The sequence below is a fragment of the Eucalyptus grandis genome, chromosome 4, assembly GCF_016545825.1.
Source record: "Eucalyptus grandis isolate ANBG69807.140 chromosome 4, ASM1654582v1, whole genome shotgun sequence".
Classification (NCBI taxonomy): Eukaryota; Viridiplantae; Streptophyta; class Magnoliopsida; order Myrtales; family Myrtaceae; genus Eucalyptus; species Eucalyptus grandis.
Genome location: NC_052615.1, coordinates 6,035,551 through 6,107,639, shown reverse-complemented (window position 1 = coordinate 6,107,639; position 72,089 = coordinate 6,035,551). Strand labels below are relative to the sequence as shown.

At 37.4% G+C, this 72,089-nt stretch overlaps 4 protein-coding genes across 5 annotated transcripts; 2 read left to right on the top strand and 2 right to left on the bottom strand.

The window, feature by feature from the left end:
- The first annotated feature begins 25,954 nt into the window (after positions 1 to 25,954).
- Positions 25,955 to 27,817, top strand: LOC104440784 (protein TIFY 5A). The gene is made up of 2 exons (XM_010053752.3): positions 25,955 to 26,424; positions 27,434 to 27,817. Exons 1-2 carry the CDS (start codon positions 26,239 to 26,241, stop codon positions 27,662 to 27,664), a joined length of 417 nt encoding a protein of 138 aa, XP_010052054.2. The 5' UTR covers positions 25,955 to 26,238; the 3' UTR covers positions 27,665 to 27,817.
- Positions 27,818 to 37,814: 9,997 nt separating this feature from the next.
- On the bottom strand, positions 37,815 to 42,414 carry LOC104440783 ((S)-2-hydroxy-acid oxidase GLO1). 2 transcript variants are annotated; one of them, XM_010053750.3, is made up of 12 exons: positions 42,260 to 42,414; positions 41,342 to 41,502; positions 41,103 to 41,227; positions 40,474 to 40,520; positions 40,225 to 40,302; positions 39,652 to 39,776; positions 39,416 to 39,482; positions 39,153 to 39,215; positions 39,003 to 39,072; positions 38,790 to 38,890; positions 38,390 to 38,494; positions 37,815 to 38,202 (listed from the first exon to the last, which is right to left on the bottom strand). In XM_010053750.3, the coding sequence occupies exons 2-12, from the start codon at positions 41,476 to 41,478 to the stop codon at positions 38,017 to 38,019; spliced, it is 1,104 nt and encodes a 367-aa protein (XP_010052052.1). In that variant the 5' UTR covers positions 41,479 to 41,502; positions 42,260 to 42,414; the 3' UTR covers positions 37,815 to 38,016. The 2 variants fall into 2 exon arrangements, with proteins under 2 accessions (XP_010052052.1, XP_010052053.1); XM_010053751.3 differs by lacking the exon at positions 42,260 to 42,414 and adding an exon at positions 41,915 to 42,119.
- Positions 42,415 to 50,723: 8,309 nt separating this feature from the next.
- Positions 50,724 to 59,028, top strand: LOC104440782 (ornithine aminotransferase, mitochondrial). The gene is made up of 10 exons (XM_010053748.3): positions 50,724 to 51,033; positions 52,362 to 52,470; positions 52,702 to 52,932; positions 54,625 to 54,784; positions 54,998 to 55,053; positions 55,534 to 55,686; positions 56,413 to 56,510; positions 57,278 to 57,358; positions 57,737 to 57,970; positions 58,753 to 59,028. Exons 1-10 carry the CDS (start codon positions 50,888 to 50,890, stop codon positions 58,889 to 58,891), a joined length of 1,407 nt encoding a protein of 468 aa, XP_010052050.2. The 5' UTR covers positions 50,724 to 50,887; the 3' UTR covers positions 58,892 to 59,028.
- A 3,790-nt stretch (positions 59,029 to 62,818) lies between these two features.
- Positions 62,819 to 66,785, bottom strand: LOC104440781 (F-box protein At5g46170). The gene is made up of 2 exons (XM_010053747.3): positions 65,262 to 66,785; positions 62,819 to 63,488 (listed from the first exon to the last, which is right to left on the bottom strand). Exon 1 carries the CDS (start codon positions 66,439 to 66,441, stop codon positions 65,281 to 65,283), a length of 1,161 nt encoding a protein of 386 aa, XP_010052049.2. The 5' UTR covers positions 66,442 to 66,785; the 3' UTR covers positions 62,819 to 63,488; positions 65,262 to 65,280.
- Positions 66,786 to 72,089: the final 5,304 nt, after the last annotated feature.

Below are 72,089 nucleotides of genomic sequence, written 5' to 3'. Positions count from 1 at the left end.
TATCCTCTTCTACCACAAATAAAGTAAAACCATTGTTGCATCAATACTTATTGGGAGATCGAATATGTACCTTATCAATATCTGCAATTATAGCAATGGTTGGATCAATAGGCCCCACCTCACTATAAGCACCATTTGTACTAATTACTTCACTTGTACCCACTACCTCAAGAGTTTGCCATTGCAACTCTACCGCAAGTTGAACAATGTTCAGATCCGTATAAACACTGCTATAATCATTCCTAGCTAGAAGTGCTAGACACTAATCAAATGTAACTTCTATGTTGATAATAAGTTAATTTAATTCCGAGCACCATAGTGGGTAACCCTGCTCACCTTATGTATAGCCTAGGAACATGCACTTTCTTACACTCTCATCAAGCTCACCATTACTAACTCAAACATAATATGGGTAGCCAAATATTTTAAAAATAGAATAATCAACAACTTTACCTAATCACTCTTGTTTAGGAGTCCAACATTCAATCGTAGTTGATAGGATCTATTTATCAGGTAGCTCGCCATACTAAGTACATTGGCTAGGAATCTCCTATTCATAACTACACTAGAGAGAATTTTATGGATAGTCTCTAGTAATGTTCTGCTCATCAACTTTGAAACATGTCGTGGTTCATTGGCAATAATACACTATTTCACTATGCTATCATTCATGTAGAATTCATGTAATAGCTCCAAGCAAAACTCCGTGCTAATGTCAATCCACGCATGCTTGATCATCTTATCAATCTCCTTTTCAATCAAAGCTCTCAACTACTAGATCTTGCAACAATATCAAACTTGTGCCTAAGCACAAACACCCACATCTTTCTTGAATAGTTATCAACAACTATAAACATAAATCTAGCACTTTTCCTCAAAGGAAACCGTGACAACCTGTGAACATTCAAGTGAATATACTTTGTAAATCCTGTGGTTTCTTTGACAATTGTACTAAAATACACTTTTCATCATTGATTTTAGTCATGACACCTGCATATATTTAGTTTATTAGCAACATAACCCCGCAACAAATTTCTTTCACTTAAAACCTTCAAGTTTCTCTCACCAATGTGCTCCAAATGCATATGCCATAATTCAGACTCTTGAATAGATGCATCCAACATATCTATGGTGAAATCTGTCATTATCTCACCTTAAAGTTTGTTTAGGCCACTATGCTTAATTCTTTTCATTATCACCAAGGTACCTCAAATAATTTTTCAAAACTCCACATTCTAAAGTATATTGACACCTAGCTGAATCCAAAGTACTCAAGGAAATCAAGTTCTGCTTTAACTCAAGAACATGTCTCACTCCGATCAATGCCCTCACGACACTATCATGCATTGTCAACACCTACAACATCACATTTAGCGTTGTCTCATAACTGTACTTTATCATTGATAAGTAATATACTAGTTTCTATTTATTGTAGCATGAAACGAACAACCAAAATCCATAATCCACTTATCAAACAATTAATCATCAGTGACAAACAAGACAAAATTAACACTATCATTAGCTATAGCTGCAACATTGTCTATAGACACAACTATAATTCCCTTACCCATATGCCCCCTTTTGCCATAACTCCAATAGACAGCACCATCATTTCTAGACTAACTACATCTATTCTTGCTAACACGTATACTAATTCTTCCTCTATTTTCACCTACTAAAGTAGCATTTATAGGTTCACCAGACTATTTTCTATGGATGTCCTCACTAATAATTAAATCTTGAACCACATCAAATGCCAAACTTGTTGACCTAGAGGGATTACTAATAATAGTAATAGTAGTATTCAAACTATCAAGTAATAAGGATAAAAGAATCAAGCACATACCTCATCTTCAAAGTCGATCAACTGAACTAAATTGACTAACAATTACATTGAATTCATTGATATAATATGCAACTAACTACATTTGCTCATCTTCAAGTTAAACAAATATTGTATCAAATAGATCTTGTTGATCGTAAATGGCTTCTCATACATATCCGACAAGACTTTCATCAAACTTGTAGTGGTGTTCTCTTTCACAATGTTAAACATGACATTATGAGCCAACGTCAATTTAATAACACCCAAAGCTAGTCTATCCAACAAATCCCCATCAGATTGCTTCATCGTCTTTGGTTTCTCCCACTATAAAGTCAAATGTAGTTTCATTTGGAAAAGATAATCCTCAATCCACATCTTCTAGAATCCAAAATTCTTCTCATCAAATCTATCAATTGTCATCTATCACCATAGATTCGCTTCAACTTAGTCAAGCCTAGCTTTAATACCAATTGTTCTGAAAGCAAACAATCGAAAAATAAAATAGTCTCTTGATTTCTCACAAAATAATCTCGCGATCTGACAAATGAATTATACACAAATTCTTACCACAAGAATTCAATTGGCTTCAACGCACTCGAATATCTTCAAGGTTTACGAGCAGAAGGTCCTCTTTGATAGTCTTCACAAAGAACATCCACTTCTTAATAGGCAAGAGTTGGATCCAAAATAGGAAATGTCTTTCTAGGGAACCTTCTCAAACTCCAAAAAAAAAAAAAAAACATTTAATTAGGAAATCTATTCAAAATAGGGAACTTGAATTAGGAAACTTTCCTTTTTCAAGCTCAAACTCGAGACGTATTTTTAACACAGCTGACTTTATACCAAAGTCAAAGGATGAGAAGGAATACATGTACCATGTTCCCTATGCTAGCGTTGCCAGTAATATTAGGCCAAATATTTCCCATGTTGTGAGCATGTATATGCCTAATTCTGGAAAGAAACATTAGCAAGAGGTATAACAGGCTATGATTTCAATTTTGTGGGTTTTGGCATTAGTTGGAAAGCACAATTATAACCGATAGTTGCTTTGTCAATAATTGAAGTCAGAGCATGTGTCGTCAATCGAGCCAATCTCCTCCTGTGCATGTAATATTCTGTTGTTGAGTTTGGTCTTGCTAGCATGGCAAGTGTGCTTAATATGGGTATAAACTTGCAAGAGACATAGAGAGCATTGAGGAGCCATCATCCAAGAGAGTTGAGAGTGTGAGAAAACTCCTTTCTTGTGTGAATTTGGGTTTAGTCTAGAACTAGAAACATTTATGAATGAGTGTGATTAGGCAATGGTAATCTCATTTTTGCCGATTATGGTGGAACCATTGCATCAATCTCTCCCTCTAGAGCAAGCATGCTGCCAAACCACATAAATATGCGGCGTTCAAGTTTTATTTCTGTAATTTATTTATTATTCAAATCGTTTCATTTGTTTATGATTCCGCGTCAATTGTAACATACATTAACCGGGAAAAAGAAAAGAATCAACCAATCCAAACCAATTTACAATAATGGTCATCTCTATTGCTTCACTTGAGTGTCGTAGTGGAAAACCCGCGTGACTGGGTGGATTCATTGTGTGAATGTGTATTTGAGAGAATCACGCATTCCATAGCAAAAGAGTTTGTGCACGCTATCTATCATTCTTCTCTACTATTTTCTCCCTCTTCCTTGCGTGAATGAAGGGAACTTTAGAAAACTTTCCCCAACATCGATGGTTTAGTTTAGTTGCCCTTGATTTCAAGGAATCCGTAATTCCTTAGGTTTCATGCATGAACCGGCCCTCAATTTTCCTTATTTATAAACTTCTTTTGCTTATTTTCTCCGCGAAGAGATATGGACGAATCTTCTGACTGAACTTTATAATCCAATAAATACTCTAAAGAGGAGGAGAAAGAAGAAAAGAGAAGTAAAGAATTTTTGGCACGCTTCCTTTCTTTCAAAGCAATTTGGACAAAAAGTCAAGGGTAAATCCTCCCTTTGTTGCTTTCATGGCCTTGTCGTGACACGCGACTATGCTCATAGAAACCTTTTTTTTGTTTTCTTAATAATATGCTCGTAGAAAGCTTGGAAAAGGGCAGTGCCATCGGGAGTAAATCAATTGCTAGATTCTTGGTAAAACAGAGGAAGTTTCATTCATATCACGACAACCGATACGTCGTGTTCATTAGGTGCGTCAATTTTTCCAATTCAATCACCATATTGGTCGACACCTTGCCTTTCAAAAATTTCTATGTCGGCCTTGCTTCTCAGCATGTATATTCAGATGGGATCTCTAGGTCCACAATGTGTAAATAAATAAATAAATAAACAAGTCTATGCAAGCACTTTTAGAAAGATGACCAGGAGTGAAAGCCAACGACAGAACTAACTCCACACGCTCTCCATTTTCCGATGCTTTTGTAAAGTCTTCTATAGGTACATTCATCATAGATCCTTGTGTGAAATTCAATCTTGTTTTTAAGTCACTATCCATGACATCAACCACGCAAGGGCGCAAAGCCTCTCTAAGACCCTATTGCATCGAATTCACCAAGAGGAAGTTGGATTTTCATAAAAATATGATCGTAAAGCCAGACCTCAGGAAGAGCAAAGTAAATGAAACGGTTGAAGAAGACTCTAACTAGAAACCTTTCCTAGTAATGTTTGTCGCAAGTTATCTGGGCTAAAGCTATACATAAAGATTCGTTGCCTATAATAAGAAATTTTTTTTCCAATATAAGACCGCATGCCCAGTCAACTGCGTATCCTACACTTCAACAATAGAGAGTCTTATGCTTTGTCCAGGAAAGCGGGAATTTTCTTCTTCTTTTTCTTCAAATGTTGCTTCAAAGAATAGCATTTAAATTTCATTAATGACGTACCATAACTATGGACATCGAATGCACTTGAAAATATACCTTTCTCAGGACGCGACACATGTGCACTAAATACCAACCCAAGAAAATTCTCTCCCTCCCTCCCCCAGCCCAAGGTCGCATCTGACGGCGGCATGCACAATGTTTTTTTATTGTTTTCTTTTGGGGGGGCGGGGGGAAGGACGGATGGGGGCGTCCCGTCGTAGGCTAGCGAAGTAGAAAGAGAAATAGAGGATAAACTTAGGACTATTTTATTGATGTTGTGGGTAACGCGACCCGCATTTGACGAGAAAATGAGCAGCCATATATCTCCCGAACCGGAGAATTTATACCTCCGCCCTCTACAAAGTAAATTCTAAAAGCGCTTCGATCTTCAAAATGCTGCCCAACTTTTTTCTATGACAGAGGTAGGCTTTTTTAGTATGTGTAGAAGAGCATTGTCGCAATGGTGTATCAAACGCCATTCCAACTCACGAATGATTTTTCCTCTCAGAAACCTCATGGGGGCGCGCGTCTAGTACTGCATGGCCCATGCACGTTGCGTCAAAAGAAAATGGGTGGTTCATGTCTTTCCGACCTACCGCTCCTATCATTGACTATTCTCAAGCACCTTTAGCTGGTGCAACTTGTGCCCTGTCGTTTGGCAAGTAGGTCGCGCGACGGTGATGGATTGCAGACAGAGAGCGAGAGAAGGAGAGACAGAAGAAAAGAGTGGAGGCAAGTGGGTCGTCGTACAGTCAACTCCCCCCAAATCCGCGTCAAAAGCCTGCGAGAATTACTGCCTGTCGCCGCCCACTTGCACAGACGCGAAAAGGGCCGTGTCGCGTTCCCACATCTTAGGACGACGACGCACGCTCAGCACGTTTCTCAACTCACCGTCTCGGAGACATCAACCTCACCCCAGCCCACCCCACCCCACCCCACCCTGACCCTTTCGGTTTCATGGTGTCACGGGGGCCCGCCGTCTACAGTGTCATGCCAGAGAACTCGAAATAGTGACTTGGTGATAGTAATCATGAGCCCGTGTTTCCTCCACGAGGGAATTTTCTCCAGTCGCACCTATGTAAATTGAGCCATAGACACGAATATTATTTGAGTTAAATTTAATTAAGTTGAAATATAGGTGATGTTCGGGACTTTTCAACCAACCCATCAAACAAGATAGGAGGAAAACTTTTCCAATTAGAAATGAGGACACTATTGCCATAGTGATAACTTTAGTATGGATGTGTACGTGTGGACGCACCTCTTCAACGGTGTCGTTTGAGAGAGATAGAGAGAGTTGTGTATATGAACGCCTCCTTGACAATGCTGTTTATAAGACAGGTTAAATTTAGGATAAATATGGAGAGTAGCCGGGCCTAGTCCATTCTATATAATTGAGTCCAGCAATGGGGTAATGATGGCAACAAGGTTTAAGATACTGTATGAATTGAATCGAGCTCATGCCAGTTCTTAAACTTAGGACAAAACAGATCCAGATAACTCAATTTTGAAGTCAAAATAAGACCGTCAAATGCTGGGCTGGGCCCAAAAGGCTGGACCTCAAATTGGGTCAGTTGATCAGCATCTAGGTGGGAAGCACTCTCATGGTTGAACTGAATCGAGCTCATACCAGTTCTTAAACTTAGGACAAAACAGATCCAGATAACTCAATTTTGAAGTCAAAATAAGACCGTCAAATGCTGGGCTGGGCCCAAAAAGGCTGGACTTCAAATTGGGTCAGTTGATCAGCATCTAGGTGGGAAGCACTTCATGGTTGAACTGAATCGAGCTCATACCAGTTCTTAAACCTAGGACAAAACAGATCCAGATAACTCAATTTTGAAGTCAAAATAAGACCGTCAAATGCTGGGCTGGCCCCAAAAGGCTGGACTTCAAATTGGGTCAGTTGATCAGCATCTAGGTCGGAAGCACTCTCATGGTTCAACGCACAACCAAAATATTCCCAACATTATCACGTTGATAGTGGTCCGACTCTTGGCCCAACATGAAAAAATAATAGTGGCCCGATTGTATAATCACGTCTTGGGTGTGAAAGAAAAAATATTTGGAAATTGAATTTATTAAGAAAAATTAAGTTTCTAAATATTTGGAAATGAATTTATTCTTTTGTGAAATAAAAAAAATTATATTTCCACGTATAAGAAATATTTAGGGTAAAAGAATACTGGAAGTACAAAAGTTTTATATGGCGCTCATTTTAGTAGGAAAAGCTTTCACCAAATCACTTAAGTACCAAATCAAAGAAAAATTTATCAATTAAGTGCCAACGGCAAGAATTTCTGGCCAGAAATAAAAATGGCTTTTATAATTAAAAAAATTATATACCTAGGCATATTATTTAAAAAAATCTTGTCCACATGACATGCTTGGTATTAAAGTGATCATTTTTAATAACGACCGGCACTGAAATAATCACTTTAAATAAAATTTGGCACTTAAATTATCATTATTTATAACTTTTAGACAACATTATTTAGGTGTTCCATATTGACTAAACATACTAGTGAGCCACGTAGGACTAAGATATTAATAAAATGTAATCATGTCAAATTTCCAACAGCTCATATCAAAGTTTGCACTTAAGTAATCGTTTTTTTTTTTTTTTTTTAAGTTGCACTTAAATGATTTGAAAAAACTTTTGGTACTAAAATGAGCGTTGTACACAATTTTTTACACTTCTAGTATCATTCTCCCAAATTTCAGATTCAAATTTGGAAATGTTAGAGATCTTAAAATTCACAATTTTAGATATACATTTTGCTTTCGAAATATGAATTCATCCTATATTTGATATTACTATTCACCATGGACTTTTCCTGGAATTTATTAGGAAAGAATTCAAATTGGATTGAAACCATTAAAAAAAGGACAAAAAAAAAGGACACGCGTACACGCGCACAAATTATTGAAAAAAAAAAAAAATGGGAGGGCTAAGGCTAGCCCTCCTACTTGTGGCCATCGTCCCATCGCCGGTGGGACATCGGCCTTAGCCAACAAGGTTGTCGGCACCTCAACAAAGGCCTACTAGCCTTCACCAAGGTTGGGTAAGGGCCGGTGACCGTCACCAAGATCTACGAGATGGTCGCAACCGTTTGCCAGTTCTAACAAGGGCTACCGAGCCCTTGCCTATAATTAGTGAGGTTGCCAGCCCTCATTGAGGCGCCGACTCCATTGGTGATGGCCAATGCCCCACCGGTGATGGGTAGCCACCATAGGCAAGAGAGAGTTGCCAGCCCTCCTCTTATAATTTTTTTCTTTTTTTCTTTAGCCTTTTTTTCTTTTGAAAGAAAAATAGAAAATGTAAAGGACAGAAATACCCTAGACCAGTCGATGAGGTTAGGTCTTCCTTTGAGACTCACGTGGCCACTTTAAATCATTATTTGAAACAAGTCTATTTCAAGCCCTTATTTGAAAAAATGAAAACAATTTAGGCGCCTATTTGAAATAAAATTCACTTCATTCATTTATTTGAAAAACTGATGGTCCTTCTGATCTTTATTTGGAATTTTCCTGTTTTATGATGTAGGGAGATATTTATGGATGAGGAAAAAAGAGTAGCCACAATAAATACAAAATAATTGTTTTACAAAAAACAAAAGAATGGACTATTTCATTTTCAATTATTAATACAGAATTGAAATAGGGCCAAGATTCCACGGAATCATTTTAGTGAGCTTCAGAAAGCTACTTTCGATTTCAGGTTATATTTTTTAAAAAGATGTTTATTATTTTAAAGTATATTCCAAAAAAAAAACCCTTAATATTGCAAAAATTAATTATTTTTTTAATTATTATAATGAGCGTTGTAAATGATGATATGTGATTGTTGAGGATTGCTTCAGCAAATAAGTTAAGCATTTATATCACATATAGCATTAGCAAAAAGGCTAATTGCACAAGTAATTATTGACGCCTAATTTTCAGTTGACGCTTCATAAAAAGGTAAAAACCGACATTAGAGCTTCCGATCGCGACAGCTCGTTTCTCAACCAAAAAATGTTGTTTTTCATTTCTTTTTTTTTCCATTGTCACTTTTAAGTCCCAACCATTTCAAAAAAAAAAATCCAAAAAGTTAAACAGTTGACTTTTGAGCAAACTTTTTAGTCAACCATTTGACCAAAAATAAGCTTCGGTTCAAAAGTTAACTTTTCACCTAAAAAGATATTAAATAGCCTTAATTTCACTTTAGTTGAGTCAATTTTTTAAAAATTCGAAAAAATTGACTCAAAAATCAATATTTTAGGAAAAGTCAACAAAATAATTGACTTTTTGTTAAATCTTTGACAAAAAAATCAAAAAATCAAAAATCTTGAAAATACTTTGTTTCTACCAAAAAAAAAAAAGTGTCAATTTGACTTTTGTGTTGAAAATTTCACAAAATTCAATTAAGAACATTGTTTTCCGAATTTTTCAATTTTAGGTTCTAAATTTTAAAAATATTTTTTTTATTGGGATATGTTCAGTTTGAAGTCCTAAAACTTGTCCAGAAAGTGCAATTGAGTCCTAAAACTTACAAAAAGTTCAATCAAGTCCTAAAACTTGTCAAGTTAGTTCAATTAAGTCATAAAGTTAACACCATTAGCTTTTTCCGTTAAAAATGCTTACGTGTCATTTTTAATTATTTTTATTTTCCACGTGGATTTTTTTAATGATTTTTATTTATTTTAAAAAAATAATTAAAAATAAAAATTAAATTTATTCATTTTATCTAAAAATTAAAAAGAAAAGTTATAAAATTTATTTTTAAAATTGTTTTAAAAAAGCAGCCCTCTTCTCCCCGCCGCCGCCGCTGCCCATTGCCGGAGGGGCCGAGCGACGGTCGTCGGCCACAGGCGGGGGTGGCCGACGAGGCGAGGGCGGCGACCGTCGCCCGCCCGGGCGAGCCTCGCCGACCCCGAGCGAGGGCCGACGAGGCCTCGCCCAAGGCGGGCGGCGACAGTCGCTCGGCCCCAGGGCGAGGGACGGCAACCGTCGCTCACCCAAGGCCGGCGACGGTCGCCGGCCCCTCCGGCGATGGGCGGCGGCGGAAGTCCACCGCCCTTTTTTTTTTTGAACAATTTTGTTTTTTAAATAAATTTAGATTTTCCTTTTTAGTTTTTAATCTAATTTTTAAAGATTTTGAATAAAAAATAATTTTAAAAATCCATTTAAAAAATAAATAAAAAATCATTTAAAATATGACGTCGCGCCACGTCAGCAATTTCCGTTAACTTTCTTAACGGTGTTAACTTTAGGACTCAATTGAACCAATTTGACAAGTTTTAGGACTTGATTGAACTTTTTGTAAGTTTTAGGACTCAATTGCACTTTCTAGACAAGTTTTAGGACTTCTGCTGAACATATCCCTTTTTTATTTTAATCAAAATTTAAGTTTTTTTTTTTTTTACAACATTTGGTTTATGGACTATTTCTAATCCTCTTGTTTATTAAATTTTCTGGAATTGCCATGTTGAAAGACAAATTGTCATTTTAAGCCCTAATTAAGGAGTCAAAATCAATTCTTTATAAGTCGTGAATGGACAATTGTTTTCCACTCATTTTCTTAAAATAAGTCCAAATCCGAGATCCTTTTGAGAAATTCACATGAAAGCTTTCCAATTTGAGGAATTTCACTCTATTTAACATAAGAAAATCAAATCATTGAGCTTTAATTGATGAAATTTAGATTGACCCATTTGAGGTTATAGTTCAATTTCATGAATCAAAGTCTAATTTTCATATTAGACCTCGATTCTTTTTTTACCTAGGTTTTGTCACTTTAATTCAAGGTTAATTTGAATGCATAAGGTTATCCTAAGCATGGGTAACTAGTCAAATAGGTTTATTACAATATTAATTGAATTCAATTTCAATTAATATGCAACTGCAATTTAGAGCAAAGAATTGCAAAATTGCTCATTTTAGTCTATAATGCCCGATTACATGTACCGATAGTTTAGGTCCATTGTGTTTCACAATAATCATTCAATTAAGTCAATAGAAAGCCCATAGATTGCATTTACAAGATTTAATTGGCTTAATTGGATCAAAATTGGATAATTTATCCTCAAATCAAGTTTCCTCTTTAATTTGATCCTTGAGGGACCAAATTACATAAATTTTGAACCCACAAAGACCGCTTGGACATGAATCAACAAGAACCTACCAGATTCGATTAGGAACTAGTCAAGAACTGGTTGAACCAGCATGAACTGGCCCAATCGATTTAACCAGCCACCAGCACGGCAAGCCAGTTCGGCCCCTTGCCAGCCGGTTTCGAACCTTTGGCAATCAATTCCAACACCCTCGCTGCGCATATTTTGCTCCCATGCCCTTGCAAGATTTTCCAAAATGGTCCTTGAATTTTGTAAATTTACGATTTAACCCCTAATTAGGCCCTTAAATGTAATTCTCACTTAAATTCCAACTTTTGCGAATCGGACCCATCCGATCAGTTATAGGATACATCTTATATGTGATTAGCCTTTTAAAAATTTAATTTGGCCATTAAATCAAGTTTTTGACCTTCAAATTGAATTGACGGCCACGATTCGCCAATTATGACCTAATATAAAAGCCAATTTCCCTCCAATTTTCATAGAAGGGCTCATTTTTTGCAAATTTTCTCACACTAGAATTGAAAAATCATCTCCTTCTCTCTCCTCTCTTCCCGCCTCTCTCTCCTCTCTCTAGCCAAACCGGCTCTTCGTAGGTCTATGCTTACCAACCTCATAAAGATGGCTCATCGACCACCGTCCATCCCCCACGGTCCTCCTCTCCTCCTCCTTGAGCCCCTCGCAATCGAAGACAAGATGTGCAATGATCAAAATCTATCCGATCAAGCCAGCCTCCCTTCGGCGCTGAAACTGATCTGTCTTGGATCGGTTTCTTTAGTCGCCTGAACCGATGGACAGCAATGGTGCAGTGGCCGCTTGATCTGGTCCAATCTCATCCTTGGTGAGTCTCCGACCGTCCACAGGTCGGCCTTCAATGACTTGATCTCCTCTGATGCGCCCAAGGCTGGTCAATCGAGGACCGGTTTAGCTTGGAGACGAAATTGGCAGTCCAACTAATCCATTAGCAATCCACGACGATCTGATCTGTTCCTCGGAGGTTCATTCATCCTCTGACAAAGGGGATTTCATTCGATTGCGTTTAGTTTCGAGGATAAATGTAAAAGGGTAAATATCTCAAATTCGAATCCAATGAGATGAGATCGGCATATCCAATCGAGGCTAGGATTCAAGATTAGATTCATATAATATGCTTGGATTTGACATTGATGAAGTTGTTTGATGGTTTGCTGAGTTTGAAGCTCACTGAGGATGAACTTGAGATTATTTGAATGTATTTAGTGTTGATATGCAATTTTCATACCTCCATAAGTAGCTTAAATTTTGGGCTGAAATGAAATCCGAAATGAGCTTTTTTGGTCTCGATCCCTTCTAGGCTTAGAAATTTGATTTTGAGACATTTGATTTGATAGGTCGCACGTCCCAAACAGAGGTCATTTGGTCCTAAAAAACACCTCAGAAACTAGTTGATTCTGCAATAGTTTAGGTCCATTTGTAGTTCTGTTTTTTTTTTACAATTTTTTATTTTCTTATTTTCGTACTGATTTTTATGATCTGATTTTGGAAAAAATTTCTCCATAAAATTTGTTCCAAATAGCCTTGAGTATGTCATATATATTTTCTGGATTTTTTGGAGATATTTTGGTCAGTTAAAATCACTTAAAACCGGCCATATCTTGTTCTGCCCTACACTGATCCAAGTTATATTTTTGTGAAATTGAGCTTGTAGATGAGTTCATTTGACTTCATGATCTTCATAAGTCTTGAAATACATGTTGTGTGCATTCCAACAATATATGATTCGCTTGATTTGCTCATCGTTTGGTATGTCAATTGCATGTTCAAATGCATTTAGATACTGCTGCACTTAATACATGCCATAACAGGTCTCTATTTTGCTATTTTCACACAGGTTTGTGTGATCCCAATTAAGTCTTATTGTCTTCACAAAAAATGTTCTTCATTGTATGTTTTGCTCGTAGAATTTTTCGTTAGATTTTTGCATGTCATTAGGTAAGCAAAATGAAGCATGTTCTGTGATGTTTGTGCTAGATTAGGGGTTATCACGAACATACTAAAACATGTTTGTTTGGGTCTCTTAAAGACCAAATTATGCATCAATGCCTTCTTGATATTGAAAACACATGTTACAAGGTTCGCATTCATATATGGCACATCATGATTGAGCGTCATTTGATATGCAAACGTTATGCACCAATTAGGCTAATCACAACTGAAAATCATTCGGCACGCCATTTTAGTTCTAAGTCATTTTGCAATGTCAATGACTTAAATGATTCTTTTGCATCTTGACCTAAGATTAGATGTTTTACCCAACTCATTATTGCATTCAAATCTTCGTCATACGCAAATCCCATACCATTTAAGCATTGTTTAATCAATCTTTTGAACTCTTAATCATAAATCATATTCTGTATTGGTAATGGCTGACATGCATGCTTTCACGAAAATTGATTTTTGAAAATCAAATTGACCCTAATTAAACTCAAACTCTTCTAGAAAGTCATAGGAATCATCTAGATCTTTCCAAACGCCGCTAATTTTGTGCAATTCGCTTGTCATTTCGCCCCCTTTCTATTTTTTCCAAGTTAGGTTAGAATTCTAACTTTGTTAAATTCGAAACCCTTATTTTACCTCTGTTTAGTCAGACTTTTTTTTTATTTCTGTATGATTTTTTCGGTAGAGATTATAGAATTAAAACTTTAACAAACTATGATTGTTACTCTTTAATCTATGTTGTGGTGAAATTTGAAATTTTTTAGAGCTTTTTTGATAGGACAAATTTCAGTTGTAATACCATGTTACCCTACTGTTTGATAAAATTTCTGAAGCGACATTAAACTTCATTGAATTTTTAAAAAAAATTATGCGACTTGTTTTAGAAAACTTTCTTAATGAAATTTGTTCCTTATGATGTCCTGCATGTTGTGTAATTTTCTTAAGGACAAATCATCAATGGGTCTATTTCAATTTTGTTGATTTTTCTTGTCATGTCTGAGATGTTCTGTTGTAAACCCTTGTTATGATTTGCTTTTAGGAGTTTTTAGGATGACTTGCATGTGGGATTAGGATTCATCGTCTTCATGAAATCCATTTCAAATTCTGTAATCTTCATTCTTAAAAAAAAAAAAAAATGATCTTTTGATCATATTTTCTCCAAAATAGATTTAAAATATCGATTTTGCATACTAAAATGAATTAGGTACATGTGATGCTTCCGACATCAATTGTCTAAAATCCTTTAAATCTTTTGATCTGACGTTAGAATTATCATGGTTTGGATTGTATTTAAAATACTAGCAATGCCTGTGAGTACATTATACGCAAATCCCAAATTAGTCTTGGCAATTAAATGCGTTTCATAACCAAGATGTTCCTTAACTAAAATGTTTTAAGATCTTTCAAATGCTTGATTTAACATCGAGATTGTCAAGGTTTAGACTATATTTAAAATGCTTGCAATTTCTATGAGTACATGATATGTGAGCCCTAGACTAGCCTTGGCAATTAAATGTGTTCCATAGCCAAGACGTTCCTTTGTCCAAAGGTCTCATCTTATTTTCTCAATGTTTCAAACACATCCAAATCTTTCGAAGCATTACATGAACCACACATATGTATAAATTGCTCCATTCATTAGAAATGCATGTGATTGTGATTGGCGCCCATCCATTGAATAAGTGATCCATCGTCAGCTAATTAAAATTGTTTGATTGCTTGAGAAATAAGGCTCAAGGGCCTGCCTACATGTTTAATTCTTAATGATACATGTGAATTTTAGATGTATGTTAGGTGTGATGCCTAATTCCATGGATAAAAACTTAGGATTTACCCGGAACACGTCCTAGAGACTTATAAGCATTAGTGGTCATACGAGAACACAAATAGTCACTAATTGCTATAAGTTGTAAAATGAATTAGGTAGGTGTCTAAAGGAACCGATGCATGAATTGCAAAGGTCAACCCCGAGACATGTTAGTTCATTCGTGTACATGACTCCCTTATTTCATTTGATTGATTGTTTCTCATGCTTTTTGTTTGTTTTGTTGCGAACGATTGTTTCTTTCCTACTATATGTAGCTAGCCTAAATTTAGGTTAGGATTAGGTTAGAGCTCGAATATGGAGATCCCTCGAGACTTGAAGACGATGGAAGGTCGATGTCCATTCCAACCATATCATTATACCCATTTTTCCCGATATATGTTTTGGGTTGCTTCATTTGTATAAACACCCGAGAGATGCGAGTTTTATTTCTTGCGCTTTATTTTTGCTCGTTCTTCATAATTAAGGAGTTATTTGTTCAATCAAATTTAGTAACAATCATATGTAACCGTGATCTGTAACTATGTGAAGAGGATCATAAATATCTTAAGTGCACTTTTTGTAAAAGTATTTCCGAATCATTTACAGAACTCAACATTCTTATACATTTATCTTTATCTTAACTTTTCAGTAATCTAAATATCTTACAATTTCCGTATTTCAGCAATAGAACTCAATGTTCTTGAAATAATGGCTTGGCAGTAGCAATTATGCCACATCTATAATGAGTTGTGCTACAAACACGGATATCATTTCAACTTAGTTTAGTTAAGTTGGAGTATAGGTAATGTTTGGGACTTTTCAACCAGCCCATCAAGAACACGATAGGAGGAAGCCTTCTCTATTTAGAAATGAGGATATTATTGCCCTAGTGATAACTCTAGCATGGATGTGTATGTGTGGATGCACCTCTTCAATGGTATCATTAGAGAGAGAGAGAGAGAGAGAGAGAGAGAGAGTTGTGTATATGCGCACTTCATCAACAAGTTGTTTATAAGACGGGTTAAATTTAGGACAAATATGGAGAGTAACTGGGCAAGTCCATCCTATATAATTGAGGCCAGCAATTTGGTTATGATGGCAACAAGTTTTGAGATACTGTATGAACTAAATTGAGGTCATACCAGTTCTTAAAATTAGGACAAATCTGATCCAGATAACTCAATTTTGAAGTCAAAGTAAGGCCGTCAAATGCTGGGCTGGGCCCGAAAGGCTGGACTTCAAATTGGGCCAGTTGATCAGCATCTAAGCGGGAAGCTCTCACGTGGTTCAACACACAACCAAAATATTCCCTAGTTTATCACGTTGATAGTGATCCGACTCTTGGCCCAACATGAAAAGATAATAATGGCCTGATTGTATAATCATGTTTTGGGTGTGAAATATATATTTAGAAATTGAATATATTAAGAAAAATTAAGTTTCTAAATATTTGGAAACAATTTTATTCTTCTGTGAAATCTAGTCCACATGGCATGCATAATAAATGGCATGAAATGACTACCTTTTAACAATGACCAGCACTAAAGTAACCACTTTAAATAAAATTTGATAATCAAATTATCACTATTTACAACTTTTAGACGATATCATTTAGGGGTTATATGTTGATTGAGAACGTCAACAAACCACGTAGGATTCAAAAATTAATAAAATATAGCAACGTCGGATTTCTAACAACCCAAATTGGAGTTGGCACTTACGTGTTCTTTAAAAAAAAAAAGTAGCACTTAAGTGATCCCAAAAAAAACTTTTTGTACTAAAATTAGCATCATACACAACTTTTGACACTTCTAATATTCTTTTCCAAAATATTTAAGTTCAATTCGTAAATGTTAAAGATTTTAAAATTCACGATTTGAAATTATATATATATGTAATAGCTTTCAAAATATGATTTCATCCTATATTTGATATTACTATTTACCATGGAATTTTCATGGAATTTATTATGAAAGAATTCAAGTTGGAATGAAACCATGCTTTTTTAGTCTATTTTAAGAGGGAAAATTCCAAATAAAAGCCCAAATGCCTTGAATTTCTCAAATAAGTGCCTCATGTGCGCTAATTTTCTCAAATAAGATCCTAAAGTGAATCTTATTTCAAATAAAAGCACAAAGTCGCCATATCAGTCTCAAAGAATGACTTGATCTTACTAGCTCATCAAGGGCATTTCCATCCTTTATATTTTTCTTATTTTCTTTCATTTTTCCTTCTTCTATTTTCCGTATGATCGTTGATAGGTTCATATGAACAGACGCAAATGAGAAAATAGCTAGAGAGGAAATACTTGATTGTTGGAATATCGAATGTCAAATGCTCGGCCCCTTTGGTAGAGTTGAAGAACCAAAGTGTTGGAAGGGCTTCGTCGAAGTTTCAACTCATTCCGACTATGTATGAGCACGTACTCGCCGTGCTCATGAAGCTGCGCGCGGAATTTCCCTATTCCGACCCTGCATCGAACCAGCCATGAACCAAGCTAGAAAGAGCGAACCTCTAGTGCTCTGATGCCAGACTCCTTTGGTAAGATTTAAAGAACCACGTGACATGACATAGAGGCCTCCACAAAATTCCAACGCGTTCCGACTAAGAAGAAATACACGGCTGCCGCTTTCGCACGACTGCGCGCCAAGCTCCCCTTCTTCTGATCGAGCAGTCCGACTTGTTCGTTTTTTTGCCTTTAAAAGACCTACTTACATACGTTTTCTCATCATCTCCACTGTGCAAACTAAGAATCAGGATTCGCCCCAGTGGCCACCCTTCCAACATAAAAGGGGAAGGTGAGGGAGTCAAATCCCCACCTTCTCCGGGGGATGGAGTGGGGACGCGTAAGTTTCAAGAGTGGGTTTCGACTCTCACGCCCTGCAAAAGGCCGGGCAAAAGTCTGAGAGTGAGTGTAGAGTAAGACTAACAAAAAAAAAAAAAACAAAAAACAAAACAAAACTAAGAATCAATGCTTCATTGTTATTATGCTCTGTGTTTTTAATCACAAAAATCAAACTAAGAATCAATGCTTTATTACTCTGCTCTGTGTTTTTAATCACAAATCTCTCTCTCTCTCTCTCTCTCTCTCTCTCTCTCTCTCTCTCTCTCTCTCTCTCTCTCTCTCTCCTTTCCTTTCCTTCGCAAACTCTCTCCTCTCAATCCTCTCAATCCCTCTCAATATTTTTCTTTTTGATATTCTTAGAATGAGCAATCTCCTTCTTGCCTTTTTTTCTTGATCAACTTTCCTTTCCTTAGTTTCCCATCTTCCAACATTGGTTCCGCACTTAAATATCCTAGGATCATGCCAAGAATGGCAAGTCTCGTTGCTGAGATTTTCACCTCGTATGACTCCTTGAGGGCCATCAATAAATCTAAAGACCAAATTGATATTATTTATATTGATATGTTTATAATAAAATACTATATATATATATATATATATATATATATATATATATATATATATATATATTGATTCGAAATTGGATATATAATCTATATAGATAAAATCAAAACCTATCGGAAGGTCTTGAATTATACCCAATGGAATTTTGCCTGCTATAATAATAACTATAAAAAAAAAAAAAAAACTTCTAAATTGATCTCGTCCTTTAATAATTTGAATTTTTCTTTATTGAGTAATAACTTAATCCTTAAATAAAATACTCTTTTTAGAAATATCAACGGATATTTCAACCCATTCTTTTTTTATTACGAAAAAAAATAATTATACAATAGTTCCTGAATATTGCCACGTTATCCCTATGAATATAGGTAAGAAGAAGAACATGTTTTTTTTATCGTTCCTATTCTTCTTTCTGAAAACAGGGGTTTCAAAAAAGGGATTATTTCGTTCCTCCTCAGAATCATTTTTGTATATTCACGGATCATGTTATAGGCCGGGGCCGGGCATTGAGGTTGGGCAGCCCATGGTTAAGCTTAATTAGGCCTGAGGGAGAATATCAACGCAGGAAAGGTCCGATTTCAATAATTGAGAGATTTGAAAGATCCCATATTCTCGATGACACTCATTCTCAGTATGGGGACAATTATCCTACGACTAAGATGCCTCTAATTTCAAATTGCAAGAAAATGCAGTGAGAAATGCAAATGTTGGAATATGCAACATGAAATTTTCTCTTTGTTTAGGGGTTGAATTCCGACACTATACAGTCCCCAATTTTCATGAAATGCGTATGAGACTTTCGGTGCAAAAGCATGCTCGTGCAGGGACAGAGTGTGCATAGTTTGAGCTGGGCCATCTGAAGGGAGCCGAAGTTCTATATTATGTTCCCATGCCTTATGTTTGGAAAATAATCTTCAATGAATCCGGAACATGTCTGCCCATGAGGTAGGCCCAAGATTCTACCACTTGATCTAACAATGTATATAAGTCGGGCTTGGCTTACATGCTGCCGGGTGCAGGCAGTAGCCGCTCGTAAGTTTGGAATACGATGAGTCTTTTATTTGTCGGCTTTTTACCCCCACACTTAACGATTTGCGCTGCCAATTTTGACCCAGTAGAAGGGGGGAAGCCCATCCAACAATGAAAAAGTCCAAAATTGATGATGATGTCGTCAGATTTTGTGTACTCCTAAAGAGAAAACTAGTATCAAAAGAAAGGTAAGCATGCTTCTTTTTGGTCGTAATTTTTCAACAATTATGTTATGCAAAACAACTTGTAAGATACGAATTTTCACTTTTTTTATGCACTCATAGATACATTAGAATATTGATCTTTAGCTTGAGCTTAATTATAATTATCAATGTAATTTCAAATGTTTATTAATTTGCTCCAACTAATTGTCACATTTTCAATAAATTTATTACGTCAAGTTGACACTTCGGCTGTGTTTGGCTTTGTTTTTGAGGAAAATTTTTGGGTGAATGGAAAGAAATTTAGGTTAAGGGGTCTACAAATATAATTTGATAAAGCGTATTTTTAAAGTGTATTGAGAAGCAACTTTGGTTAAACGTTGGTTGGAAAAAAACTACAAAGGATTTTTGCTATTTTTGTTTTAAAAAAAAAAAACTGAAACCCTTCATTGGACCCCAATGAACGAAGGGCTTAGGTCACCAATGAGCTAGGTCGTTGCAGTCAGCTCTAGGCTTACCAGCGATGTCACACGAGATGAAAACAGGGAACGTAAAACTAGAATTTCAAAAGTTTAGTGAGGGGAAAGTTGGAATAAAAAATGAATTAGCATTCCAGAAATGCTCAAGATCCAAAACTAGGTAGGACTTGCGTTGAGCTCCCCCAAAAAAATTATCAAGCACCACTTGCATTTATCTAAGGCTTTTAGAACCCCCAAGCCCATTTTCAAAATCCAACCGAACACAGTATATGCGCAAAACAAATTCGTACCTATATATGTGATTGATATGGGTGAATTTCTTTAGCATAATTCATATAGAAACTAAACGTGTCATCAAATCAGAAATCGATATATATTTACTCGATCGAGGGAACAAAAAACAATAAACGATAGGGAGTATTTAGATATTATACCAGGAAAGGCGGGGAGGGTGTGGGGGGTGATGGGATCTTCTCAATCTCTTGTTTTCCTTCACCATGAAAAGTATCTGAAATTCGTTGCGGCGAATGGATCCTTCATTATTCATTGAGTTTTGAAAACTGTTTGGTACGTTGTATTTCGAACGTGATATATCAAAAGGCCAATGATTGTTTAGCCACTTAAATCGAGAAAGATGCCGTCATCATCGATAATACTTCTGATTACTGCAAATTGCCAAAAGAAAAGGCCTTGTTTGGGAAAAAATTTATCCTTTTACTAATTGTTGCAATTAAATATCTATTTTTCATTTACAATTATTGTCATAAGAGAGCAATGATGCAACAAATCATTTTAAATATATACTATCGGAGCACGTGTTATGAAATTGGATTAGTTGGAAGTTGGATAGTTGTCTCCGTCTACGCACCAAGAAGCATATGAATGGGAAGTTATAAGAAATGCGCCAATTCAACTTTGTTTTTGTATTATATAATACAGGAGTAATTTGAAAATATATCCATTTTCTTCCATTTATTGTTGGGGTAATATAAGAAGATACAAAAAAAAAAAAAAGTGAAACAAACTAGTGATTTTGACTTAATACGTATATATATAGAGATAATTGGCTAAATGCTTGTCGTCCCGACACAGGCGGTGGTGGCTTTGGCAGTCGATGATGTGGTGGGTATTCACGAAGGATGTTCATAATAGCGGAGTTGGTGGGCAGAGTGAGAGACAGGGAGAATCCAATTTGGGTGATGACCATGTGCAATAGTCCATCGAATATGAGAGCATCGGGCATTCTTGGCGGCATAACATTAACTGCTCATGCGACAATAGTTTGACCGATGATTTCGAGAATCTCAATCCCGCACTTGCAGTGTTCCTAAAAGTGATGCCACTGATGCTAAACAAGTTCGTGAAACCAAACACCTTTCGTTGTTATATGCACTTTGAACGGAGGACGTATGATGCACGTTCGAGATTTCTCTGTACCTTTAGAAAGCACCCCACCCCACAAAAGAAAGAAAACAAAAATCATGCACGTGTTTCGTGCGATGATGACCACCGCAGGTGGGGAACGTCGCGTCCACCATTGCAAATCCAAGTGGCGAAAATGGAGCGGTTCAATTCCATCAAATGGTGAGAAACCAAAGGATAATCCTATCGACATAGCTCAGTAGCTTTCACGCCACGTGAACTGGCCCATGAAAAAACACAACTCGGACCCTCCTTCGTCGATCAAGGGAGAAAGTGGAAATGAGTCTCGCATGCACATGCGAAAAAACGTGTTTAGAGAAATACACATTACATGAGGTGAGTGCGAAAGGATCATAAAATCGCGATTGACTCAACTGATCCTCACAAAAAATGCGTTCGCTTTCCAATCACATGCATCGGGTAGTTGGGGCTCCATTACAATGGATGCAATGTTGAAGATTAGAAATGCACTATGATTTGAACATGAAAATATAAGTACATTGATGATGACTAGTCACTTAACCAACTCTTTTGGCGTTATGTTAGCCCATAGGAAGGAAACATATATTAAAAAATTTAAGTGATAAATCTACAAATCCTATTATTGTTTAACTTGATCTATCTTGTGAGTGGGTAAGTGAATGAGAAATCTGAAGTACTTGAGTTTTGTTCAGGTTGGTCTTGTTGGTGAATAGACTTCAAAATACTGTTGTCAAGATCACTTATACTAGTAATTGCAGGATTGTTATGTTGATTGGTAATAATTTCTAGATTGATAGTGCTCCCTTGATAACTAACTAGAAGGATGATTATGGGAGGAATGTTTGGTTATACATACATACATACATATATACATACATACATACATATATATATATAGACACACTTCAATTTGCACTACTCATTTGAGTACTTAAATCAAGTTAAGTGCACAACCATTTATGGTAAGGGCGTAAATTGTTAGAGTATTATGTTTGTCTTAGAGTATTATGTTTGTCGCATATAAAGAAGGGACCCATAAATAGATGACAAAGGAGTGTAAAGAGTGAGACCTCTAACTGTATTCTTAAGATAAGAGTGAGCGCATGATCATTTCCTTTGAAACGTTGAGTTGTTATAATATGATGGGCATTAAAAAAAAAAATTGTTGGCGCATTCGCTTAGATATAAATAATCAGGTTATGTTTTATATCTTAACATATCCCAAAGCGTGGATCGCTTTGACATATGTAAGGAGAAGGAACATGAATTGTCAAAATATAGGTAACATGAGACAAGACATGAAGTTTTAGTTACAACAAAGATAACATAGGTAGTATAATGAATTGCGAACATAGAAGTAGTTAGGAAGACATGAATTTTTAGTAACAACAAAGATAACATAGGTAGTATAATGAATTTCTACCGTATAGATAGTTAGGAGAAGACATGAAATTTAGTTACAACAAAGATAACATAGGTAGTATAATGAATTTCAAAAATATTTAAGTCACTAAGTTTCAAAGCTCCAATAAGAATTACCGTGTTTGATTATATTTAATAATACAAAATATTAGCATAAAACATATATTTTGAGTAACGTGATTGTTTGTATTGGATTGTTGCAAGCAATTATTTTAATGTACCAAATCGCCAGTGTACCATAAAAAGAATGCGTGTACCAAAACGCAAATAACTAATTAAGTAGTACTTTATGGTAACCTTGATTATAGTGAAAGTTTCCGATTAGATTCCTCATACTTCATACTCTCGTTACATCCATTTATGTGTTTTTTTAATTAGGATTGAGATCCTTTAAATTCATGAAATGAGTGCACATCTTAAATTACCCTTCTAAAATGATTAACACATTAAAAACCAAATTGAGGACTGAGGTTGACCAGAGATCTTCAAGTTACTTCACGAAAATGCCCTCAAATTTTGCCGAAAATTACATGCCTGCCAACCTCATTCCCATTTTCTCTCTCTCCCTCCCTCGTTAGCCATACCCATAGCTCCTCCGCCGCCATGGAACGTAGCCACGGCCACTGCGGCCGTCGAGTCGACCCCGACCGCGGCAGCCCGACCGCTCACTCCCTCCCTCCTTTCTTCATGCGGGTGCACGCGCACATGGAGGCCGCAGACATCCATCAGATCTGCTTCAGCAACCTCAAGCAAGCAAGCACAAGATCTGGGACACAGGAGAGAGAGAGAGAGGAGGTGGTGGCTGGAGCTGCGCTGGCAAAGAAGGTTCATGGCCTTGCTGTGCCCTACCCGCCAGCTAATGATTGACAGGGGGGCCGCAGCTTCCTCTTTCCCGCAGGGGGAGCAAGAGTTCGAGAAGAAGGTGGAGGAGGAGAAGCAGCCAAGAAGATACTCAAGGCGCAGAAACAGACATGATTCGCTGAAGGAAATCGAGCCCAAAGCAAAGATCGATGGGTCAACACGATCTTTCCCGGACCCTTTCATATTCTATTCTCCCGATCCCATCAGCAAGTTCATCGAAGCACTCCACTCCTCCAGACCCACCTCTTCCTTTTCTCCTTTTTTTTTTTCACTTTTTTATTTGGTAATTTTTCTGAATTGATTTCTGAATGGCATAAAATAATTCGATCGAGATGAACGTGGGAAGGAAGGATTCTCACGAAATATTCTTTGCATTTTTCTATTGTGTCCTGGGGGCATGTTCACTTGAATATTCTCAAAGTGGCTCTCTTGGTATATATTAATTTCCCTCGCCAAGCATATGGAATAAAAAGGAAATGGGTTGAGACTAGTGTTTAAAAATTTAGTCTTTCGAGTGCGAGTTAAGCGTGGTTGTAGAAGTGTATTGGCTTTCCTTTCTTTTTTTTGTGTGTTTCTTTTATGGCTCGTTTTGTTCCTTTATTATTTTTTTTTTTCTATGGAGGTTGGTATGATCTAGGCCTGCTTTCGTTTATCAGGCTATGTTCGTCTCTCCAATTCGGTCAAAGATAAGCCATAATAATTAATGAGATTCGCAAGGGAAGTTCATCTTTGTCAATCGCACCAAGTGATTAGGCAAGTGTGCTTGGAACTTGGATATCTTTTGCTTTCTTTCGGCGCAAGAATGCCAACCTTTTTCATCATTCAACCAACTTTCCAAATCGGCATATTGGTGATTTCATTATTTAAAAATTGGGAAATCGAAATTAACTAAAAGTATAATAAAGAAAATAAGTATCACGAGTGATACTAATAAAAGATAAATGTTTAAATTTGGTGAAAATGTTAATAGGATGACCATTTTTTTGTCATTTCAAATTTTGTCATCGAAGACTTTTACCTTTTAAGTAATTTGTGTTATCCTTTCCTTGAAGTTTCTTATATAGTTCTATTAAAGTGCACATGGTTATCGTAAGCTAACAATTTTTATTTCTTAATAAATTTTGTGGATATCTACTTTTTCTATTATCATTTTTCAAAGTAATAGAGTTTTCTCCCGTTTTCTATATTTAAATATTTACTTTTGGTATTATCATTTTTTTAAGGTGATATAGTTTTCTCCCCTTTGATTTTTACAACAATAAAGAGTAAAAGAAAGGGATTTCTTACCCTCTCAAAGGTCATGCGCACTACACATATTAACGGAAAAAATAAAGAAAAAATGAATTGCTATGACAGCATGAAAGTTCAGGGGAGGATCTTGTGGTACTTGAAAATTCCAAGGGACGAACATGTGCTACTGTAAAGATCACGAGGAAAGATTTTATCTCGAATGTCGTCCTTTTCTTTTTTTAATTATTTTTTTTGTTTCCTCCTTTGTGGATTTGACCTGTGCTCCGGGAACCATATAGCCTCCGCGACGGCCGACCCAGCAGAACCTCGGCCTGCCCGGCGGCTGATGTTGTCTTGGTCAAATAATAATATTCAGTAAGTTAGGGTTTTTCGATGAAGAATACTCACGGCTCTAACGGTCTACACTTTGGTAGCGGGCTGCGAAACTCAATTTCACTGAAATTGCCATAGAAATTCATGCTAGAGAGAAAACTATGGACATGTTTTGATACTAGATTCATAGGTTGAACGTGTCAATTGTGGCACCCATAGAAGCTTCTCTCTAGGTTTTGATAGTAAAGCTTTATTTATTTCCTAAAAAATAAATAATTTGAAAAACATTTGAAAAAATAGCTAGTTCTATCACTTGAAATAATTAGTCGATGAAAAATATTCATTATTAACAGGAGGAATTACATAAAAAAATCATGAACATATTACAATTATCCCAATTCAATTATAAACATTTAATTATGACAACTTAATCATAAATCCATTAAGTCCATTTGACTAATTTTGCACAGAAATCCCTGATATGAAGACCAAATGTTCTATATGACACAGGTCACACTAACATTAACAATCTTCTATAAAAAAATTTCAATTTTTTTTCTCTAGATTTATGACCGACGGGGGCAAGGGGCCCATCGCCCTTGCCTAGATGTGGCTAGGGGAGGGGTTTGCATACAAGACGGGTCATATCCAAAGTCCAAATATCCTGCCCAAAAAAAAAAAAAAAAGAGAGAGAAGAAATCACTGAAAACTATTATAAAGTGGGCAACAGTCGATTTCCCTAAAACCCGTGTGCGGAGCAGGAAACGTATGTCGACGATCCTCGGAAGTCCAGCACAACACGAACACGTTCATCACAAAAACAACAACAATAATAACAATAACAACATTATTATTGTCATAATAATATAAACGAAAACGACAAAAGGAAAAAGGCAAGGTGGGCGTAACCCTAGCCCCGAAAAAACACGTTCCCCACGTGCCGAATCGATCCCCCGGCCCCCACACGAGCTCACCGCCTCCCGGTACAACTGGCGACCTTCTTCCTTCCTCGTTTTCCATCTCTCTTTCTTGTGGGCTTTCCGTGTGTGAAATGCGACAGGGACAGACCGAAACTCGTGGCGATAAAAAGGGACGAGAGAAGAACCACCGGTTCGTATTTAAGCCCGAACACCCATCGCTAAAACCCCAAGAAAAGAGAGCACCAATACTCCGTCTCAATCTCTGAATCTCGTCTACGTTCACTCCCCTCCTCCTCCTCCTCCCGCCAGCTCGCCATTGCAAGAACCCAGATCTCCATCTCGAACGATTTCGAGCTTTCGATCCGTTTCCGCCTTGTGGTCGACGACCCGGTTGTTTCGCGAATACCACCATGAAGAGGAGCTTCGATCTAGAGCTGCGGCTCCAGCCGCACTCCGTCACCGACTTCCTGGCGGCGTCGGAGCCGGCGCCGTCGTCGTCCTCGTCGGGATCTGCCGAGTGCTCGCTCGAGGAGCAGCGGAAGCTGACCATATTCTACGACGGCAAGGTCTGCGCCTCCACCGTCACTGAGCTGCAGGTGCGCTATCGTCATGTTCCATTTCTTGGTTCTTTAGTTTAAAGCGTACAATCTTGTTCATTATCTAAGTTTCGACTCGCTTGAAAGTGCTTCGCTTCCATCTCCACCTTCAGCGACGTGTTAACCCAAGAAACAACAGGGTCTGATTGTCCACCATATTTTTTTTCTCACTTCTCACTTCTCACTTTTCCTTCAATGATTTGAAAGTAAATAAAAAAAGCGTTTTAAATTTTTGAAAACTGTGAAATATCACCTAATTTTCCAATACAACATTCACGTATTTAAAAATATTTTTAGAGTTTTTAAAAGTTATATTAAATTGCGATAACGGCAAGATTAAATTAAGAATCGCTTCAATTAGGGATTTATATTTTGTACTCAACATGTCATATTGGGACAATTGGAACTAAAATATTTTGTGTTAGGTTGGATTTTCGGGAAAATTAAATGAGATTTTTTAAAAATTTCTTTTTCTCTTTTTTTTTTTTTTTTTTTGGTTAATTACGTGTGGCAATGGAGTTAGGAGGTGGTAGAAAGCCAGGAGGAAGTAGCATGGTACTTGGACTCTTCTTTCTAGATGCTGGGTTAGGGGGAAAAGGTCGTGGCTTTCGCCGCAGCAGTCATTGTTGACTCGCATCCTCATCGGACTTTCTTCCCAAGATTTTCAACGTGATTAAACACGTGCTCCCAACATCGTTTTCTCGCAAGTTTGGTCGGTCTTAAAGCGTCTTTCGATCGACAGGATTCACTCGTTTGGAATCGTTGTTAGAAATTAGAAATGGGGAAAAAATATCCTAATTTAATAGGATTCACTCGTTTGGAATATGACCCGGCAAGATTTAACAATAGATCGTAAGTTAAATCTATCTCTCGGTGTCACGAGAACACGTCCATTTTTGAATTAGATTAGATCGAATGTTTCTCTGTAAAGATCTTGATAATTTTTCACCTATCTATTTCGACATAATGTTGGTTTTCAGCTCAGCTGATATCTTCGTCATTTTCACAGGCTAGAGCGATAATTCTGCTTGCAAACAGAGAGATGGAGGAGAGGAGCAGCAAGACTCCGACCGGCTCGGAGCCCTCAACGCCGAGCGTGCGGTCGCAGCCCTCGACGCCCAATTTGCAGGCGCAGGTCTACAGCTCCACGGGCCTCTCCATGAAGAGATCACTGCAGAGATTCCTGCAGAAGCGGCAGCACCGGAGCCAAGCCACCTCTCCTTATTATCACCATTATTAGTTCTTGATTCAGTTCGATTTTTTTCTTTTTCTTTCTTGAGAGAGATCTGTGCATTGGTATGGTTGTTGGGCTACTTTGATAAAGATATATTCTTGATTGACTAACTTTAATATGGTGTAAAAAAGTTGCGATTCAAAGGTGTCGTGTTGCTCATCTCATGTTGCTCGTGATCGAAGTTCCTATTGGATTGGATGGATTCTTTCGTCATATTTTTTTTTGGATTTTATTATGAATCGGTAAGAGCCGTAGCTGCAGATTTAGATGTAAACCAATTTCGAGACAATATGATTTTGTACATTAGCTAAATATTCGCCACGATTTTATCGTATTAGCTATATGGTCATTTGGCCAGGTTCCAAATATTACCTTTTGAAAGGGAAGAGGACATTGAAAGTTTATAATATATATACGACACTCATTTCAGTGAGATACTTTTCCAAACGATTTTATATAAAAAAAATAATAAAAAAATCATCATTTTGGTATCATCGCTAATTTGTCTTTGTTGGTGAATCAAATGTAACATTATTTTATTATAAAGCCAATTTAAAAATTACAAAACACGATGTCATTTTGGCCATATTAGGAAAAACAAACTAAACAAAGATTAAATCTAGACAATTGCTAAAAACGGATCAAAATGACGAAGAATCGAGTCAAAGAAGATGAAGAACAATGATAAAAATGATGAATGAAACTATTTCCTGGCCATTGTCGGTTTGATTTCCCCTCATTGTTCTTCGCGATGCAAAAACCCCTTATCCTCGCAAGTTGTCATTTCATAAGCGCGAACCATTTATAGAAATGGATAAATGAAAACACAATCAATCCGCAACAAAAAGTGAAACAAAAATCACCAACATTTTCAATAGGTCCACGTGAATCCGGAAGATACTGTTCGGGCAAAATTGCTTATCTTTTTCAAAAAATCCTAACCTCAATTCTGTAAATTAGCACAAAATTAACTTCTAAACTTTGTAACGAAGAGTAGGACCAGGAGAAGCGGCTCACGATCATGTAAGGCGAAAAAAATTAGGCACGCTGTGTCATTAATAATTTTTTAAAAAGACCTGGATGCGATTCCTCTCGGTTTTTACCATGAACTTGCCTCCAGTTTTCTCTCTGCAATACATCATCGAGGAGGCTGCCGGACAATTTTGAAGTGGTCATCGAAATTCTGGAATGAAATCTCCTCGACAGGGTCCAACATTTTTACCGGCAATGGCGGAGGTAAGCACCAAGGACAAAACATGGTACGACAAGAGCACACAAAGAGGGGAAAGAAAAGGAAGGAGAAATAGACGAAATGTTGTCGTTTTTTGTCCATTTGCCACGTGGCATGCTTCCTTTTCTACTGCGGACAAGAACTTGTTTCCAAAAAAGCCCCGTCGGACTCTAAATAATATTTAAAAGGCCATATAAGACGAGTGGCTAAATTTGGTGGAGATATTTAAGTGATCCTTTTTCGCCGATATGTACTCAAGTTATCACTCGCCAAGTTATGACAATTAAGTGAGTACTCTGCAAAAATTATAGCACTTGTAATATCATTTGTTTCCTTGTAAAAGTATTTGAGAACCATCAAATGGACAGAAGAAAAAAATGCAGCTATCGTCCGTAATGGAAAATAATGTGCACATCACTGTCCAGGCAAAACAGGAACAACGCAATTGCATGAAACCAATAGAGAGGAGAAGCCGGAGGGTTGCGCGCGCAACTATGAAAGAGATGATCGGTATTTATAGGCAAGCTAGCAAAGTAAATGAACAACTGCTAGTTTGGCTAAATTTAAAGTACGAAATTCAGAGATGCAAAGGTAAGGATATTTGGGTTTTATGTGAGATAGACTGGTCTGGATAATGTCTCGAGACAAAAATATAAATTTAGTAAAGAGAAATCCTTGGTCGAGCCTCACGTAAATTTCAGGCGTTGGGGGCAAAGTCCAAATTTACACTTGATTTGACCCAAGCTCATAATATAATATATTAATCTTGTGGTTACCAAATTCGTAAAGCGAACCCGTTAATCAAGTGAATATGAGAGAGCTTCTCGAGTAATGTGAGATATGGAAAAGTAAGGAAAACAAGCTTTTTAAAACAGTTCACTACAAATATCCCCTCCAATTTTCCAAATGGTTTATCAAAGTAAAGAAGGTACAGAGCCTGTATTGCCCCTAAAAGGGCAATGCATCAAATCTGGCATCTTTTGGACTATATGAACTAGGCCAAGAAAAATGAGACAGTGCTTACGTACCACCGGTGAAACTTATTACTTTTGGACACAGGGTTCATTCTTGTTTTAAGCTAGAGGTTCTCATATCACATTACATCCGCAAAATTTTTGTTGTCAATGTTGGTTTGCACTAATAGACCTTGCGTGCACCTAGTTATTGATGAAAATTTAGAGATTTAGCCATGAATCTCATAGGAGCGGCACTACTGTATACTCATGTAAGTGATTCCATCAACTGTACATAGCAAATAATTACACCACCCATAAGGGATGTGAAATTCTTGAAAAAATTTACTCATCCTCACTTTATATGCAGTTTTCGCATCAATCACATACACCATAGGAGGAAGTCTTGCACATCTTTCACCTTGCCTCATGACAATTGACTTATAAGCAAGTCATGTCCAATATTGCCACCCCTATTAATCGATAAGTTCAAACATGAGCATTTTAGTGCTTCGCTATCCACAAATGACTTGCTATTATCCATATGAATATACGTCATTGGATTTCCAGTAACATAGATTGGGTTACCACTATTGTCAATATCTCAAATTGGAATAAGTCACATTTCTCCCAATTTTTCAATTATCTGTCTCTTCCAAATGGTTAGGCAAACCAAATTAGCTTTTGACTTAACATAATCAATCAATATAATTTCAATTTTCAACAGCTATTTTAAGATATTATGGCTCAATCAAAGATGTCTTTTCTTACGTTGTAAACCTTTTTTTTTAGCAAAAATGATTGTAAGTAATTGTTGCAATCACAGTGCATAGACACGGATGGTGTAAATTTCATGCTCAATGGAATATCTACTAAAAAATTCCTTTAACCATTTAACCTCGCTACTACCTAACTCATGAAATACGAACTCTAAAGCAAAAGTAGACCTCACAGCCATAATTTGTTTGGTTGATTTCCGACATGTAGTGAAAATAATGAGGAAGATAACAAATCTTGCAATTCATGTGTACCACAAGAAACAAAAGAAATTAATGAAAAACGTTAAGAACACCATCAATTTATGTGTTTGGTCAAATCTTGATACCTGCTCCATGGGAAGAGCCGATTGCTAGACAATCTACTAAGAATCTGGAGAGGATGCTAGATCCTTAAGTGTTTTCTAACCCTATAATACATCCAAAGTAACCGTACATATATTATCGCACAATTTCTCACAAAAAAATTCATTCAGAAAACTCACACAAAGAGACTTCTAGCACTTCTTTTCTTTTGCTCTAGTATGTAATCACCAACTAGAATCCCATCCCTTATGTATATACAATATAGTTGTATCTAAAATAGCAAACCTATTTAAATTAGAAAACCACTCAAACTAGAAACCACGTAATGGGTGCAATTGTTTGGTTAAGTCTAGCATGTACTTAACACAGTGATGGGATTAAGATTGTTCAGATTAACTTCCCATTATACATGAATTAAGACATAAACTATCTTCATTATGTTGTACCCTAGAAAGCACCGATATTGTACAAAAACCTTTATGTCGTCTCGGACATCGGACACTCCGACACTCAATCAACAGGTGTCGAAAAATCAACTCTCACGACACTCTCCAACATGTGAGTTAGGAACGGAATTCCGACACGTGACTCTGTGGGAGTCAATTTTAAAAAATTTCAAAAAATGAGAGGTCAAATGTAAATATATAAAATTAATAAAAATAATAAATAAAGAAATAAGAAAAATATAGTCTTCTTTTCTCTTTTAACTCTCACTTTCCATGACACATAATTAACCTCCCAAGTTTGTTCTTTTCTTTCTTTTCTCTTCCAACACTCTACAAGAGAGTCGAATGTGAATTATTTGTTTTTTTTTTTCATTGAAGTTTTGTAGATCATTAGAATGGAGTTGAATTTGTCAAATTGAAATAATGAATTATATTAATAAATGGTAGATTGATGTTTTTAATATAAATTCATTCTAGAATATTTTTTATTATTTTATTTATTTATAAATTTGAATCAAATAAATTTGATTTAAAATGATAATTTATCATGTACATATAAACATATAAATTTAATATATAACGTGTCTCATTGTATTGGAATTCTTTATTTTTTATAAAGACACATGTCATATCATATCGTATCATATGTCAATATCAATGCTATTTAGGTTGTCCCTCATAAGACTATAAAAGCTAAGAAAAGAGTAATAAAAAATTATGGCTTTTCACATGAGCTTGACCCCGTGATTAGAAAAACAATAGCGTGAATTAGGTGCATGATACATGCTCAATCATGCATACAAAATAGAAAAAGTAGATCGCGTAAATTAAACGAGTGAGTTGTCACGCAGTCCCAAAAATGCCTTCAGACATATTAACAAAAGATCACGGGATTTGCGGGCGAAAAAAGAATTAAACATTAAGGCGAATAACTTTTCAAAGATTTGGTCTAATTAGGGAGACGCGAATTAAAATTTCCGTAAAACGAGAATGATTGTCTCTCATTTAATAATGCACCTTCATGATTCATAATGGGCTTTATATCGAAATAATTGTGAGCATGAAATTATTAATATTTTAAATTGTTTATCATATAGATAAATAGAAAAAAAAAAAAAAAAAAAAAAGAGCCACGTGTGCACTATGTCGTGGTCGAAGAAAAGATAAGCAAATGAAAATCTCTCCAATTATATCAATTCACATGTGAGGAATATCATTCAGATACAAAAAGCTGGCCTGCCACAAAATAATTCGAACGCGCATCGTGTTGCACGTAACCATTTATTCAATTATTGACTATGAGACTCTTGTACTCCTTCCCAGCCAAATTTACAAAATGGTGTGCTAATAAATTCAAATTGTTTGCCTTGTGTTTCATTTTTTTTTATTTTTTTAAGATTTCCTCACATGTGAATTGATATAATTGGAGAGATAAATCACATCTGTCCGATCGTATGTTTATTGATAGTAGCTTTAATACTACTCGAATAACCATTTATAATAAGAGTTTAACCGAGATGGAGCCATAACGCATATCAAACATATTCATTTAGTTAGTTATTGTAATTCATAGACAAAAGCGTGGAAAATTAAGTCCTAAACCTTTTAACCTCTAGCTAGAATTTCATAGAGCATCTTGTAAGTCCCATGGTTTGATTAAGTCATAGCTAGAGAGAACATTGCCCAAAAATTCTTAAATTTATTTTATTTTTGTCGATTGAGTTGTAAATATTTTAATTGTGCAAATTAAGTTATAACATTTTTCACTTTTTGTTAATTGAGTCAATTTGGTCAATTTTAGTCAAAAATCACTAATGTGGACATTGCCAATCCTACATGGCCCGATTGACGATGTAGACAATTTTTAATTATTATTTATTTTATTTTTTTTCGTTACTTTTCTAGTGTTTTTTCTTTCTTTCTTTTAACAACTCTGGTCAACAAGGTCATTGCCCAATCATCACCAACCACAAGCAATGGCCAACAATTCTTGATTGGGCTAGGCAAGCGTGTCGTCTCCCTCTCCGGCCACAAGCAAGGGCCTCCATGCCCTCGCCGAGATTCAACCAAACTAGGCAAGGGTGTCATGGCCCTTGTCGGCCAACATATGAGGGTCCTTACTTGGATCTAGGCAAGGGTGCAGAGGCCCTCACTAGCCAGAGTTATAAAAAAAACAAACAAAAAAAGAGAGAAAAGAAAAGAAGAAAAAAATATAAAAGAATTTTAAAATAATATTAAAAATTATTCACATCAGTATTATGTCATGCCACGTAAGAAGACTAGTGTCCATATTAGTAATTGTCAATTAAAATTAATCTAATGAATTCAATTAACAAAACGTAAAGAAGTTGAGTCAATTAATATAATTAAAATATTTAGAATTAAATTAATAAAAGTATAATAAATTTTTGACTTTACATTTATAGTTTTCCCCTAGCTAGATATAGGCGGGACACGTGGAATCCGTGCCCTGTTGCCGGGCCCCGAGAAAGGGGCAAATTCTCGTGAAAAATGCCCCGCGGGGAATTCAATGGAGCTCAGGACGAGGAATTAATACGCCCTGCCTGCCTCATCTTTATCATTCGAGCATATCTTTATCATTCATACGAATATAGATTAGTATAGATATTGTATATCTAGTTAAATAATGTAAATAGTAATTAGACATGGATATTAAAATATAATACGACGATTTATCAATATAAAATATAAATGCATCGTCAGATTTATATTGGGTGTGGTAAATGTCAAATTTAGACATTTGCAAGTTCTGTTTTTTTTTTTTTTTTTTCGTTATTTATTACTTAAATATATGTAAAAAGAGGAACAAATGCACCGATTTCAAAATATTGCTCAAAGGTTAACCTCTCAATGGGCGGCACCCAAGGAACACCATAGCCCCATGCGAGGTGCCTCGCCCCGCACACAAGGTGTGCGGGGGCAGTGGGAGGGCAAAACTCCACTGCGCAAGATAAGGATAGGAATCACGAACTCTTAGTCTAATCCTTTGAAAATGTGCAAGCGATCCTGATCACAAGTAATTTCTATGTCACTCAACCTCCGATTCTTGCACTGCATACTCCCTACCCCCGGCGACGACTCCCACCAACGACGCCAATCCTCGAGGTCATCCGTTATCTAAGCACATCTAGCGATGGATGTCAATGTGAAGACTTCTAGATCCTATTGTTCCTTATGCGCTAGTGTGAAAGAGACAGGATTAGGGGTTTCTCCATTGACCCAATTGAAAGTTCCATCACATGAACCACCACATGACAAAGCTGAATGCATAAACTAGTGAAGAAATCGTGCCCTAAAACGTTGGACACATTTTTGATTTAGAAACTTCAAAGTGGACTTTTTCACGTGGGAAGCTTCCAGCTGGTACCTACATCTGTCTGGACCAATGTGGAGATGGCAGCTCATTCCATGTGTTTTTAATGTCAACTGATAACGTAAACATCAAGAAACGAGTCTCTTAAGATGGCGTGACTCGGTCTTTTTAAAATGGGTCCATTTGCCAAAAATTAGCCCAAGGCTTAGTTATCGTGGCTTTTCACACCAGGTTTTAAACTTTTGCTTTAGCTTTTACAGTTACGGAACTCAAATAATTTAAGGGTCCGTTTGTTTTGAGAAAAATGTAATATTTTTTGAAAAATATTTTCCATGAAGTTATCTTCCAAAAAAAATAATAATATTTTCTGTATTCGGATAAAACTTGAAAATGAAGTGAAAAATATTTGTCATCATTCAGTATTTGATTTTGATTTTCCTCTGTGCACTCATTTTGACCATTATTATTTTTATTTTTATCTTTGTGTTCTTCTTTTATTTTTTATTTGTAAAAACCGAATATTTTATTCTTTCTATTATTTGTTTTTTCCTTTTCTTTTCCTCGGCCGGTTGCCGACCATGGCGATGGTAGCAAGCTTCACCATAGGGCAAGGCTAGGGCCTCACCACCCTCTAGCAACATTCAAGTGTTGCCAATCTATGAGACTTGAGCCTTGATGCCTTTTGGCAATGCTCGAGCGTTGCAATCTGGGAGGCCTGAGCCTCGCTGCCCTTTAGCAACACTCAAGTGTCGCTGATCTAGTGAGCTCAAGCTCGATCGTTGGCCTTCACCATGGCTAGCAACCAGCCAAAGAAGAAAAAAAAAAAAAAAATTCAAAATTCAAATTTAAAAAAGAAAAAGAAAGTATAAATAAAATAAATAAATAAAATGAGTGGTGAAGGAAAGAGTAGTGGAAAATGTTTTTCTCTTTCTGAAAAGTATAAAAACAATTTCCTCACTTTTGAAAGAGTTTTTTTTTTTCCATTAGTAGAACACGTTTTCCTTGACTAGTTTATTTTCAGTGAAGCAAATGTCGGAAAATTCAAAAAATGTTTTTCTAAAAGTTATTTTTCATTAAACAAAGGAAGCCTAATTTGGATTTCAAATCTCGGTATCTTTTTGTAAGTGCTCTTTCAAAAAACCTTTTTTAATAAAGATATCATGGTAGCATGTTCGAAAATTCAATCTAAAAGTTTAAGTTAATAGATGGAGGGATGTCACATGGATATAAGATCCGTTATCAAACAACTTGAGATAATATTTTGATAGGCACACAGGAATGACAAGAAGGATGATTCGTGTTGATGGACTAGTCTAGATGCACAAAATGAGGGAGTATGCCCTTAAAATCATTTTTCTTTTGTTGAACCTGTTAGGTGCGCCAAAATTAGTTTAGATGCCATCTAACAGCTACCCAAAAAAAAAAAAAAAAAAAAAAGATCGACCAAAAAAAAAAATTCTCACTGTCTCATGCCATGTGGCAAATTTATGATCGACCACATTTTTGGCTTTGTCCTACTAAGGATGCCACCTCAACACATACACATCTACAGGCAAATACCAAAAGCTTGAGAAGTCGTTATAAACGAATTTAACTGTGAGAATACACATATTTAGACAAAATGAAAGTAGAAAAAAGAAATACATAAAAGAACACTCCAACGTTAATATTGATTTCTTCTATGCTACTAAATAATTATGAAATAACCACATGAAATCAAATTTAAGAAAATCTAGAGAAATGCATCTTTGGAAAAAAAAATTGATCGATCATATCGTTGTGATTGTAGAGAAAATGAGATAGAAAATGAGCATGTGAAATATCTCGTACACATGCTTTGAATTTTAATAAAGATAACGACACAATTAGTTCTTGAACTTAGTCTAATATACAATGTGGTCATTGATCTTTTAATTTGTTTAATTTAGTTTTTGAACTTTGACTCAATATGTAATATGATCCATGAATTTTCAATTTGTTCAATGTAGTCCTGGGAATTTTAGTGCATGTTCAATTTAATTCCGGAACTATATAAAAATGTTCAATGTTGTTCTTCCATTAATTCCAGTTCGGGATAACATTAAACATTTTCATATAATCTATGAATTAAATTGAATATATACAAAAAAATTCACAATCTACATTGAATAAATTAAAAGTTTAAGGGCAACATTGCACATGGGCTAAAACTTAGAGTCACATTAAACAAATTAAAAGTCCATACACCACATTACATATTAGGTTAAAATTCATGGACCATTTGTGTCATTGTTTTGAATTTTAGAGCATGTACATTGAGATTCTAAAGAATATAAAGAAACAATCAGAATTCGAGAAGTCCAACCTTCAATTTTTTATTTTTTATTTTATGTTTAAAAAGCAATAATATGACACTAATTTCTCAAATAAATAGTTTGGGCCGAGATCAACTTACCATGTTAATAGATGTAAATACGTGATATTAGCTTAGTGTGTTTTCTTGGGTAATATTACACTAATTTCTCAAACTAATTTTTACATGCTAAAACCACCCTATTTATTTACTAATTTCAATTATACTAACTGAAAAATTATGAAAAAAATTACACGAATAATAGAAAATAAAAGAAATTATTTGATGAGGACATAATGATAAACATGCAGCGACAGCAAGGAAAAAAAATTGGAAAAAGTATCAATATTAGTCGACTTAAATCTATTTATACCTGGAAAAAAATTATACGAATAATAGAAAATAAAAGAAATTATTTGATGAGGACATAATGATAAACATGCAGCGACAGCAAGGAAAAAAAATTGGAAAAAGTATCAATATTAGTCGACTTAAATCTATTTATACCTGGAAAAAATAATGTGTCAGTGAGGATTAGGCCCTTAATTATGTGTAAATACATTTAGACACATTCAGTTAATTAAGTTATGATGTTATTCAAGTAAAAGATTATGTAAGATGAATGTGTAAATGTACCATATAAGTGATTACTTCTAACAAACTCATCATGTTTGATTAAATATTCTAAGTGATTATCTTGATTTGACATGACTGAAAAAGAAACACTAATTGCCAGACTTCAGTATCCCAAAGAGCCCTGAACAGATTTTTGCTTGAGGACAGCGACATAAAACCTTATTTATTATGCGTTCGGATTATTACCCAATAACGGGAAAAATGCTGAGTTCTCAATTGACAGTGCATATCGAAGCACTGAGCTGCACAAGAAACAACAAATGCATACGTCAAATTCCCAGCAACTGCAATACAACATTGCCTCAGAGAAGCGATCCGGCTACTAGACCCTGAGCATCGTCGTCTTACAATCTTGGAGCGATGCGCGGAGCATCCCAATCTGTGACGATGTGATCTCGGGTGATCTCCTTCAGTGAGCGGCACCCACTTAGCGCCATGGTCAGCTCGAACTCATCGCGGAGCATTTGAAGCACTTTCTTCACGCCCGCTTCGCCTTCGGCCGCGAGCGAGAAAAGGACCGGCCTTCCAATCTGGAGATCAAATCGAGGATCGCCTTATTAAGAGAAGACGTTGGAAAAATAACATTTCGACATATAGGAAACCAAAACTATGGATTTATCTTCAGGACAGTTTCCTAAATCATGTTCCAATGAGTAGTGTAGTCACTATGCGACAGAGGATAAATGCTCTAGAGTCGCTTTACGATTTGGTACTTACAAATATGCCAGATGCTCCGAGAGCCAGTGCCTTGAAAACATCTGTTCCGCGACGGACACCACCATCCAGAAATACAGGAACCCTGCCTTGAGCCGCTCTCACAACCTACAAATAAGATTTTGTTAAGGTAATTAAAATGACTCCTTTGAGAGATTTGGAGTGTCAAGCAATCCAAGGATATTGGAGATGAACATAAAGACAATGCTGGAGATTTGAGTCAAAACTGCAGGATTCAAAAATCTAATGGAACTTCTTCTGTGTAAGGTTCATAGAGATAGCTCAGTGACGGGCGATGGTATTGCCTAAAGATATTAGGAAAGCAGAAAAGTTGTGCGAGGCAACCACTCTAGGGATTACAGTACTGAAAATATTAAACGGAGAGGTAGAGAGAAGCTGATACCTCTTCCAGAGCCGTGATTGTTGCAGGGACATAATCAAGTTGTCGGGCTCCGTGATTAGAAACTATGATCCCGGCAGCTCCACATTCTATAGCTATCCTAGCTGTGATTGAAACCAAATGACAGTTTCAGAGACAAGTACAAGAACATTATGCTAAATCCACACAAGGTGTGTTATTGGCAACTTGGCGATTTAAAATTCGCCATCCACTTACTATCTTCTGCTGTTAGCACACCCTTGACTAGAATTGGCAACTTGGTGATTGTTTGCAGCCACTTGACATCCTGAACCAGCAAAATCAGTACAAGTTCAGCAAAATATAAATCAGCCAACAGAGTCTGACACAAAAAGTTAGCGGTGTTACCTTCCAGCTAAGGGACCGGTCAACTTGGCCGGCAACATAAGACGCCAATCCAGAATCGTCAGTCTGAAAGGTAAGCAAAACATAATGAACTCAGTCATACTCTCACATGGTCGAAAACAAAACCAATGCTGAGCTAAGAAGGGGCAAAGGCAATGAACACAAAGACCCAGCGTAGCTCAGAGGCAGAGTTAAGATATGAAAAACAAATGGCAAACAGGCATGCCCAGTGTATTGCTGAGTAAAAACATGGATCTAATCCCCACCTTATCCATCTTGCCAAGATTCAATCCCTCAAAGTTCTTCAGTGTCAGGAAAGGTGGCAGTGTGAACCTGCAGAGCATAGTATGTCAATCAAAGCCATTGCATACGATTATAGGAATAGATAATGATTGCATAGCTAAATCTCTGAAATATAATGGAACAGTACATCTAAATCTTTTTCCTTTACTCGGCTAAGTAACCCTATCACACCTCTGATCATATTCCAATAGATGCTCACCTATTCTTGATATCGGCTTCCCTGCGACCCAGCCTTGGAGTATCAACAGTAAGGGCAATTGCTTTAAAGCCAGCCCTTTCGGCTCTTTTGACAAGCTGTACAACAACGTTCCTGTCCTTGTACACCTACTTATATGCAATCATTTAAGAATAAGAAACCAGCAAGTTACATTAATCATGACGACATGATATTAATTATATCGAATCCTCTGTCATGAGTAGCTCGAAATATATTGAACATATGCTTATGAGTAGCTCGACATGATATTCATTCAACACAAACTTCATACGCTTATAAGTAACTTCACGATAAGTGCTCGAAAAATAAAGGGCGAAAAAAAAACAATCAAGAAACACATGTACACACATCTTAAGAAAAAAGTGAATAAGGTGACCGATAAGCTAGTGGAACAACATGCACTAGTATGATTAAGTATTTTGCAGATCAGTAATAAAGATTCACCTGAAAACAAGCAATTTATCAGGAGGATAAGAGCATGAGCAACTACATAAACTGAAGATGAAAATCAAGGAGGCAAATGTAATTACTAGAAAATCAAACACTCAAACTTACATAGAGCTGGAAAAATCGGATGCCTGGACCCGTTGAGGCAACCTCTTCAACACTTGAAGTAGCCCAAGAGGACAAAGTCTGAAACCATGAAAATGATTATACAAGAGGCAGACCATTAAAGTTTAACTTTATGGAGAAAAATTCATCAGCCAGGAGCCAACACCCTGTATCTATTGTGCTCTAGGCAGCAAACGGACACATCTAAGAGAACAAAGAAGAAGCATTTCCTTTTTCTGAAGAAAAACTAACCATAATTGTTCCTGCTGCTGAGGCTGCCCTTGCTGTTGCATACTCTCCTGTAAAAAGTATCGGTTTCTTATACCAAAACGGAAGTGCGTTTACTTTTATTTGGTCTACAAATAATCAACCTAAAGAGAAAACTGATGCCAATATCATGACACGGTATGCATTTGCTGTCAGGTCAAATTGTGCAAGGAAGTTGAGAAGAAGGGTACAAAGAATTCCACTAGAATAACAAACTTTGCATAAAAGCTACCAGAACGTTCTCTAAAATGCAGATAGGACAATTAGATGCAATGACAAAGTAGTTAACTTTAGAGCACTTCCAATGTTCTCTAGGGATGTAAAAGTGATCACAGATATCTCCTAAACTCACCAACGTGCATTTAGCAATCACTGGTTCAAAAGGGAACAACAGTATACCACAGGTGTGAAGTAGTTGGACACCATTTTGTTTGAATTACAACTGATTTCATGTGCCAAATCCGCAAATAAAGTGAGGAATAATTTTTTCATTAACCAGGATCCAGAGTCAAATTCGTGTTGCCTCCATTTATATATAGAGGCAAGTAGAACAACATGTATTGAAGCACTAGTCAATCTTTGAAAAGGAGTAAGGTCATGAAAGGATACATTACCTTCAGGATGAGCCATTTTCTGCATGGCTGTTGGTGCAATCATGATCGGCATCGAGATGTTGAAACCCAGCACAGTTGTTGACGTGTCTATCTTGCTCACGTCAATCAGAATGCGAGGCCGGAACCTAAGTCCGGTAAAAGGAACCCCCAGAACTTATTATAAAAGCGTAAAAAAGTTGATACAGAGGAGCAAACAGTTTCTCAAAGCAGTCAGAGCTAATGAGAACACAAGGGCTCACAAGATCCTGGAGAATGCATTTCGGTTTTCCTTAAGAGTCCACTGGTCTTCTGCGCCTGATGCATAGTAGTCAAACACCATCTTCGGCAATTTCTGCTTTGCGATCTCCTCGTATTCCATAACGTTAGTGATCTCCATCTTGCTGAATTCAACTTATTCTACCTGCTTTCCCAGGAAGAGCCTCAGAATCAGTATATCTGTATTTTCCCTCTTTTTGCAAAATTATAATGCGCTCAAGTTCAGCACTCAGGAGGGTCGTAATCTTGAAAAAATCAAGTGTTACTCCATAAATATCTGCAAGATTGAGAAGGTGGAAAACAGGGTAATTGACATAAAATTCTCAAGAACCTAGGACTATAGACTAAATCCTTACCGTCATTGTCTGGAATCATATTCACACGAGAATTTTCTGGGTGTGGTGAATAAACCATCAATGATCACCAGGCACTAAAGAAATAGCACTGGCACAACTATGCAAAACTCTTTTTATTTCTTATTCACACAAAACCCAAGAACAAGAACCGTTCTTGAATTTGATCATTTCAGGCAGATAACCACCAATTTCTGGGCATACCCAATTGAAAAAGCGACGATTGATCACGAACTACTGGTTCTGCTGACACTCCCATGTAGTACAGACAAAAGCAAACGCCAACCTCGACTCGTCCACAGAACACGTGACGGTCGTCAGAGACAACCCGGGACTCAAGTTTAGCCCCCGGGATCACAACCAAGCCAATATGCGAAGCTCGGATCGACGACCCAAGAACACAGAAGGCGAAACAATCATGATCGGAAACACACAAAAAAATAAAAAACCAAAACCGAAAGGAATCGTCGCTTCCGGGGAAGCACCAGCCCTCCCCCAAAGCGAAAGATACGACCCAGGAAAGACATCATCACGGTTTAGAGAGCGAACCTTTAGCTTCGGTACCACCCTGGAACGGCCTCCGTAGAGAAGTCAGCAATGATAAGTCTCTCAGGACGCAGCGAGAGAAAGAGAGAGAGGGTGAAAAAGCTATTTACGTAAGTAGCGCGTGGGTCGAAACGAGAAGAGGATGACGAAAGAAGACGAGAAAGGAAGGACTAAAATAATGGAAAACGACAAAAAAAGACAGACAAAAACAGGAGAGAGTAGAGAGGGATGGATGGGCTTTTCAAGGTGGAGCATGCGACGCCAAATCTGGTTCATGGAAGTGCGGGCCTCTCCCGTGACCTCCCTCTCTCCCGTATTTCACTCGTCTTCAATTTTTTTTTTTAATGACCCAGAGATCACCTTCACCGAGATCTCGTCGTAAACCGTTATTTAGATGTAAATTCTCCAGAGCTGGCCAGTAAACCACCCGTCACCAGCATCCGGAGATTTGAACATCATGGTTACCTACCGGTAGATCATTTGTCTTCAAATTCATCATATAAACCAGAACAATCAATGCCAATTGATTCTTCTTCTTCTTCTTCTTCTTTTCATTTTTTTTTCCAAAATTGGGGTGAATTTGTAGCGGATTGATTGGATCATTTTGCTGTTCACGAGTTTTTGGGAAATAATTTCCATTTTTCAATCCCTTTGTCCTTTTTTTTATTAACTTTTCGCTTTTCTTTAAGGATAAAAACAGCTACGAAATTGATTTATCAAATGATGTGACCAAATATAAATAGACATTTAAATAGATGAGTCGTGTTTAGTGTTCAATGACAATTTATCATATTATTTGTATTGATGCAAAAAAAAATAAAAGAATGACCAACTCTCAGGTTATTATGGATTAGTAAGCTGGGTTGACAAGAACAAAATTTGATCAAAACAGAAGTCGTCGGTGAACAAGACAATCGGCAAAGTATGAGCTTATCGATAGTGAAGAAATCCACGATACATAATGTGTAGTTATCAATAAAATACCAGAATTTGAGAAAAATTGATCAACAAAATCATTGACAGTGGAGTATTTGAGATGTTGATTAAATATTAAGGCAATGTTATCCATGGATAGAGTAAGAGGTCCGCCAACACACCGATCGAAGATAGAAATAGTGGATTGACAAGAGCACAAAATTGTTGAGTGATTACGTTCATATTCTTGAGATCTGCAACTTTTCTAAGATAATATTTGTTAGATAATATGAGATCGTAGCGAGAGTTTATAACCTTTTATCAATAGTTGCATATAAGATCGGGAAGTTACTTATGGATTTAAAATTCTTCTATACATTTGGTTGATCGGATAAAAGTCAGGATATGATATGTTTTATCCTATCATGTGTTTAGTAACTGTTTAAAACAGGATAAGATCATATACAAAGGAGATATAGCCCAAATTAAATTATCCGAGAGAGTGGGATAGAATCAAATAAGATTTCTCTTGTTCATAAAATATAATTTTTTTTTTTAAAGAAAACCTACACTCTTGTTATTTTAAGAAAACCTACACTCTCCTTTTCCTTCTCATTTATTTACCCACGCGATTCCTGTATAACTAAAGTTGCTGCTTCTTGTTTGTTTACCCACACAATTCCGCTATAACGAAAGTAGTGAAGTTGAAGCCTTCTTCTTGGTAGCTCTATGATTCACATCGAAGTTTTATGAAAGCAGCGAAAAGTTGAAGCATTATTTTTCTATTTCACGAAGGTAACTAATCATGCTCTCATAATGGCTCATACGCTATGGTTATGTATACGGATTGGATAAGCATTGTTGCAAGCCTCAAATACGATTTGAGGGCGGATTTCTTTTTAGTATTTGGGCATGTTGTGACATGGGTTTCTCCATGTCATATGTGTAGTGTAATTCATGTCTCGATACACTGGTGTTTTGTCTTCATCGGTGATTGGTGTCTCAAAGCTTTAGGATTTCTTTTGGGTTGGAAAAGCAAGACAGAGGTTTCAAATTTCTGCTGGGGTTTTTGGTTTCATATTGAATTCATGACAAGATTAGTGGCTATTTGTTTAATATAATGCGGCTCTGATTATGATGATCATCATTCAAAAGGAATCTTTGAGTTGCGTAGCAAATGAGCACAAGATGACAAAATTGAGAAATTGGGGCTGCCTGTCGTGTTGTCTTTTTAATTATTAGTTTCACAGTGAGAGATTATTTTACAACCCTCACTCTTCATTCTTAACTGAGTTGCTTTACCGATGTACGTAGTAATTGCAGTTAGTCGGACATAAAGCTCATATTGTAATCGCTGTTACCATCTCGCCCACAATCTATGGCCAAGTAAAATCTCCCGCACAACCAATAATAGCACCTGTGTTTATGAATTTTATCATTAATTTTCTCATATTTCACATTTCTAGCAACCTTTTCATTACCAGCATTCATTTAAATTTTTTGCAACCTTTCGATTCCAGTACCTTCTTCTTCTTCTTCTTCTTCTTCTTTAATTGCCTTTGCTCCAAAGTCACTAATTTTTCTATCCAAAATCAGCATTATCCCTTTCCATGACCTTTCTTGATTCAATTCAATCCATCCTTTTTAAAAAGATATTTCACTTTTTTTGGTGAAATAACTTGATCGCTTGGTTTTATAATTGGTCTCAATCTGATTAATGTTTCTCCATGTATGATTTGATACTCACATTTTAACTTCTTATTACAAGAAAGTCCTTTAGATGTATATAATGGTACAAATAAGTCCTTCCATTTACCACATTCTTAACACACTAAAATTGCTAATCTTCGGCGAAAAGATGACATGAGATGCTCTCAACTAAAAGTAGGACGGTTGCTACATTACTTTAATAAATAGTATTTTTTTTTAAATAATTTTCTCCACAAAAGTAAGGTTTGCTAAAAGAATCTTCTCTATATCTCTATATCAGTATTTTGCCACATCGTGTGATATGCGATTTTAATTTCAAAAACTTGCATAAGCAATCCACCTTGCATAATGAGATTTCAAATGAGCTTATCGACAAGAACAAAATTTGATCAAAACAGAAGTCATCGGTGAACAAGACAATCGGCAAAGTATGAGCTTATCGATGAAGAAATCAACAATACATAATGTGCAATTATTGACAAAAGACCAGAATTTGAGAAAAATTGATCAACAAAATCATTGACAGTGGGCTATTTGAGATGTTGATTAAATATTAAGGCAATGTTATTCATGGATAGAGTAAGAGGTCTACCAGCACACCGATTGAAGACAGAAATAGTGGATTGACAAGAGCACAAAACTGTTGAGTGATTACGTTCATATTCTTGAGATTTGCAACTTTTTTAAGATAGTATTTGCTAGATGATATGAGATCGTATTGAGAGTTTATAACCTTTTATCAATAATTGCATATAAGGTCACAAAGTTTCTTATGGATTTAAAATTCTTCTACATTTGGTTGATCGGATAAAAGTCAGGATATAATATGTTTTATCTTATCATGTGTCTAGTAGCTATCTAAAACCGGATAAGGTCAAATACAAAGGAGATACAGCCCAAATTAAATAATCCAGGGGAGTGGGATAGAATCGAATAGGATTTCTCTTATTCTTTAAATATAGGCTCTTTAAAAAAAAAAAAAAAAAACCTACACTCTTGTTTTCCTACACTCTCCTTTTCCTTCTCATTTATTTACCCACGCAATTCCTCTGTAACTAAAGGGCCTCCATGATAACGTTTCTGTTTTTCCCAATTTATGTTATTTTGTTCCCAATAACAAAAAAAAAAGAAAAATCCGTTTGGTAAAACTTTTGTTCCCGGGAACAAACAATCTATTTTTTTGTTCCCGAGAACAGATTTAGAATAGAAACAAGAAATAAAAAATAAAAAATTAGCTTCTTGTTCCCGGGAACAATTTTTAGAAATAAACCCATTTTTTCTTTTCTTTTTTTCTTTTGTTTTTCTTGCTTGTTACGGCCTTGGGTGGCCGCTTGCCAACCACCGGCCACCTCCAACCGACCGCAGCCACCGTCGGCCGACCGTCGCCCACGCTACGACGATGATCGTCGTCGTTGCCGCCCACACCCCACCGGCCACCCCAACCTCCGATGACTGCCACCAACCATCGTTGCCGCCACCGACAACCGCCATCCACTGCTACAGGACCACCGGCTGCCCATCGTCGCCGCCGACCGGCTGCCGTGTGCCGCCGCCCGCAGCTCCAGGACCATCGGCCGCCGCTCATTGCCGTCGATCACCGCTGCACAATCACTACCCACAGCCCGCCAATCGTCGCCTCCTACAACCGGCGGTCCTACGGCGGCGGGCGGCAGCGACGGGTAACGGGCGGCGATGGGCAACAATCGGCGGTCCATGAGCAAGAATAAAAAACAAATAAATACAAAAAAAAAAATCATACCAAAGGCATTTTTATTCTTTTTCTATTTCAAGAATAGAAAATTTGTGTAATTATCAAACATCTTATTTTACTCCAAATTATTACCCGGAGTAGAAATAGAAAAAAACTATTTTTGAAAAGAAATTATTCCCTGACCAAAAAGCATTTACCATACGCACCCAAAGTTGCTGCTTCTTGTTTGTTTACCCACACAATTCCTCTATAACTAAAGTAGTGAAGTTGAAGCCTTCTTCTCGGTAGTGCTATGGTTCAAATTGAAGTTTTATGAAAGCAGCAAAAAAGTTGAAACATCATTTTTCTATTTCGCGATGGTAAGTAATCATGCTCTCATAATGACTCATAGACTATGACTAGGTATGCGGATTGAATAAGCGTTGTTGTAAGTCTCAAATACGATTTGAGGGTGGATTTCTTTTTAGTATTTGGGCATGTTGTGATGTGGGTTTCTCCATGTCATATGTGTAATGTAATTCATGTCTTAATACACTGGTGTTTTGTCTTCATCGGTGATTGGTGTCTCAAAGCTTTAGGATTTCTTTTGGGTTGGAAAAACAAGACAGAGGTTTCAAATTTCTGCTGGGTTTTTTGGTTTCATATTGAATTCATGACAAGATTAGTGGCTATTTGTTTAATATAATGCGGCTCTGATAATGATGATCATCATTCAAAAGGAATCTTTGAGTTGCGTAGCAAAAAAGCAGAAGATGACAAAATTAAGAAATTGGGGCTGCCTGTCGTGTTGTCTTTTTAATTATTAGTTTCACAATAAGAGATTGTTTTACAACCCTCACTCTTCTTTCTTAACTGAGTTGCTTTACCGATGTACACAAACAAGATCAATAATAGCACCTGTGTTTATGCATTTTATCATTAATTTCCTCATAATTTCACATTTATAGCAACCTTTTAATTACCAGCATTCATTTAAATTTCTTGCAACCTTTTGATTCCAGTACCTTCTTTTTTATTTTGTTTTTCCTTTGCTTCTAAGTCACTAATTTTTCTATCCAAAATCAGCAATATCCCTTTACATAACCTTTCTTGATTAAATTCGATCCATCCCTTTTAAAAATATATTTCACTTTTTTGGTGAAACAACTTGATCGCTCGATTTTATAATTGGTCTCAATCTGATTAATGTTTCTCCATGTATAATTTGATACTCGCATTTTAACTTCTTATTAACAAGCAAGTCCTTTAGATGTATATAATGGTACAAATAAGTCCTTCCATTTACCACATTCTTAACACACTAAAATTGCTAATCTTCGGCGAAAAGATGACATGAGGTGCTCTCAACTAAAAGTAGGACGGTTGCTACATTACCTTAATAAATAGTATTTTTTTTAAAAAATTTCTCAACAAAAAAGTAAGGTTTGCTAAAAGAATCTTTTTAATATCTCTATATCAATATTTTGCCATATCGTGTGATATGCGATTTCAATTTCAAAAACTTGCATAAGCAATCTACCATGCATAATGAAATTTCAGGAATGGGTTTCGACTCCCACGCTCTGCAAGGAGGTAGGACAAAAGTCTGAGAGTGAGTGTTACAGTAGGATTAGAGTAGGACCGACCAAAAAAAAAAATGAGCTTTTCAAAAAGAAATTTCAAATGAAAGACAAAGAATAGTAATAAAAAAAGATAGGATACCTCTTTTAGCTTTTCGTTTTTCTTTTTTCAAGATCTGGCCTTTTAAAAAAAAAAAATAATAGAGGAAGGAAAAATTAGAAAACTTAATTGCACATAATAGGTAAGGATGGAAATCTAAACATGCCATAGAAAGGAAGAAAGAATATACAGGCGGACTTGGGAAGAACTCGATTACGCTAATCGAATGACTAACTCAACTTAATTATCCCAAAAAGGAAAAAAATAAAAAAAAGCAATAAAATCAAAATGCAGCGTCCGCTTGCCCAAGTTTGCCTAGCCCCACCCATTTTGCCCTCCAAGCCTACTGGACCCGAGAGGGCCTAAATTGGCCTTATGATTGCTCACTCGCTCGCTCACTACCCCGTTGATCAGGTCTAGTGTTAGAACAAGCCGGGAGAGGTTAAACTTAGGTTAGGGTTCACATTCTTCCGGATGTACGGAAATTCTTTAGCTCTATATCAAATATCATCTTTACCCAGAAGAATAAAATTTACTCATAATTAGAAGCTTCACTCTTAATATTTCATTTTTTTGTCAACTATTGACCTGGTGAGTTTGATCATTTCTTAACTGCGCCAAGCATGCCCGGGTTGCACTGTCCACCTAGATGGACTGCGCATGGTGCCCACCCGACTTAACCCGATTTGATGGCGGGTCCCATGTTGTTTTGGGCGCACCCAATCCTTCCTCGAGCCGATCACATCGACCGTCGTCTTTTCGACCGGATCATGTGTAGTACCGACTAGGAAGTGGAACATGTCCAAAACGTTGCAAATCGAAACGAGGAGCAAGGAGCAAATCTGTTAGCGGACGCAATTGGACTTAAAAGGGAAACGCTCGCCGAACCGGCTTTTCGTATTTGACGCTAGGCAAGTGAATCACGCCGTCTTTTACTCCTCCACTTCATCGTCTCGCCGCCTCCACGAAAACGACGTGGACAATTTCGTAACTGAGAATTCTAGAAAGGCTTTATATATGACTAAAGAAAGAAAATACTTACTAAGGTTTTTGTTAGGAGAAAGACGAATGAATTTTGAAAAATATCTTCTTAAAAAATATCCAAATCATTCATTTTCTATGAAATAATGAAAATAAAAAAAATATTTCGCTAAAAAATGATTTTTTTAGAAAATATTTTACTTCATTACAAAGTGTTTCTAGAAATAAACACACCCTTATTTAAAAAAAACAACCATTTCACATATAACAACAGATGGAGCCTGTTGGTTTAGATTTTTACTGCCATTCATATATTGTGCTGTAACATTAGTTCTCATGAATTTGAATGCAATATTAAGGAAAAAAAACTCGTTGCCAGAGATTAAATAAGATTTTGGTAACGAAGTGCCATAGAGACAATTTCTTAAATAATTAAAAACAGAAAATATTACGGTTTTCATTGTAGTAATTCATCTTAAACAGCGTGTAATAAGTCTGCCGAGCTCAGACCAAAAATAAAAATAAAAAAATAAAAAATAAATAAGTCTGCCGAGCCACAAGAGTTCCCGTGTAAAATTATGCTTGACAAGTGTCTGAAAATTATTAAAATGGACCAGTTAACTGAATGATTAAGCTTTTGATTTGGACGTACAAATTTTGGGTTCAAAATAACTTTGGCACCATGCCTGCTGCTCCAAGAGTCGAAGCTTTTCCGATGGGCAGGACATTTTGCCTCTTTATTTAGACATTAATCGAGTTTAGAGGAAAAAGTTGTCTTCATTTGTTCCACGAAAAATTTGACATTTTTGAAAAATATTTTTCAATAAGTCATTTTTTAATAAATAACAATATATTTTTTTATATCTAACTGAAATCTGAAAATAAATTGAAAATCATTTTCTGTCATTTAGAAATGAAAGCCTACTTTTGTTTTCTTAATTAAATATGTATCACTCAAGCATCAGTTACTTGTGCATGCCTGATGATCAAACACGGGTGTCAAAGTCTTAAGCATGTTTTTTGTGGACCTGGGCCCCACCTTAATATACTCAAGCCTTGAACTTAGGAACTCGGGCTCGGACCCAATCCACATAAGTTGAGCATGAGCATCAATGCATAAAGACCAACCTTCACAGACCTTGGTTATAGGAATTAGGGTCCCGAACCCGATCTTTGTGGACCTTGTGCCTAGCTTCGATGAGCAAGGTCCAAGCATTGAGATCTTGCACTCGGCCTCTGTGGACTTGTGTCGGGATGCCGGGGAGCTTGGCGTGCCCAGGTCTCTGGCTCAGCCTCCCTGGACCCCGCTGCCCGGCATCGGGGTCTCGGGCCCGAAATGAGTTTTGAGGGTGCGCATTTAGAAATGCCATTATCCAAAACCTCGTGCCCAAAACGGTAAATGTACGTGTCCAGCGCTAGCGGTGTGGGCCAGGCCGGATATTGCTTTGGGAAGTGTTTCTATGACTCGGATTATCAACATCCTCCGACAACAATTCACAGAGAGATAGACAGAGACGCAACATCAGCATCATCTTCTTCAAAACCGAGCTCAGAAGGAGACGCGGGGAAGCGCGCACGCCATTTCCGAACTCAATCATCATCACCTCGTCCTCCCCTCGGAACCAGAGCCGCAGAAGCGTCGGAACCCGATTCGGATGGCGGCGACGCGGCGGCCGTTGCAGCGCCTGCTGAGCAGGGGGTCCTTCGCGGGGAGGCGGGGCTTCGGAGCGCTTCCCGAAGGCACCAACCCGTCCTCCTCGCAACACCTCATCGATCTGGAGCACGAGTACAGCGCTCACAAGTCGGTCCTCTCTGCCCCTCCCTCTCTCTTTCTCTCTCTCTTTTTCTAATTTCGTCTCTGGTTTTGCTTGCTCGAATTCGGTTGTGGCTGCCAATTTTTCTTTTTTTTGGCGTCTCCGTTGCTTGGATGGTTCGGGGAGTAATGGGTTCTTGTCGAAGGAGTCGTTCGTTCTGCCGGCTTCCTGCATTGCTCCGGTCCTCTTCTCGTTCAGAATTTTTTAGAGTTCAGGGTCGGTTCCTTCGCAGACAAACGGATATCGTTGGCATGGTTTTTTTTTCTTTTTTTTCTTATCTTATGGGAAACTGAATCGATATCGTTTTTTGTTTCTTTGTTTGGCTGGAATTGTCATATGGGAATAATTTATTTTTCCTGACCATGAAAACGTTGTGTCTAAAGATGGGACCTTGGAGAGACGCCACCTCTGGGACCCCGAGCTGGAATTGAAGCCTAAGTTTTTTCGCAGATCATGAAAACATCTTCTGTTCCTTAGTTTTCGTAATCCATGCCTAACATCTCCTCTTCCAAAAGCCGGTTTTCCGAAAAAAAGGGCAGGCCTACTTTTGCGCAATATGCAATTATAAGCCTGACGTAAGGTTGATAATTTAATCACTTATTTAAAGAAAAGGTATTGATTCTTTGATCTATATAGATGATCCTGCCATTTGAAGTGGGTGGTAGGTTTTTTCTTCTTTTTTTCCTTGGACTCGTTCTGGCTGCTGGAGTCTGGCAATGTGTCTGTGAAGACTGAATGGATTTTTAGTGCCTTTTATTAATTTGTGGAAAACTAGTCTTGCATAGACTTTTACTTTGAATGGGGAGATTGCCATAGACTTTTACTTATCCCCTATCTTTTGCACGTGGTCCCAAAGATAATAGTTGTGCTAAAATCATCAATTGTTGGGTAGCTTTCTGGTTCTAGAATCAAGATACATGCTTTGCACGGAGACTTATTCATCCAATTTATGAAATGATTGGGATTACTATTGTGGCATGGTAGTGATGGATTCTTGTAGAACTGTGCTAGAATCTCTTGAATGTGAAATTACTTTACTGATGTAACTCATTAACAATTAAAGGAGTCAACAGTGGCAGAGTCTGGTTCTGGCATTTCGGGGTTAAATTCTGTTTGATTTTGCTCAAAGTTCAGAAGTGCATGTACCCGTATAAGTGTCAAGTGAATCACCAGTCAGATAATACCATTTAGCATTTTGATGAATGATGCTAGCGGAGTCCTTCTTTGAGTTCATAAATGAACGGGTTTCTCTTATTGAGACAAGTCATGCTTTGTTCTAACTTCTTATCTAATCATTTTGCTGGCTCAAATGCAGTTATCACCCAGTTCCTATGGTGTTTTCTCAAGCTAGGGGGTCATCTGTATGGGATCCAGAGGGTAACAAGTATCTGGATTTTCTGTCTGCTTACTCTGCAGTAAATCAGGTAATAACTTGCATGCAAATCTCTATGCCTTATGAATGAATTGATAGTAATTGCCTATCTGGTTATGCTTGAATGGATGAATTCTCAAAAAGAGATAAATGGCTAAGAAGCTGGTTATTAGTGGATAGACATTACCAATCTGAATTAGTGAAGTGGCTAATGCTCTGTTAACTTCCGCATATACTGAATTGACTTGACTTATGTGTTCAGTTTTGTGACCTCCTTCTCTAGGGACATTGTCATCCGAAGATCTTGACAGCATTAAAAGAACAAGCAGAAAAGCTTACCCTTAGCTCCAGAGCATTCTACAATGATAGGTTTCCAACTTTTGCTGAGCACTTAACCAGTATTTTTGGCTATGATATGGTGCTACCAATGAATACTGGCGCCGAAGGTGTGGAAACAGCTTTGAAATTAGCGAGAAAATGGGGTTATGAAAAGAAAAGGATACCAAAAGATGAGGTAATTCATACATGTTTATGCTATCGTATGATATTCAGATTGATTGTTGCATTTATCTGCATTGTGAGAAGCCTCCTTTGTTTGGTAGATGCTTGTTGAGCACCAGACAGATCCTTTTTTTTAACCCCTTATCTGAGAATTGACCAGTCACAACAGACCAAATACTAAACCATCTCCATGCATGGAGATTGCGGTTAATTTTCAATGATATATAATGTATCTTTGTGCACATGGGTTCTGCTTTCCATTTTTAACATACAAGGACTTGCTAGCTATCAAACTATGTAAGGTGATAAGCCTCAGGAATGCCTTTGCTCTCTCACTTAAGGCAAAACTGTGACATCTTATTATTTATAGTTTCTCAAGGAAAAAAGTTGGAACAGTAGATCATGTCATAGAAGGAGTATAAACTTAGATTAAGTGAATAGGTATGCTTCTGTTAGATTGTTGAGTACAAACAATCACAATTCATTTGGTATGTCAAGAGTGATTGGAAGTGCCTCATTCATGCAATATGCTGAAGGAATTATTAGATCTGCATTAGACAGGTTCATTATTGGTATCTTGAGGCATTTTTAGAAATTTTCTATGCTACAAGAGAGAAAGAAGATTAATTTTGTCAGTTTTAGGCATTTAGGAGTACAATTACAACAGGTAATGCAAAAGCAAGGAGGTCTTATATGCATGACTTATAGCTCTTTGAACTTGAAGGATCATTTGTGGGAACAAGAACATACAATCCATCAGAAAAGCATTCATATTCAGATTTCTGCCTGAATTTCTAGCATTTTAGCAACTTTCTTTCTTATGCCTGATTTGGCTTGTACCAGTACGCTTTGTCTGGTTCTTTCTAACCCAACTGATTTCCTCAATGAGGCTACTTGTTCATAAGCAGATGAATCTTCAACAAACTAAGCTGTATAATGTCCTGAACTTTATATTTTTTCTGGACCTGTGGGTTCCCTTTCAACATCTTTCAATTGCCATTTGGAGAAGACCCTTTCATCTCCTGTCTCTTAGATCCTCTGATTTGCAAATGGCCTGATCCTATTGGATCAACAGATGTCTCTGCTAGGTGCTACTTGCGATCTTCGCCCTTCATCTTCTCCTCTTTGATCCTAGCTAAAAATCCATTTAGTACAGAGAATCCATAAGTTTCTCAAATTAGTGAATAAGCAAGAAACAAAACAGGTCAACCTAAACATGGTATTGGGAATATAGAACTCTAAAAGGCTACTAATATAATTAGTTTCCATCCATTCTTCTTATTGCCATTTTGGACGTCCTTGTCTTGTCTCTTCCTATGACGCTTATCTATCAGTTCCATACATACTCTGAAGAACTATTGACAACTTGTACATATGCAAGGATGCATTACTTGATCTTGAGTGTTGCACTTCTGTCTCAAGTTAGCTTTTGCTTCCACTTTCTTATCCAAGGCCCTATGCCAGGAGATCATAAATCCTATGTGTTTGCCACAAATATAAGAACCTGCCAGAGGGTCGTTTTATTTTCTATTGTTTCTTTGCTTTAGTACCTAATGTGGATGACACCAAGCCATGTGATCAGCTGTCTCCTTAGTGGTGTTGGTTATTTATTTATGTGGCATGCTTCTTCATTTGAACAACTTCCATAAGACTAATTGAGATTTTTGTCCAACTATCATTCTTGCACTAATGGATTCATGTGCAGGCTATCATAGTCTCGTGTTGTGGCTGCTTTCATGGTCGTACATTGGCTGTTATTTCTATGAGCTGTGACAATGAGGCTACCCGTGGTTTTGGGCCATTGTTGCCCGGCCATCTCAAAGTTGACTTTGGAGATCAGGCAGCGCTGGAGAGAATTTTTAAAGGTCTAAACCAAAACGGAGTCTCTTTTGTTTACTTAGTCTATGGTTTCATAGTATGTTGATCATGCTTCATAATATATTTCTTCTGACTGGCCTAAGAATTCAAATATATGAGCTTCAGACTGAGCATTTTCATTGATACCTTTGATCTATTGAAACAACTTTGTTGTGACATTGTTGATCTAAGACTTATCATTCTTCTGTCTATGAGGTCAGAAAGTGGAGATCGAATAGCTGGATTCCTTTTTGAACCTATTCAAGGAGAAGCTGGGGTATGTATGACTAATGATCTTGACCAATTAAAAGAATGTTATCTTTTTCAGGGTATGGAGGGATGGGACTGTTTTAGATTGAAATGTTGAGGGCTTATCTTCGCCTTGTCTGGTGCCAACTATCTTCCTCTGTAGCTAGCAGTATCCATATGGATGGAAATTTATGTTGTGTGCATATATTTGTTTCAGTGCTATGCAACCTTTCATACTTGTTGAGCCTGAACAATGTCCCTAGGAGCATTTCTGATTCAAATATCCCAAATGGACAACTTTCTTTGATTCGCATTCTTGATTGTAAGAACTGTGTTTGTGTCCTTAAACCAGTCAGTTTTCAGACTCTTGACTCCTGTTTCACAAGGAAATCCGGTTAACTATAATCTAATATGACCTAAAAATTTTGGGCTCTGGGATTGAGTTCTCTCTTTGTTCCTTCTTCTCCTCACACAAATTTTTATATTATTTTTGCCACATTATTTACAGGTCATACTTCCTCCAGATGGTTATTTGAGGGCTGTCAGAGATCTCTGCTCAAAGTATAATATTCTAATGATTGCTGATGAGATACAAACTGGCTTAGCAAGGACAGGAAAACTGCTGGCATGTGACTGGGAAGAAGTTCGCCCTGATGTAGTGGTAAGGCATTGAATTACTCAGATCAATGACCATTTTTATCATTTCGACACACATATAATATTTCTGTGTTTCTTTTCATTGTTATTATTTTTGGTGTTGATCTTCCTCCTTATCTTTTGCCTTTTGACGGATGGATGATGTGTTTTCATTGCAGTTATTACTCGAGAATTGTTCAATTGTATTAAATTTGGTTAGCCCCTCTGGGATTATTTGGTTCGAGGAAAAATTATGTTAATTTCTATGCCCTTAGAGAAGAATGTGCATCTCTGCCTATTTCCTACAAAGCTCCTTTGAAGTTGAACGAACTGAAACCTTACAATTATTCTCCTGTCTACTGGTTTACTGCAGAGTGCTGATGCGTGGTAGAGAATGAGAGAATTATTCTATTCCTCAGATATACAGCTGAGAGTACAAGGCTAGAGGAATACACTTTTTAATCTTTAACATAAATAGAATCTGTCCAATATTCTAAAAATCAAAGTACACACTGGTGGTTATCAATTCAAACCACTTCAAGCAGAACATTTACTAGTTTTGTCAAGAATTCAATCTACACCGTGATATTCATTTGAGGAGTGACATAGTACGTTTCTTCTACAACCGTAATGGCACAATATACAAGAGCTGTATTGATTTTAATGTGAATGATGGGGTTTAGTCCACAAATTTGTGCTTCGTCATGTTTGCCTCCATGCATCTTTATTTGATCCTTCTGTATTTAAACAGATTCTGGGCAAAGCACTGGGTGGTGGAGTGATACCTGTAAGTGCAGTGCTTGCAGATAAAGATGTAATGCTCTGCATTCGACCTGGAGAGCATGGAAGGTTTGACAGTTGTGCCTTTTGTGAATAATATTTTGTCCCTTTTGTGAGTAGAATTCTCCTGAAAGTTGTATTTGCAATCTTACTTAGTAAACGATTACAGGGAGTTTTGGCTGCAGACATCTATTAAACCCCATATGACTTTCAAGATCTATTTCATTTTGTGATTAACCACAAAGTGATTAGCTGCCAGCTTCAAATGAAAATCCTTGCTTATTTCAAATGCAGTTTTAAATCGATTCTGTTGGTCCAACTCTTGAGGTGCTATGGCATTATTAATCCATACCATGCAGAATTTTGAAAACTGCTGACCAGACAAACATGTCGGAGTTGGTTGATTTATTAGCTTTTCTTCCCTTAATATTAGGTTTGAGGTTCTCTAGGATGGAGGTTCAACCAGTATATTTAGAACTTATACACTGAATGAATTAAAGAGTTGACAAGGTGGAGGTACAATAGGCTCCTGCGACAGAAACAGTCAAAAGCATATTGTATGAGGAAGCCTATGACCATGGTCATGTATCAGAACCTCTGACATTATGCTCTTCCCTGTAATAGAGTTTAGCTGCTGATTAGCAAGCTGCTTGTCTAACAACGTATTTTGCTTTTGTGATTCCTCAGGTCATTTTGTCACGTACTTATTTTTGGGTTCTTTTCTCATTCTTTCATTGTTTTTTTTTTTTTTTTTTTTTTTTGGGGGGGGTGTTGTTGTTCAAGGCTGTCTGGTATTATTTCTCACAACCCTTTCTCCATTTCCTTGTTGTGTGCAGCACCTTTGGAGGTAATCCTCTGGCCAGTGCAGTAGCAGTTGCTGCCCTAGATGTAATCAGGAGTGAGGGGCTTGCTGAGAGGTGTGCTTTTTCACTGGCTCTTATGTTGGATCATCCCTAGTGACTACCTAACCAGTCAACACCATAGTATTTTCAATACAAAAGTAGTGCCATGTTCTATTTGTCAGTGTCTTTTTGTCATCTCAGCATATTGGCTGTACTGAATGGTCACACCAAGAAAAAGGGCCAAACAATTCGACCATCTGCATATCATTGGCTCATTAACTTTTTGAAATTTGCAATGTCATTTAGCAGTTCTTTAAGCACAGACCACCTTTGCATGAAGGATTTATGACTTAAATTCGGTTCTCCCCGGGAGTATCTTGCATGCTTTCCTGTTCTATGCTAGTGTATTTACCTTAGTTATATTTCTAGTTCATGTCTGCTACTCTTTTACAGATCAGCCCAATTAGGAGAGGAGTTGAGGTCTCAATTAATTAAAATTCAGCAAAAATTTCCGGAGTTTATAAAAGAAGTACGGGGTAGAGGATTGTTCAATGCTGTGGAGCTGAACAGCTCCAATATGTTTCCCATCTCTGCATATGACATTTGTCTGAAGTTAAAGGAGAGGGGGGTTCTTGCCAAGCCAACGCATGATACTATCATCAGATTGACCCCTCCATTGTCAATGAGGTAATGTACATGCTTACAGTTACTAAATATGATTGATAAATCAATGCCTCGCATTTGAATGGGAAATTAGGAAGTCACATAGAGAATTGCTTTTATGATGTATCTATTCATATTGCCGCAGCCAGAGAGATAAATACAAATTGCAGCTCTCTGATCTTCTGGTTATGATGGTTGTATTTTTAAGATGTATCTTATCAATAAAGCCTCAGCCAGAGATAAGTAGAAGTGGCAATGCTCCAAATGTCTGGTTATGATGGTCCTTTTCAAAGAGTTCTGGGTGCAACATTACTTGTTATTTGTGGAATTTCTCCTCTTTTTACAAACAGAAGATCATACCAGTAGATGGATAGAGATGCCTCCTATATTCGCAGAATGAGGAAAAAATGGGAACCAAATTCTTTATTAACATATCATGGATGAAAGTGCCAGCAAATGATATCCATGCACATGCTGCCAAAAAATTTATGAAGATCATCTTAACCTATCACCTTGAGCAGAAGCTTGTAACTTTTTTTGATGAAACTTACTACCTACCACCACCCAATCTTTTGGGGCTTCATTGAGATGTATAGGTGGAGATCCTATGTCCTTTCGAAATGTATGCTTCCGATATATGTCTCTTGTTACAGATTCAGCTTTATCAAGAATTGAGGACTTATATCGCATGTGTTCTTTCTCAATTCTTTGTTTGGGTTTCAAATGTGCATGCTCTTACTTTAAATACTGAAGTGGTTCCATCAGCTGATGCCCACTGTCTTTGATGTTCTCTTGGAATTTTTTAGTGCGGGTGAGCTCCAGCAAGGTTCGAAAGCACTTAATGATGTTCTGGAACTGGACCTCCCAAAGATGTCGAAGGTGAAACCGGAGAAGCCATCCCCCACTTCCAGTGCATGTGATCGTTGTGGCCGGAAAATGTATTGACTCTTTGAAGTATATCTCAATCAAACGTGTATATATCATTTCTGTTTCTGTCTGGACAAATATAGCCAGTGCAGGTTCCACCTCATTTTCTGAAATAAGGCTCCACAGCGCTCGGCGCTAATGTTGTTTCTTCTCTCCCTTACCTTCCCTTTAATCTTTAGACAGAAAAGAAAAATGATTCTAATAATGGTATCTGGAGCATCTTTCTGTTAACATCAGTAATAGAAGTATAATCTCAGATGAAGCTCATTTACATATCGGGTACGGGCAGATGAGTTCTCATTGCAGTCACTCTTTGGTCCTGATACATTGTTGGTAATTGGAATTGCTCACACTTTAGTAAAACGAAAGTTGTGCATGGAATAGAAGCAGCAGACACTAGCATGATCAGCAACAACTTAGTTAAATAGTACTGTGATTTAGCTTTATGGTAGGTCTATAGGCGCGGCAATCATTTGTATATTATCTGATAACGTGCCGATGATACATGCGTTTTGTATTTGGCAACTTGGTCGGCGCTGGGAATTACCAACTGCTGGTCTAGTATTTTTTCCGTTGCCATTTGGTTGCTTTTGCCACGATGAACTCTTACTTATGTGATCTGTACGCTAGCAAATGCTATTTTCGGTTTTGGATCTTCCAATTGAGTCAAAGGTGGACCTGTCAAAATAGGGCTATGATCCATTTATTGATCCATATAAAATTAGACAAGTTATATGGATTAATTATATTCAGTAAATGGGTTTAGAATAGTGAAATGCAAAACAACCCAACCCATTGAGTGTTTTACGTAAAACTCTCAATGTCTTTTTAAACTCTATTTTTTTCTCCAGCCTAGTAGGATCATCTAAGAAATATAGTTCAGATAGTTAGAAATGTTACCATTCTAGAACAATGTCTCTAGGCTCTGAATTAAAGGTCAGAGTAATTTTCTGTTAAAATGCTGTCCTTTAAAGATTTGAACAAGAGTTGTTTGCCCACGGTAGAAAGGCATACCTGCAGGAAACTCACTCCGTCTTCCCTCGGTCCATTTCACTCTCTCACCCCACTCAATTTCGTGCCTACTCATTTCGTGGTCTCTTCTTAATTTGTATATAATTTTTCCTTTATTTAATTAAATATGAAGGTATTTTAGCAATATGAATTGGGTTGGATATGATTCACAATATTTGTATTGCATGGAAATAAGTTAAAACGGGTTAAGCAGATCAATTTGGATTAGACTATTTTCAGTCCAACTCAACCTAACCCATCTGTTTGATGGGCTTAGAGTGCAGGAGCCTGAGGCGTGGTTGTGCTGCATTTGGACTTGGTTGCTTTCGAATCGAAAGCAAACCCTCCCACTCTAGTCACCTAATCACCCCGTGAATACAGATGAGATTAAACAAAAGCTCATGCTTATCCTTGCTGATCGCATGATTCCTCTCTCAACTTTTGAAAGTGAACACTTCTATGCAAACGGTTTTATGCAATCTTTGGTTGCGACTGAAATAGTAGACCCAACGCTTGGTATAAACGATGATACCGTCAAAGAAGACCAAGACGAATGCAGGGACTTAGAACCGCCTGTAGAAATGTGCAAATGATATATGCTTGTGCATAGATATCATCTCCTAGTTCAATATAGAAGCATTCATGTCAGCTCAACTCGGTCGCCAGAATCAAATTGGCATATGAGTTATTGTCCGGCTCAATTTCGCAGTCCTTTCAGCACTTGTGTGTCGATTCGATACCATCACTGGCAGCTTAACAAGAATAAAGAAGGGCTTTATGATGAGAAGAGAACAACTTTTTTCTTTTATCAGCTTACAAGGATGAATCTTGGGATATGCCGCGTGCAATGCACTTGAACAATACCAAAATGCGGAAGGTTTCATCACGTATATTCTTGGTCCAGGGCTTGCTTAGGCCAAGAGGCAAGTTGCGTTTTCGTGTCAATAGTCATACCAACTAAAGCATATGAAAAAGCAGTAGCGGTGTTGCATTTTCGCTAAGTTCAGCTTCTCGTGCAAGTAAGCGCCAAGGAAAATGCGAATGCAAATTCAAAGGTGGCTGCGGCAGAGATTGAACCGGCCTCACCCCCACCGGCTCCTTCCTAAAACCAGTGCTAATCTTGCACGCGATACCACAAGAGCTGTCCTGCACGGCAGGATAGCAGGTAAGTAACTAGTGTGTCCAGGCTTTAGCTAGCTTAAACTCGATGGGACACCAGGGTTAAATGAGCAAATGGCGTAGTAGAGCAACCACAATGGACGAGAAGCAGCCCATGTTCTAAAGATTTTCATGTCCTACCAAAAGGATCACGCGTCGGTACTCCAGGACAAACGAGCCTTCCCATTATCATAGCGTCCGCGTAATCAGGACATTCTGTAATGCTGAAGAACTGCACGTGTGCCCCAGATAAAGGCACTCTCATATAAAGAAATCGAATGCCCGTTGGCATTGATGATTCTGTGAAGCAGATCGACACGCATTTCTGATTCTGACCATATCCTCATGCCCCACGAGCTGAAATTATTCTTGAGATTGGCCTTTCCTGGCACTCAAAAGGAGGACAAATCGACAGTCTGGTCCCCTTTCAACTACTTTTGATTCTAACATAACACCCCCTTCCCATGATGCTGTCCTCCTCACTTTCCCAAGAGAAGAGAACCGGACAGAAGGAGTTGGTGACAGCATCAATGAGGCAGGACAGGTTTTGCTGGATCCATCATTTGGTTAGAATAATAGAACCAGATGCAGATGCTCAATAAGAGGACATTATAGAGTTTGTAGATGGCATAGAAGCTGACGTATTCGAAGATTACTGTAGCTCGCTCAAGATCTGAAAAGCTCAATCACTGTTCACATGGAATGATGTTCGCGGCAATGCAAGCTAAGAAACCTCGTGTATATTTGACAATGGAAGGCGCATAGACAGCTCAGTGATCTTCATCACTCCAATAATTGAAAGGCCATAGAGCATAGACTCCTCAAAGAAAAAAGGAAAAAAGATAAGACAAAAAGCAGATATCTACAATGACACGGAACTAGAAGACTCGATATTCGCCTATCATTTAAAACCAACCCTTTTGAAACCGCTCCGAAAGTGGTTAGAGTGACAGAACAGACAGTCAAAAAGCAGGGCACTTTCTAAGGTCTAGCGTGCTCTTAAAGAGCAGGTGCATAGGTACTTCTCAAGACAGCATCATTTTTCCAACATCAAGTGAGCGAGGCTAACTTCAAAATTCTGACTTAGCAACCACCTGTACTGCTATACTAGAGAAAGAACGCCTGTAGGTGAATCTGAAGGTGACATCTCTTGGACCCACCTGTACTACTATACAACTCATTCTCTCAGTACACACTGAATGAGCAGGTGCATAGGTACTTCTCAAGACAGCATCATTTTTCCAACATCAAGTGAGCGAGGCTAACTTCAAAATTCTGACTTAGCAACCACCTGTACTGCTATACTAGAGAAAGAACGCCTGTAGGTGAATCTGAAGGTGGCATCTCTTGGACCCACCTGTACTACTATACAACTCATTCTCTCAGTACACACTGAATGAATCCAACAAATACTTTCTGGCCCAAAGCAGTAAAAATCATTTATTTGCAGGCACTTCCATCACTTTCTGGGCATTTTCCACTGCTTACATCCCAGCAAAATGATTGCAAGTGACAAGGGAACCATTTTCAAACAATGCTTGAATACAACATGCAGTACCACACTCTGGTCTAGGGGTCTGTTCAGCACGAACAACACTTCAACAATTAGGCCAATGGAAAACAACAGGAGGCACACACACCCTGGAATCATCTGAAAGTGCACCACTGCATCATTAGGATTGTCAAAAGAAGCAACCGCTTCACCTTATTAGGTATACAAGATCAGTTATCAACGAGTCACGCGTGAAAGAGAATTGTAAGAGAAGAAAAGGAAAGGGAGAAGAAAAGCCGATGTAAGCAGTACAGATTACAATGTCTGCTCGATCCTTATAACCATCATGGCTCTCCTACAGGTTTTAAAAGAAGCATGAAGATGCCAAACATGATATCATCCACCCGTCCCAGATAACTGGGGCCTCAACTCCTATTCAACATGCTATGATATCTTCACAACAAAGAACTAGTCATTTTTTATCATGACTCCTCATAAGCTCGGAATTCCACCGTCATAATCCTTTATTATAATTCACCTCAGCGGACTGTGCTGGCACGAGCATCAGGATTTCAATGCCCCACGGAGAATACACTGGTTTGTGAATTTCTAGAGTATATGTTCTTTACTACAATATTCACATGGTATGAGATTAAAAGTTGAGAAGACTACAAACTCAGGAATCTAACATCATTTCTATAGTTGTTGTGCTCTTTGCAAGTGTATGCCATAGGAAGTTGACCAGCAGATGCATCTCAAATATCAGCGCTTAGCACAGAAGAGAATCGCCGTGTAGCTCCTTCCCCCCTTCAATAAAAGTACTTCGCATAGACAGCACACCTTGGCTTACTTGAAGCTGCATTTGGCTGGTCCTAGCATCAACAAAATTGTGGTCTCATCCTTGACCCACCGGAAGGGTCCAAAGTTGTTTTCCTTTTCAGCAGTCAGCTTACCCTGAAAACATAATAGGTATGTCCCCACATGAAACAGCATTAATTTCTTTTTCATTTATAGGATAGTGTGATAGTGTCAGTACAGATATTCCCACCTAAAAGGTTGGCGATGAAACAATGAAGATGGGTAGAAGGTCATGCAATCAAATCACAGTGCATGTCTTAGAATAATCCCCACGTCGTCTCCAAAACAGAAGAAATTAAAACAAGATACCAGGTTCTAGTGGTAGAGAATCTACAGGTCCCAAAAACACTAAGCAGATTGGTAGAGCTTCCTAAGGCAGTAGCTTTTTTCAAAAAGGTGCAGTAACTCCAGCAAAGCATTTGGACAGAAAGGTTGAAATGGAAACAAGTACAGGCCACAAAACAACCCCCACAAGGGGGAGGAGGAGGAGGAGGAGCAGCAGCAGCTAATATGATGAACCTATAATATTTGCACGGGAATGCTTGTCGCAACTTTCACTCACCCCACTTTCACACGTAAAAGTCGCTTCTACAACTAATCACTAAATAATGTCTCCACATAATTTTATTTTCACTCCCAAAGAGACTAACTCTTTATCCATACAAGAGACTATACTGGCATTCTTTAACCATAAAGAGACTATATTGGCTTTCTACACACCATTACACTGAAATATCATTTTCTTAGCAATTGCAATCAATCCTTAAAAGAGTGCTATTAATTTTGTTTCCAAATGACTTGCGCTACTAATTAAATGATCAGTAAAACTTCATAGCAAAGGAAGGTGGAACCTACAGCGGTCCACACTTGATCTTAAAAAGCAGAAAAAGCTTGCTTTAGTAGTTTCTGCATCTTCTGCTTTTACAACCAAGACGTCTTCTACCTCAATAATCATTTCAAATGATAGTATCAGGGGAAAATCCATTGAAAGCAATTAACGCAGAACTCAGACAAAAATATTTTACATAACACTAAGTTATTACTACAATACATCATTTCCAATACCTATTGAAGCTGTAATTACAAGAGCGAATGTGATACCAAAAGATGCAGAAAAGAAAAACAGGTAATCAAGGAAGACTTCAAAATTATGGCGCTGAGGCAGTGACCACATTAATATCCAAGAATTTAGAAAGATCCACCTTAGAAAATAAAGTTTATGCTTAGAACAAGAGACAAAATTCCTTGTGGAGCCTCAAAACTAGAATTTCATACAGAGATGACTATCTGAAAACACCAAAACCTACCGAAAGACTACTAAAGGTTTACTTGAGTTTGAATGCTCACATCAAAATCCAATAAGTAGAAGAGCCATTGAAGACCGACCCAAAAAAAAAAAAAAAAAAAAAGAGCCATCGAAGAAAGTAATTAGAGACTCACCATCAAATTTAAAATCAAGAGATACAGAGGATCAGTCAGCTAGTGATGGCCCTTTGGGAGGAGCCAAGACTCAATCCACGCCCCAAAAAAATACCAATCCACAAAATAGAAAATATGACGCAACATTCCTTGCACCTGAACAAACTAGCTAAGCCATGACAAGACTATACCAATCTAGAAACAATATGTAAAACAACACTACCTCAAATTGCACGAAACCAAAAATATGAAGAAATCAAACCATTGAAGATGTACTGAGCAATTCATACAATAACTAATCTGCTAACTAATCTAGCAATCATTTCAATAATTATCGTACAAGCTAGTCAAAGCACGAGCAGACTATATGAATCAGCACGTTATGTAAAGGAATAATGCATCTTCGTACCAAACAAAATATATGAAGCACACAAACTACCAGAGATGTACCTGAACTTCCAGGGGGATATCAAAATGAGTTCATCTCCAAGCAGTAGGTCCTCCTTTTGACCAGCATTCTAGCCGCAGTTCCATAAGGCTCCTCGAATGCAGTCGAAATCCAAGACCCATCAGCCATGTCCTTCAACCCAGATTGCTCGCTAGGTCTTATGGCAACCAAAGTTGCCCCTTTAAGTACAACCCCATCAGGCAGTTCCAGGTGAGGCGCATACCAGAGCCTCATATTGAGCGCAGGAACCAATGTCCTCTTCGAAGCTGAAGAAGCTGACAAGGGTTTCACCCTCAGCTCCTCGAGCTGCTCCCTGTTCATGCACAACACTCCTTGCCCATCAGCATCCGTCAACACCAAGCTATCAAGAGTCTTATGCTCTGCAATTATGGGCTGCAATAAGTAGTGCCTTGCAGATGCAGCGATCAAGGAGCTTATCGTCCAAACAACCCTCAATTTGAGGCCTCCATTTGTGTAGAAGGACTCGGGAATGCTTCCATTATCGTCGTTCGCGCAACCCGCATCCGTTCCATTCTCAGAACCCACCAAATTCTTCACTGGCCCGGACCGCACGACCGAAGAAGCGCCCAAAATCACGCAATTGTCAAGCGTAGACCCGAAATCCGCCCTCCACTTCAACAGAATCCCACCATCGATCCCCAGCTCTCCGCTCGGCAATTCGATGCGGAGGAACCGAATCTCATTGAAATTCTTCAAGACCTGAGTAGGGGAGTGGTGAGTGACGCCGCCCTGGTCCATCTCGCCGTCGCGTTCGCTCCCGACGGCGAGCGAAGACGAAGACGAAGACGAAGAGGAAGGACCCGACTGGGCCCTCTTCGCGCCGGGGAACAGGCCCAGAGCCTGGAGGGGCTTCACGATGTTACCGAGGAAGGCCTGGAAGAAGCTGGCGAACGGGTTGCGGGCCTTGTCGGAGAGGGCGGCGGGGGAGGCGGACTCGTCGTCGGAGATGACGCAGTCGACGCGGACGAGGACGGCGTCGACCTGGGGGACCAGCTGGCGGAAGCGGCGGGAGACGACGCCGCAGCGGCCGAGGGCCTTGACGTCGGCGATCCTGTTGAAGATGAGGAGGAGGAGGGGGTCGGGGAGGCGGTCGAAGTGGTCGACCAGGAGGGGCGCCGGGTGCACCCGGGAGGAGCTCGGATCTGACCTCAAAGACGACATTTTTAAACGCGAATCCGCAACTGGCTTTCGGAAGGTCGGCGAGGCCTACGCGGACGCTCGTCCGGAGGAACTGCGACGTGGGTTTGTCTCCTCCTCGCAGTAGATCTACGACCCACCTAACGAAACCTAGAGATAGAAAGAGCAGAGAGAGAGCTTGGAGGTGATGAAGAGGAGGAGAGAGAAAGGAAGGAGGTGAGGTGAGAGAGAGAGAGAGAGAGAAGGAAGAGGAGGAGAGAGAAGTCTCTGTGGCTAATGTCTGTCCGGACATGGCAACGACTTCATCTTTTTTGTAGAGAAGAGAGAGAGAGATGAGAGTGAGCTGTTGGGTCTAGTGGAAGGAGGAGGGAGGCGTGAGGTGAACAGCAACGATTTGCAGGTAACCCCCCCATCCCATATTGTTTTTTTTTAGTTAAATATTTGGAAAAATAAATCAAATAAGATCTCAAATGACATGGTCTTTCTAAGTAAAGATATAAAGTAAACTTAGTTTCAAACGATAGCCTTAGATGTTTCTTATTTTTTCAAATAAAAATTTGAAATGAATTTTATTTTAAATAAGAACTTGAGTGACAATGACAATTTCAAGAAATTACTTGATTTTGTGATCAATCTAAAGGCATTTTTGTCATTTTATCATTCATTTAAATTTTTCTTCTTTTTTGCCAATGGTTGGTCTCAAGGATGGCAGGCCACCAATGATTCCTAGAGAGGGCTAGGGGAAGGCCACCTTTGTCGGCCACAAGCGAGGGACGGCCTGGGGAGGCCACCCTCTCCAACGACCGTTAGTGGATTGCCTTACCTTGGTGACCCTCCCCTAGGAAAGCCATAGGGAAGGGCCACCCTCACCACTATAAGATTGCCATAGGCAAGGGTCACGGCCCTCACTAATGACCAACAAGGACTTGCAGGTCCTTATTGAAAAAAAAAAAAAATTATCTTTTGACGAAATGCCTTTAACCAGTCGGCAACCAATGAGGTCAAGTCCTTATTTAAACTACCATGGCCATTTTCAGACTCCTATTTGATATAGAGTCCATTTTAGGCTCATTTTTAAAAAAATAATGACATTTCATACTTTTATTTGAAATTTTAATATTTTGATAAGTAAAAAAGGAATTTAAAAAAAAAAAAAAAACAAACCAAGATTGTGAAAATAAAATAAGCTTTCGAAATGGTTTACAAGATTGGTAGCTAGGCGCTGATGTCCCTTTCGTGAAACGGTGATAATACTGTGCACGGATTCTCTCAAATTCAATCATCCGCAACTTTTTTTTTTTTTTTTTTTGGTCGGTTATTATAGGCTACTTAGAAACCAAGAAAAGTGCGAAACCGCTTACTTTTGCAAACGATAGATTCTGACTTCAAAATCTTGGTCACATTAGCTTTGCCCAATGTCCGTTACCGACATCGTTTTTATCTTTTCCAAAAAATAAAACATTGTTCCATGTAATCTTTTTTTTTTTATTTCGAAATATATATAGTTCTACATGACCCCATAGAAATTTCGCACCAATAAAATTAACAACCAAACAACGTTAAAGAAATAAATAGAGTATATGTAAAAATAAATTGAGATGTATCCGGCAAGATTAGGACAACGCATTTTTTTAGGTGCGTTTCGTAACATTTCCGTTCCCGAAAATAATTTCTTTTAAAAAATAATCTTTTCATATTTCTATTTCCTAAATAATTTCATACTAAAATAACGCTTTTAGTAACTATATAAATTTCTATTCTCGAAATAAAAAAGAAAAAATAGGAACGTATTTGGTATGACCCATAAATTTTTTTTGTTTCTTTTATTTTTTAATAATTTTTGTAGATTTTCTTTTTTCCTCTTTTTTTCTTCTTGCTCGACGCTGGCAGCGGATGGCAGGGGCGAGGGGTGAAGAGAAATAAAAAGAAAAAAAAAACTTATTTTGAAAATTGTTTCCGGAAACACGAAGTTACTTTTTTTCTACTTCTTATTTTTATTCTAAATCTACTTTCCAGCTACTTTTTCATTTTGGGGAATAGAAAAATTAGTTGATGTTACCAAATGAATTTTCGTTCTTTTTTTTATTCCAAAGAACAAATGGAAAAAAAATAAAGAAATTGGAACAAAACAAAATAGACCCTTTATGTCCCGGAATAAGATCCCTCTGAGTCATGTATTAGGAATGAACATGGTTCTAAGATAGAACCTAGAACCAAACTAGTGGAAACTAGTTTGATTCCAAGTTCTAAGATATGCAAAAAGAATCTATTTTGACAAGTAAATTTTAAGTTCTGAGTAAGTAAACTTGGAACCTAAACTGGAACAAGTTTTTATGTTTTTCTTGATCTATGACTTCACACAATCCTGTAATGTTCCATGATGAGTAGATAATATGAAACCATCAGTTTGAACTTCCAATTTATAATTAATATTTTTACTTTGTTAATGTTTCATATTTCATGTGTGTGTGTCTATTTATATATAGATAAATTGTTGTCGATTGATTAGTAATAAGTAATGGTTATTAAAGATGATGATTCTAGTTTGATTAATAATATACATGAAATATGGGTAGGCCTTGGAACCAACCTTAGAAGCTGTGATCGAGTAGGTTCCAAATTCCAAGGTATATAGAGCATGTTTTAAGTTCCAAAAAATAAGAAGCCAATTTTAAAGGGTAGATTCTAGATGGAACCTATACAAAACCTAAAACGCTCACCCCTATTATATACAAAGATAATCATGTTCAAGTGTAAAGATGCAAATTCAAATATGAAGATCTCCTAAGATTCCGATGTAAAATGAAATTTGAATGCTATAATTAGCGAAAAATAAAATTTATATTATTTTTATTGTTAAATGCATGTAAATTCTAAATGCATATGAATAGATTTATTTAATTTTTTTGTGAAATGACATGGATTAGATATGAAAATGTTGAATCTTAATGACGGAAAAATAAACATGAAAAGAGACGTTGGGATAGTCTATAAGCTCCTTGAGGAAAATCAATATTATAGAAAATAGACATCCTTTCCATCTCGACCTTTCTATAGCCTGCAAGATAGAGGTTAAAATGAGTCTAGGTGCCTATTAACATCAGAGAGAAAAGAATATTGGGAGTACCATAACTTTTTAAATTTTTTGCTTACTTAATTGTCAAATCGGTGTAAAATTATTTACTTGAATTTTATTTTCGACAAATCATCGTATATGGATTCTTTACCTAATATTCCCTTCTAATGTAGAATTTTTAAAGATAAATTAAAGTCCAACATGGCAAGAGTACTTTGTTCAAAAAAAAAAATAATGGCAAGAGTACAAATAAACGTTATTGTGTGAGTACCTCTATCTCTCTAAATGCTTTCCCACTTAAACGACAACATTTTTAGTACTTCTCTTTTCTTCAAACGAGCATGGTTTTTCCTCTCTCAACATGCTTCGTCTTCGAAAGTCTTACACCCACATATTGCAAGACAAAAAAAATCGAGCTCTCTTTCTATTAGGCTTTGTCTTCTCCTCTACTCACACACTCACTTTCCGTCTGTTGAGTGCTCTTGCTGGCTAAATGTCATCCTCTTTCATCAATGGCGTGACCCCTTCTCGTTCAAGCTGCTCTTTTTGGACATCACGACTTACCATAGCAAAAATATCGACTTTCATCTTAGCATTATTGCCAATAGGCAAGCGGCCCTGCTATTAAAGAGATTTTGAAGGGGGGGCCGACACTAGCATCATAAGTTTGAGGATCAACTATCGCAATCTATAAAGAGGCTGAGTAAAAGTCAGAGTGAGAAAAGAGAGATTAGACATATCAAGAAAAAAGCATTGGCTTTGTTGATAGAAACGTGAACCGCTTCTCCTGCTTTGGCTTCCCATCGCAATGAGATGATTTGTCCCAATTTGAAGAATTAGGGTTTCAACCTCAATTAGGATTCTTAAAAGAAAAAGGCATTAGAGTGTCAGAAGTTGTACGAGACATTCACTTTAATACTAAAAGTTTTCATTAGTTCACAATGATCTGGCCTTTAATGACAAAATATCGCTGTTTAAAACAATTGCCTCCCCCTCTCTATCTCTCATTCAGGACTCGTTCGACAATTTTGAAGCAGCGTGGATTGAAGGGTAGCCTTGTTCTTGAGGATCTCGGGTTGGAAATATATCGTGGTATGAAGCAAAACTTCGAGCAGCGGTGATTGGTACACTCGGGTCAAAAAGACATGGGAGAAAAGAGACATGGCCGGCAAGACTTGGAAGCAACGGACGGCATCAATCAACAGTGACGACGAATCCATTGATTTAGACCCGAGGAACTACCCGCTCCTCGCCTTCGCCTTCTACCAAATCGACCGCAACTCTCGCTCTTACCACCCACACGACAATGCTCGCAACCTGCTCAACCAAATGCCTCACTGACCAACCCAAATGTCGTGTCTTGCCTCACGCAGTCCATCCTTGCCGACATCCTCCTAGCCCAATTCCTCCTCCATGCCCTCGGGTGTAATGAGAGGAGCTCAGCTAATTGTTGGCTTTTCAGAATTAGGGTTTGTATCCGGAGAATTTGGATTAATGCTTGGTTGTCCATTTCAGGTTTATATTTGGGGCAAAACAATAAAACGACGTTGTTTGGAGATTGTATGCTGACTGGATATGCCGGCGAACCATGTAAAACTGAGAAATTAATAAAATATGGCCACGTTGAAATTCTGGCGACCTAGGTTGAAGTTAGCAATTAAATAATCATTTTTTTAAAACAATTGGAACCTAAGTGATCCGAAAAAAAAAAAATTGACACTAAAGTGAGAATCATACATAACTTTGTCACTTTTAGTGTCCTTATTCCGGATTTTTAAATATCAATATTGAATTTTGCCCATTTTTTTTATGCAATGCTATTTACATTCTAAATTGTTGACTTCACATTGTTGGCATGCCACATCAAATTTTCCAACTAGGCAAATCACCAATGACACTTAAGTGATCAACTTTTAAAATTTATAATACTCAAGTGAGCGAAATTCTAACAAAAAAAGTGAACAAAAAAAAATGATGGTACTTGAGTAAGTATTATACGAAACTTATAACACTCCTAGTAGTCTTATTCCCATAAAGGACGATATCACAATTGGTCCATAAATCTTAGTTCAATGTACAATATCGTCTCTCAAATTCTAATTTGTATAACGTGATTCTTAAATTTTGGCTTAATGTGCAAGGTCGTTTCTAGACTTTTAATTTGTCAATACAATCCATAAATTAATGGTAAATGTTAAATATAGGCATTTTGTTTGCATTATTTTTATATAGTCTAGAGACTAGATTTGACATGATCACATTGAACAAATTAAAAGTTCAAGGATAATATTGCATATGTGACCGAAATTCAAAAATCATATTGTATAAATTAAAAGTTCAAGGAAGAAAGTGTCAAAAAAGTCCTAAACATTTTGTATGTGTACCAATTTAGTCCTAAACATTTTAATTTGATGTCAATTCAATCATTTTAGCTAATTTTGGCCAGATTTTACTAAGACGCCGATCAACTGACATAGATAACTTTTAAAAATATTTTAATGTTTTTTAAAATTTATATTTTTTATATTTCATTTTCTTTCATTTTCCATTTTTCCTTCTCCTCCTCCTTCCTCTAGTCAGCCGCCAAGGTGACTCG

Excerpts from the sequence above, each read along its gene's own strand:
- LOC104440784 (XM_010053752.3), top strand. The coding sequence starts at position 26,239 with ATGAAGAGGAGCTTCGATCTAGAGCTGCGGCTCCAGCCGCACTCCGTC. Across the intron at positions 26,425-27,433 it reads CCACCGTCACTGAGCTGCAG|GCTAGAGCGATAATTCTGCT; the intron begins GTGCGCTATCGT and ends TCATTTTCACAG.
- LOC104440783 (XM_010053750.3), bottom strand. The coding sequence starts at position 41,478 with ATGGAGATCACTAACGTTATGGAATACGAGGAGATCGCAAAGCAGAAA. Across the intron at positions 41,228-41,341 it reads AATGCATTCTCCAGGATCTT|GTTCCGGCCTCGCATTCTGA; the intron begins GTGAGCCCTTGT and ends TACCGGACTTAG. Across the intron at positions 39,073-39,152 it reads ACCGGTCCCTTAGCTGGAAG|GATGTCAAGTGGCTGCAAAC; the intron begins GTAACACCGCTA and ends TTGCTGGTTCAG.
- LOC104440782 (XM_010053748.3), top strand. The coding sequence starts at position 50,888 with ATGGCGGCGACGCGGCGGCCGTTGCAGCGCCTGCTGAGCAGGGGGTCC. Across the intron at positions 56,511-57,277 it reads CGACCTGGAGAGCATGGAAG|CACCTTTGGAGGTAATCCTC; the intron begins GTTTGACAGTTG and ends TGTTGTGTGCAG. Across the intron at positions 57,971-58,752 it reads ACCCCTCCATTGTCAATGAG|TGCGGGTGAGCTCCAGCAAG; the intron begins GTAATGTACATG and ends GGAATTTTTTAG.
- LOC104440781 (XM_010053747.3), bottom strand. The coding sequence starts at position 66,441 with ATGTCGTCTTTGAGGTCAGATCCGAGCTCCTCCCGGGTGCACCCGGCG.